At 34.2% G+C, this 61,521-nt stretch overlaps 1 long non-coding RNA gene across 1 annotated transcript; it reads left to right on the top strand.

The window, feature by feature from the left end:
* The first annotated feature begins 24,329 nt into the window (after window positions 1-24,329).
* On the top strand, window positions 24,330-40,475 carry LOC136034802 (uncharacterized). The gene is made up of 3 exons (XR_010619249.1): window positions 24,330-24,448; window positions 29,414-29,677; window positions 40,344-40,475. It is a non-coding gene; the product is annotated as an uncharacterized LOC136034802 (long non-coding RNA).
* The last annotated feature ends 21,046 nt before the right edge of the window (window positions 40,476-61,521 follow it).

Genomic DNA, 61,521 nt, shown 5'->3' on the forward strand with positions numbered 1-61,521 from the left:
CTTCCAAATTAACCGGCCCCCACTCCCCCCCCCCAGATGGTCAAATCGGGAAAATGACTATTTCTGATTTAATCTGGTCCGGTCCCTGATACGCTTGCCAAATTTCATCGTCCTAGCTTACCTGGAAGTGCCTAAAGTAGCAAAACCGGGACCGACAGACAGACAGACTGACAGAATTTGCGATTGCTATACGTCACTTGGTTAATACCAAGTGCCATAAAAACCAAGTGATTTTCTACTGGAACTTCCGAATGAACTATTTTGGGAGGCCGCTTAATTTTTTTCGAGCATCATCGCAAAGTTTTGTTCCCTCACTAGAAAAATATTTACATAAATAATTCGCAACATCCTTTGGGGTAGTAAAAGCCCCCCCCCTTTGATTGTAATTTATTAATAACTTCTATTTTACCCTTTTGACCCAGGAGTGAATTTACCGTTTTCCATGTTTTTTTCACATCACATTTATGCTTTATAAGCCCATATTGTAAATACATTTTTTTTAAGCTTTCCGTTTCAATCCGTTTAAAACATTCTGATAATTTTTAAATTGCTGTAAATTAATAACCGAGGGTTCATCTAGGTATATTTTATACTATCAACTTAAAAAATCTAGAATACCCTGTTTAATCCATGGTTTCTTTGGGAATTTCGTTCTACCCCTTTTAAGTTTTCTAAGAGGACACGTCTCATTCAATATCTTTTTAAATATTGCATATGGCATATATGCAATATAAGCATATGTGGTTTCCCCCCAGACATATTACTCTATTTCATTCAGACAGAATTCGTCTTGTCAGCAATTCTGACAAAAAAAGATTAAAATATAGTTCATTCATTGAATGTTTACTGACTGAAAAAATATCAAGCACGTTTCAACGGGCAAGAAGCTGTTAAAATATATAAAAACAAGGGCAAAGAGCTCATATGGCACTTGTGACGAGGCGAGAAGAGCTAAGAGCCAAAAGATCATATGGTATGAGCTCTAACAAAATTCTATGAATCAATAGATTGATTTAAAAAGGAAAATAAGAGGCTCAATGCCGGTCAGGATTTAAAATAAGAGCTCTGAGTCACGATGTCCTTTTAAATATCAAAATTCATTAAGATCTGATCTCCCACTCGTAAGTTATAAATATCTAATTTTTTTCTAATTTTTCCTCTCCCTTTAGTGCCCCAGATGGTCGAATCTGGGAAAACGACTTTATCAAGTCAAATTGTGCAGCTCCCTGACACGCCTACCAATTTTCATCGTCCTAGCACGTCCAGAAGCACCAAACTCGCAAATCACTGAACCCCTCCCCCCAACTCCCCCAAAGAGAGCGAATCCAGTACAATTCCGTCAATCACGTAACAAGGACATTTGTCATATGAGAACAAAGAAAGGGAACAAAAAATGAAAAGAGAAAAAACAAATAGGTGAAAAAACGAGGATTTTATCAGCCAGTAGCTAAATATTGAAAAACAAGCAAATATTTCGACAAGGACCTCCGCCAAGTCGTCCTCAGTGCTCAAAGAAAGAAAAAAAAAAAAAAAAAAAAAAAAAAAAAAAAAAAAAAAAAAAAAAAAAAAAAAAAAAACCAGCAAAATCTAACCTTTATAAGTGACCTGCACGAGAGGAAGACAGATACTGACTCAACCAACAAAAAACCAAGTTTAAATCAATGAAAGAGAAGTTACCAATTAGATTGAATAAGTATCCTTTGCCTTGCAACAGATTTCGCCTGTCTACAATTTCGGTTTTCATTAGATATGCGGACATGTTGTCTTAAATTAGATTGAGCGGAAATATTCATAGATTCTTTTAATATTAAATTATTATAAATTGGGCTTAAGGAAATATAGAGACACGGGAGATATTTCCTTAATCCCAATTTATAATAATTTAATATTAAAAGAATCTATGAATATTTCCGCTCAATCTAATTTAAGACAACATGTCCGCATATCTAATGAAAACCGAAATTGTAGACAGGCGAAATCTGTTGCAAGGCAAAGGATACTTATTCAATCTAATTGGTAACTTCTCTTTCATTGATTTAAACTTGGTTTTTTGTTGGTTGAGTCAGTATCTGTCTTCCTCTCGTGCAGGTCACTTATAAAGGTTAGATTTTGCTGTTTTTTTTTTTTTTTTTTTTTTTTTTTTTTTTTTTTTTTTTTCTTTGAGGACGACTTGGCGGAGGTCCTTGTCGAAATATTTGCTTGTTTTTCAATATTTAGCTACTGGCTGATAAAATCCTCGTTTTTTCACCTACTTGTTTTTTCTCTTTTCATTTTTTGTTCCCTTTCTTTGTTCTCATATGTCATGCATAGCCAGTATGGTCTCAGAACGTATTTAAGGACATTTGTTTATTCTATCCACCAAGCTTCATGCCGAATCCTCTACTCCAAGTGTTTTTCCAAGATTTCCCCCTTCAACTCCCCCCAATGTCAAAAGATCTGGTCGGGATTTGAAATAAGAGCTCTAAGACATGAATTCCTTCTAAAAATCAAATTTCATTAAGATCTGATCATTTATTCGTAAGATAAAAATACCCCAATTTTCACGTTTTCCAAAAAATTCCGGTTTACCCCTCCAACACCCCCTAATGTCCAGGATCTGGTCGGAATTTAAAATTAGAACTTTAAAGCAAAAGATCCTTCTAAATATCAAATTTCATTAAGACCTGGTCACCCTTTCGTAAGTTACAAATACCTCAATTTTCAAAATTACCCCCCCCCCCCAATTCCACCAAAGAGAGTAGATCCGGTCCGGTTATGTCAGTCACGTATCTTAGACAGGTTTCTATTCTTCCCATCCAGTTTCATCCTTATCTTACCGCTTTAAGTATTTTCTAAGATTTCCGGTCCCCCCCAACTCCCCCCCCCCAATTACGCTTGATCCGATTGGGATTTAAAATAAAAGATCTGAGTTACGAGGTCCTTCTAAATATGAAGTTTCATGAAGATCCGATCACTCCTTCGTAAGTTAAAAATACGTCATTTTTTCTTATTTTTCAGAATTACCCCCCCCCCCCAATGGAGCGGATCCGTTCCATTTATGTAAATCACGTACGTAAGACTTCTCATTATTTTCCCTACCTAGTTTCATCCCAATCCCTCCAATCTAAGCGTGTTCCATGATTTTAGGTTCCCCCACCCCAAACTTCCCCTAATGTCACCAGATCCGGTCAGAATTTAAAATAATTGCTTTGAGACACGATATCCTTCTAAATATCAAATTTCATTGAGATCCGATCACCCGTTCGTAAGTTAAAAATACCTCATTTTTTCTAATTTTTCAGAATTAACCCTCCCCCAACTACCCCAAAGAGAGCGGATCTGTTCCGTTTATGTCAATCATATATCCAGGACTTGTGCTTATTTTTTCCACCAAGTTTCATCCCGATCCCTCCACTCTAAGTGTTTTCCAAGTTTTAGGTTTCCCCTCCCAACTCCCCCCCCCCAATGTCACCAGATCCGGTTGGGTTTAAAATAAGAGCTCTGAGCCACGATATGCTTCTAAGTATCAAATTTCATTGGGATCCGATCACTCGTTCGTAAGTTAAAAATACCTCATTTTTTCTAATTTTTCAGAAATAATCCCCCCCCCAACTACCCCAAAGAGAGCGGATTCGTTCCTTTTATGTCAATCATGTATCTAGGACTTGTGTTTATTTTTCCCACCAAGTTTCATCCCGATCCCTCCACTCTAAGTGCTTTCCGAGTTTTAGATTTCCCCCTCCCAACTCCCCCCCCCCCAATGTCACCAGATCCGGTCAAGCTTTAAAATGAGAGCTCTAAGACACGATATCCCTCTAAACATCAAATTTCATTGAGATCCGATCACCCGTTCGTAAGTTAAATATACCTCATTTTTCCTAATTTTTCAGAATTACCCCCCCCCCCCACTACCCCAAAGAGAGCGGATCCGTTTCGATTATGTCAATCATGTATCTGGGACTTGTGCTTATTTTTCCCATCAAGTTTCCTCCCGATCCCTCCACTCTAAGTGTTTCCAAGATTTTAGGCTCCCCCCTCCAACTCCCCCCAATGTCATCAGATCCAGTCGGGATTCAAAATAAGAGCTCTGAGACACAATATTATTCCAAATATCAAATTTCATTAAGATCCCATCACCCGCTCATAAGTTAAAAATACTTCATTTTTTCTATTTTTTACGAATTAACCGGCCCCCCACTCTCCCCAGATGGTCAAATTGGGAAAGCGACTATTTCTAATTTAAGCTGGTCATGTCCCTGATACGCCTGCCGAATTTCATCGTCCTAGCTTACCTGGAAGTGCCTAAAGTAGCAAAACCGGGATCGACAGACCGACAGACCGACAAAATTGGCGATTGCTATATGTCACTTGGTTAATACCAAGTGCCATAAAAACCAACAATATTTTGCATGCATTCGTAAGTTCGCAGGTTTTTTTGCAGGTTCGATGTATCCCGACACTCTCAATACAGCCATTAATATAGATGTCATCATAGTTTCCTCTGGCTTGTACCCAAAAAACATTACGGATAGATATCTTAACAGATCTAAACATTATATATCTAAACAGATATATATCTAATATTATTAAACCATAAACATCTGCATCAAGAATATCTCTGCTAAATTTTAATCTAAACTTTAATCTAGAAACTTTCTGTTTGTGAAATTTGAATTTAAGAAGATCACCTATTCTGCTGGACAAAAAAAATTCTTATAGAACAAAACAAGACAAATAAATAAAGGAAATTACCCTTTTACACCAATTGAATGTAAGATAGAAATGATAGAAGCTTTAATTATGGATCCGTGTTCATTTAACAGACAAGAGGATTAAGCCTCCAAGCTGTGACAAATTCGATCTAACTTTTCGAACAACGATCCCAAGATAGGTCAAAAACTTGTAAATGAACATCTAGTATGAATAAGTCATTTCAAAAATGTATGTCAATAAAAAAAATTGTCAGTTCTCAGAGGTATATAAATCTAACTCCCATTGCTTTTCTTAATTTTGCATTATTATTTTCACTGTACATTAACAAAACAAGGATTCCAAAAAGCAACAAATTTTGGTATTATATGCATAGACACCTGCTTGAGTGAACGACTAGGCAGCCTGGTCTTTGGAAATGAGCACAATTGAAGTTGACACCACTTATTCTTACCAGACTGTTCTCCACTTAGCAGACGTCCAACAACGAATATATTTAAGCTAGGATAATAATCAGAAATAGAGCTTAGTCTGTTTCAAATAAAAATATGCTAAAGAGAATTTTCCTGAAAAACGTTCCCCTCATTTGAGGGAATTTTTCTTGGAGGGTGAGCCAGACTTACCAGCATTATTTGAAATCAATTAGAATTTAATAAAAAATAAGTTTTTTTTAGCTTAGAGTAAGGAGCAGCATTAAAGCTAAAAACGTTTTTGAAGGGGTTGCAACCCTCCTAAATACCTTGCTCTTTACAGGAATGTTTGATGGTTTGTCCCAATTTTTTTCAAGAACGACTCTTTATATGCAAGGGCCATTAAATTAGAATAGGAATTTTTTTAGAAGCGGGAAAATTTACCGTGGAGATCAAGGCATTGAGGAGGAGGACACTCCCTTCATATACAGAATAATTTTTGTGCTTGTTTTGGGTTTTAATGTTGCTCCTTACCTTCAGTTGAAAAAAGTTTTTTTTTTTTAATTTAATATCAAAACAAAGTGATTACTAATTTCATCTCTTAAATCTTATTTATCCTATTTAAGTCTACAAGATGTAGTTATCCCTACACAAGGATAGGTCTTTATACCAATTTGCTGACTCATTTGTTACTATCTTCAAATTCAGGAAGCATAAATTTTCACTTAATAATATTTTACTAGGAAATGAGACGATAGACACTTTTCGACTCAAAATTAATTATTGCTTTTGTGTTCCTTTATCTGAGTGATAGATAAATAGCATCCGAAATTACTGGTTTTATAAGCATGCTTGTTAATTATCATTTTGTCAAATTACAGATCTCTTGGAAACAAGACATGGCAGACATATATTTCCAATCTAATCGCTAGAAACAGCGCATGCTTCTATTTCCTAGAAACTCAATCATAGAAAAGAAATTTAGCTTGCTGAATGAGGGTCATGTTGTTTTTTGTTTTGAGGATCAATCGTTTTTGTTTTGAGGATCAATCGTTTTGTTTGACAGAGGTATCAATGCAAAGTGACAAAAGAGGAATAAGTTTTTTTAATATGATTAAGTGAATGTGGATGAAGTGAATTCACCCAGTTTCGACAAGGTCTGCAGTTGTTTCGAACAAGTGAAAATGTGCCGTGCTGATCCCTAGTCTTAAAAAATGTGCAGCTATGCTCTATTGCAACACAGAAAATACATCAAGAATTGTCAAATAATCATTTTCTTCAGTGCAGCAATATCACCAAACCACAAAGAATGTGCCAACAGAAAATTCTGATTTGTAATCAGTAAGGCGCAAGTGATTCCTTCTGGCTAATATTCTCCTAATGGGTTGTCCTCAACCGGTGTTGGGTGAAAATGATTCTCAGAATCGTCATCGATGCTGGCTAAAATATAGTAACAGCCAGACATGCCCAAGTAATACTTCATCTTAGCATTCCATCCTACATTCAATAATTACTAGCAAATAACACCCAACCTCAGTTAACAACATAGTGATATCTCCCAGCAAGTACTTGCTTTTAGTATCCGTACTCAGAATGTTAAGCCCAACCAAGGACAACAACAGCCTATACAGTCTATAACTTTTCAACCTGCGTAGTTAGTACAAACTCAACTAGAGCCTCAGGGGATTGTATTACTTCCGATGCAATACCCACGACAACCTTGGTTATCTCAGATCATTTCTTTGGGCTCAAGGTAAGCTTTGCTAGATCCTTTTTATTGATTTGAGGAGGGAGTAAACATGAATTTGTTGAATGTCGCTCAAAATATCAATACCGGTAAATGTTTACTTTCTTCACAAGCTTCCTCATTGAATGATAAAACAAGTTTTATCAAAAGCATGACCTACCTAGAACGTTTTTTCGTACCCAAAAATGGCAGTATGCTGTGATGGCCCCTGGAGGTAATATGCACAATCAGAGTTTGTTAATTTGACAGTTTCGTGACAGATAAATTAAATACAGGTAGGATGAAGAGTGAAAATAGTATTTGCTGTAGTAATAACCCTCGGTAATCAAAATCAGTGTTACATGTTTCCCCCCAGACACATTACTCTATTTCATTCAGACAGAATTCGTCTTGTCAGCAATTCTGACAAAAAAAGATTAAAATATAGTTCATTCATTGAATGTTTACTGACTGAAAAAATATCAAGCACGTTTCAACAGGCTAGAAGCTGTTAAAATGTATAAAAAAAACCAACAATATTTTACATGCAGACCAATGAGGTTTGATTTATCTACAGGTGTCGACATCCCGACACTCTCAATATAGCCTATAATATAGATGTCACCATAGTTTCCACTTTGCCTTGTACCCAAAAAATCGCGTAGTTAGGCTTTAGGACCTAACTAGATAATCTTGGTTTTACTACGAGATGGTTAGTATTTCGTATCAAATGACTTAATTAGACTAATTCTTTATATACTAAAGATCTATATTTAAGTTCCATGACAATATAGTTCCAACCTTAACAATCTAAGTTAATTTTCAAAGCAACTTCTTGAGTAAAGTAATCAACATTTATTAGGAAAATTCATGTTCGTATATTTTCTGCAAGGACATTATTTTCTGCAGTAGCAATGAAGGAGACAAGTTTTAACGGTAAAAATTTTATAATATAAGAATCCAGAGTGAACCTTTCCTCATTTAAGGAAAGGTTTCCTCATTAGATTTTCCCTGTAAATGGTAACTTTTGCATTTTTAATTGAAGTTCTAACAAATATGTTCCATGTCCCCCCTAAACGGATGTCAAAGCACTGATTGTGAGTAAAACTCACAAGCAAGGGAAAAACTAAAGAGATTATAGAAATAATCTCTAATAACAAAAATAATGTGTTTAATAAAAGAGAGGAAAACTATATGGAACTTCTACCGGTATGAGAAACAGGTGATTAGAAAACAATACATTTTTGCATTTCTTTTCATTAACTAATATGATTAAACCACAAACATTTGCATCAAAGATATTTCTGCTAAATTTTAATCTAGAAACTTTCTGTTTGTGAAACTTGAATTTAAGAAGACCAACACCTATTCTGCTGGACAAAAAAATTCTTATAGAAGAAAACAAGACAAATAAATAAAAGAAATTACCCTTTTACACCAACTGAATGTAAGATAGAAATGATCAAAGCATCAATTATGGATCTGTTTTCATTAAACAGACAGGAGGATTAAGCCCCCAAGCTTTGACACGTTCAATCTCACTTTTGGAACAGGGATCCAAAATAGGTCAAAAACTTGTAAATGAACATCTAGTATGAATAAGTCAATTCAAAAATGTATATCACTCAAAAAATTATCAGTTCTCAAAGGTATATAAATCTTACTCCCATAGCTTTTCTTAATTTTGCATTATCATTTTCACTGTACAGTAACAAAACAAGCATTCCAAAAAGCAACACATTTTGGTATTATATGCATAGAGACCTGCTTGAGTGAACGACTAGGCAGCCTGGTCCTTGGAAATGAATACACTTGAAGTTGACACCACTTATTCTTACCCGACTGTCCTCCACTTAGTAGGCGTCCAGCAACGAATACATTTAGGCTAGGATAATAATAAAAAATAGATGATAGTTTTCATGCAAAAAACTAGAAGACTTTACTGTTGGTTATTTCTTGACAAAATTTGTTTAATACCAGCCTAACTTGAGATGCACCCAAAAAGTTACTGGTAACTTTATAGGACCTCCATAAAATGGCCAAAAATACAAAGTTTCACAACCCATATCTCAAATAGTGAAGACAGTAGTGGCTTCAAGTTCAGTTTCGGGCAATCATCAATCTGAGTTCCTATTTATCCTAGCATCTTTTGATGTTCCTGCCAGTCTTTGGTTTACAAAAATACAATCAACAAGGTTAGCTGTCTTACCATCATGTGAATACCATTTTAATTTATGGGTCATTTTATGACAAAATACTGTATTGGTTATAACTAGATTGTTTACATAGAAGATTCTAGCAATCTGTAGCCATTGCTGCTGAATTTTGTAAACCAAATGTACTTAGGCCAAGATACCATATATCCCCTGTTCTATCAATATGGGCATAAAAATTGCTTAATAAAAATGTCATTTTTAACTGGGACCCTGACCTTTTTCCTTTTCTGTAAGTAAATTCATCTGAATCACTACTATCTCCAATAGCTGGTTCTACAGGGATATATAATACTATAACTAATGTTGTAAAGTAGGTTTTGTGGTAATACTGTAATGGGTTGTCAACCTTGCCCTTGGAGGAGGTATGGGTACGATCCTAAGAATGATTTAAATCTAGAGTAGTGTTTTGTCCTTACTAATAATATTGGCGTCCTACTCGTATAGTTGAGAAGCTCAACTAACATTGTAAAGAGGTTTGGTATAATTGTATTACTTTTATTATATTCCATGGCAGACAACAATACAAGACTTGACTCTTGTTATAGAGATAATCATAAAATAACACATAGAAATGATAATTAAATCATATAGCACTTACAATCTCAAAACACTCCGAAATCCAGAAGTAATAAAAAAAGTTAAAAGATTGCGACCACGTTATCACAAAACAGGCATATATACTTTATGTTCTGACAACATGTCCTGTTTAAAACAAGAAAGCTGGTATTACAAAATCCCATATCTCAACAGCAATTCCGCCAGCTCTCAGTTTGGTGGTCCATTTCAAAACTTATTATCTAAAATTCATTCTTTCCAAACTTCTTTATAACTTATAATTTGGATTGTTGTACTTTTTATTGGTTTTATTAAAATCAATTTCTAACTTAATTGGTCAGCTTATTACACTAATTTCCTTTAATTTTGGGTCATAAAATGAGCCACTCACCCTATTGTTAATACCTTCCCTACCTCAGAAGAGTTAGTGGCTTCCTTATTAATCATGAGTCCTATTCCCTGCAAATGTACCCCGTACTTCCTGCCAAAACTCATAAATTATATGCCAAGTAATTTCATGTGTCCTACCCAAGGGATACGAGTTTCTGAAATTCCTAATGGGTCCAGTTTGAAACCTCTGTAATCATCACTTAAGATGTTAACACAATATTATTTATTTTAATGTTGCAACATTCTGAGTTAAAATTTTCATATTCTTTTAGTAATTGAAATTATTATGGTCTCAGAAAAAGCAATGAAAATCCCATGATCAGATTCAGTGTACTATAGATCCCTACTTGAAGCTCCAATATTCAAACTTCTATCTACAAAAATTTCGAGTTTTTTATTTTTTTTAGAAAAAGATCATGATTTGATGTTTATTTGTTGTTGTTTTTTTCCCCATGGGTGATTGTATCAAACCAATTTCCTTAGAACATCAGAAGAGAGCTCATTTGAATGGAAACTGTAACTTTTCTATTGATAGAATGACCAACATATTACATGGCAACTATCCTTCCTCCCCTCAAAATTGTCCAATTAAAACATTTTGCCCAGAAGGTTGAAAGCCCCAAAACTATACATTTGGGGATAAAATGACCCCCCCCCTCCAGTTCCCGGGGATAGGTCTAAGTTTAAAAAAAAACTGCCCATTTTGATAATATTTGTTATTGGGAAGCTTTAAGATCTATTTTTTGTGTGGGAGGGGATTTTGTGCTTGACCTGAGTTTTCATAGAGACAATTTTGTATGGAGGGGAATTCCCAGAGGTGAACATTCCAGGGATAATTCTAGACTGGGGGGGGGATAGAATTCCTGATCGAACTATTTTTATTTGTCTTATTTCTCATTACCTACTTAGTTTCGCATATGTTCCTGGGAATTGTCCAGGGAAATGTTTTGCGTGTTTGGATTTCCGGGAAATAATAATATCCATGGAGGGAATAATATCCATGGAAGGAAGGATTTCTGGAATGATTGAAAAACGATTAGAGCTTAGTCTGTTTCAAATAAAAGTATGATTAAGAGAATTTTTCTGACTGAACCTTCTGCAAGAAATTTTATGGGGGGGGGGGGTATTTTATGCAAGAGTGGAATTGTCCAGAAGGAATACTACAGGGAAGAGATCTACATTACATGAGAAAAAACTTTCCCGTCATTTGAGGGAGTTTTACTTGGGGGGTGAGCCAGACTTACCAGCATTATTTGAAAAAGAATTGGAATTTAGCAAAAAAACAAGTTTTTTCAGCTGAGAGCAAGGAGAAGCATTAAAGCTCAAAACGTATTTGAAGGGGTTGCACGAACGTTTGATGGTTTGTCCAAATTTTCCTTAAGAACAACTCTTCAAACGCAAGGGCCATTTAATTGTAATAGGAAGCTTTTTTATAAGTGGAAAAATTTAGCATAAAGAGCAAAGCAATGAGGAGGGGGCACTCTCTTCATATGTGGAATAATTTTTCTGTTTGTTTTGGGTTCTAATTTTACTCCTTACTTTCAGTTGAAAAAAACTTATTTTCTTTATTTAATGCATTAATCAGAAACCAGAGTAAATGCTTTGTTATTTACTTGGCTAAAAATTTATGTAGTGTTTCAACTTGTCTATGTTACTTTTGAAGAATTATATATATTCTGCTCTATATTCTATATATATTTTCTAAGTTAATAACTTCGAAGACCACACTGCCTTTCCATGACGAAAGTAACAGTTCAAAATAGGGATGATACCTTTTTATTGACAGTGAATAGATATAAAATTATTTAATTGGATATTTCGAACACATATACAGTGTTCATCATCAGCAGTAAAACTAAAAGACATGAATAAAAATAAACAAAATACATACCTAATAAACTAATTACATATAGTTTATTGCTCTTTTTTTCAATACAACAGCGGATACTAATCTCTTTGACCTTTTCGGTTCCGGTTCATTAGAATTATCTGACATATTACGTGGACAGAGGTCATAGCTCTTAGGTGAGGTGATATTTACTTTATTTGACCTCAGTAAATTATCATAAATTGAATTTAATCCAAATTCACCTGTATCTCTGTTTATAGAAATATTCTTGAAGAGAATCTTTTTAATTTCGATTATTTTCCTGAAAATTTGCCTCAAACCCTTGTCCCAAGAAATCAAAGAAACATTTTCAAACAAAATAAAATGATTTGTAAAATTAAAGATATGTTCCGAGAGGGCCGACGCGAAATCTTCTGGTTTGGTATTTTGCTTTAAAGGCGATGAAATAGAATTATGATGCTGTAGCAATCTTGTTTTCAAATTCTGGTTAGTACGTCCCACATAAGAGCTTCCACAAGTACATGGGATTTTATAAACCCCACTTTGTTGCTCTACGGAATTCCGATCCTTTCCAGAATTTAAAAAAAAAACTAGCCAAAGTATTACTACCTCTTAAACCATTATTTTGTAAAATTCTTTTAAGTTTTTCACTCAAACCTGGAACATATGGCAGAGAACAAAAAATATCTTTCTTTTCTGTTGTTACCAGAATGTCGTCAGAACATTCTAGAAATTTTTTCCTTCTTTTCGAAAAAGTCTGGTCAATTAACCAACCCGGATAATGGTTACTTATTAAAATCTCTTTTAACAACAATAATTCCTCCTCAATGAATTTTGGAGAACAAATTCTAAAAATGCGGTCAGTTAAAGATATGATTAAACCAATTTTTACTTGGCGAGCATGACCGGAGAAAACGACCAAAATCTGTTATTATTAGTAGGTTTTCTGTAAATCTTAAAATCCAGACTATTTTCATTTTTTAAAAGAAAGACATCCAGAAAAGGAAGTTTATTATCCTCTTCTAATTCTATTGTAAATTTTAAATCCCCTCCCCCAAAAATTAAGATGTTCTAAAAAACTTTTTAATTCCTCCACCCCATAATTCCCTACTGAAATTATTTCATCCATATATTTCCCCCAAAATTTATGTTTTAAAAAGTATGAATCTAACGTTCGCTATTGTTCAAATTCTATAATTTCAAGTTTTGACATAGTGTCAATGTATACGAGTATTGATGTAAAAGCTGCAGAAATTCTGCTTGAGAGAAAGATACTAAGAAATTTGGACTTAATTAGTGGTGAAACAGTTTTGGAAGTCGGTGTAATTATGAATTTAGTTAGGTTGTGCAACAAGTTCTCTTATTTTTTTCAATTCAGAGGGGGTTTTTTCGAACAAGTAAATGGTTTACCCATGGGGGCCCCTTTAAGTCCTTTATTAGCAAATTGTTTTGTAGAAAATATTGAAACAATAGCGATAGATTCATACTTTTTAAAACATAAATTTTGAGGGAGATATATGGATGACATAATTTCAGTATGGAATTATGGGGTGGAGGAATTAAAAAGTTTTTTTGAACATCTTTATTAATAACATCTTAATTTTTGGGGAGGGGATTTAAAATTTACAATAGAATTAGAAGAGGATAATAAGCTTCCTTTTCTGGATGTCCTTCTTTTAAGAAATGAAAATAGTCTGGATTTTAAGATTTACAGAAAACCTACTAAAAATAACAGATTTTTGTCGTTTTTCTCCGGTCATGCTCGCCAAGTAAAAATTGGTTTAATCATATCCTTGACTGACCGCATTTTTAGAATTTGTTCTCCAAAATTCATTGAGGAGGAATTATTGTTGTTAAAAGAGATTTTAATAAGTAACCATTATCAGGGTTGGTTAATTGACCAGACTTTTTCGAAAAGGAAAAAATTTCTAGAATGTTCTGACAATATTCTGGAAACAACAGAAAAGAAATATATTTTTTGTTCTCTACCATATGTTTCAAGTTTGAGTGAAAAACTTAAAAGAATTTTACAAGATAATGGTTTAAAGGTAGCTTTAAGAAGTAGTAATATTTTGGCTAGTTTTTTTAAATTCTGGAAAGGATCGGACTTCCATAGAGCAATAAAGTGGGGTTTATAAAATCCCAGTTACTTGTGGAAGCTCTTATGTGGGACGTACTAACCAGAATTTAAAAACGAGATTGCTACAACATCATAATTCTATTTCATTGTCTTTAAAGCAAAATACCAAACCTGAAGATTTCATGTCGGCCCTCTTAGAACATATCTTTAATTTTACAAATCATTTTATTTTGTTTGAAAATGATTCTTTGATTTCTAGGGACCAAGGTTTAAAGCAAATTTTCAGGGAAATAATCGAAATTGAAAAAATCTCTTCAAGAATAATTCCATAAACAGAGATACAGGTGAATTTGGATTAAACTCAATTTATGATAATTTACTGAGGTCAAATAAAGAAAATATCACCTCACCTAAGAGCTATGACCTCTGTCCACGTAATATGTCAGATAATTCTAATGAACCAGAACCGAAAAGGTCAAAGAGATTAGCCTCCACTGCTGCATGGAAAAAAATAAGAGCAATAAACTATATGTAATTAGTTTATTAGGCATATATTTTGTTTATTTTTATTTGTGTCTTTTAGTTTTACTGCTGATGATGTACACTGTATATGTGTTCGAAATATCCAGTTAAATAATTTTATATCTATTCACTGTCAATAAAAAGGTATCATCCCTATTTTGAACTGTTTTACTTTTATTTTCTAAGTTGGAGCCAATTTTCCCAAATCCAGTGAAAATGACAATGAAAACTGAAGAATGAGTCATAAATTACTACAAAGGTTTACAATTACTACAAATTACTACAAAGAGGCACTAAAGAAAACTGACATGTTTCTCTAAATACTACAATTATGCAGGTTTATCTTTATTTTGACAATTTTTTTGCAGAAACTAAATTTCAGTTGGGGGGAGTGTGCCAAAATAAGGTTTAGAGGGCAAACTTGGTTCTGGAGAGGGCAGTTAACCTCATGCCACATAGCAAATTACACCCCTGTAGACTACACAAAAAGAAATACCCAACCATTTGATCTTTAATGATTGCCCCTTGTAGATATTATGGCTACTAACATCACAGTTTAATTTTCCCCCAGTCATGAGGCCATATATAGACTAGCTAAGTTTTTTTTAATGCATTTCTCATTAACAAGTAGCCTACTCAAAACTGAGGCCCAAAATACAAAACTGGAAATAACAATATTAAATATTCAAAACTGTTAAGTCTTTAGCCTAGTTGTTTAACTTTCTATCCAAAATGGTAATTAATAGAAAACCAAAGTTTGTAGCAAAAATAGATTCAAGTAAGACTTGTGATTCTATATCCAAATATATAGGTAAAATTTAATCACAGCAAATTCTTGCATATCTAAAGTACCTTAAAAACAAATTTAAATATTTTTGATTCACATTTATAGATAAAAACACCAACAATTTTTATCTAGATAAGGTTAATTGCGCCTCACTGAGTTTGAAGCACAATAAGTAAATAATTGCAGCAGTTTCTAATATGTGCTTTTGATCATAATAGCAATACTTACAATAAGCTGAATTTGATGCAGAGCATACCAAGATTGCTATCTTAGATAACAGAAGTATATCAAACAGTTTGTGGTACCAAACTGTAGTAAGGAGCGACCCAGCTCAATAGTGACCAAAACTCTAAAATATGGAATTTTGATACCAATAGCTACATCAAAAGAATCGCATTTTAATGCTGATTTTAAATATATAAGTTTCATCAAGTTTAGTCTTACCCATCAAAAGTTACAAGCCTGAGAAAATTTGCATTATTTTAGAAAATAGGGGGAAACACCCCCTAAAAGTCATAGAATCTTAATGAAAATCACAACATCAGATTCAGCGTATCAGAGAACCCTGCTGAAGAAGTTTCAAGCTCCTATCTACAAAAATGTGGAATTTTGTATTTTTTGCCAGAAGGCAGATCACAGATGTGTGTTTATTTATTTATTTATTTCCCAGGGGTGATCGTATCGACCCAGTTGTCCTAAAATGTTGCGAGAGGGCTCATTCTAACGGAAATGAAAAGTTCTAGTGCCCTTTTTGAGTGACCAAAAAAATGGAGGGCACCTAGGCCCCCTCCCACACTGATTATTTTCCCAAAGTCAATGAATCGAAATTCTGAGATAGCCATTTTATTCAGCGTAGTCGAAAAACCTTATAATTATGTCTTTGGGGACGACTTACTCGTCCCCAAAGACGAGGGGCAACAGTGGGAGGGGCTACAAGTTACAAACTTTGACTTGTGCTTACATATAGTAATGGTTAATGGGAAGTGTACAGGCATTTTCAAGAGGATTTTTTGGATGGAGGAACGGGTTGAGAAGAGGGGGATATGCTGGGGGAGCTTTCCATTGAGGAATTTGTTATGGGGGAAGAAAATTTTCATGAAGGGAGCACAGGATTTACTAGCATTTCTTAAAAAAAAACAATGAAAAAATAAATATGAAAAAGTTTTTTTTTCAGCTGGATGTAAAAAGCAGCATTAAAACTGAAAACGAACAGAAATTATTACCCATATGAGGGGCTCACTTCCTCCTAATACCTTGCTCTTTATGCTAAAGTATTTTTTAGTAATTTCAACTATTTATTCTGCGACTTTTGTGATTCAGGGGTCATTCTTAATGAATTGGGACAAAATTTAAGTTTTAGTGTAAAGAGCGAGGTACTGACGAGGGGGCAAACCCCCTCATACATGTAATAAAAACATGAGAATACAAAAGTTCATTACGTAAGCTAATTTATAAGTTATGAATATCTTTTACTAATAAAAATATTTGTAAAAAATTAAAAGTTCTAGTTGCCTTTTTAATTAACCAAAAATCGGAGGGCAACTAGGCTTCCTCCCCTACTCTTTTTTTCTCAAAATCATTCAATCAAAATTAAGAAAAAGCCATTTAGCCAAAAAAAAATAAAATAAATATGTCAAATTTTGTTTTAATTATTCCTCTGCAGAGAGCCAAAATCAAAATATGCATTGATTCAAAAACGTTCAGAAATTAAATTAAAAAAACAAGTTTTTTTGAATGAAAGTAAGGAGCGACATTAAAACTTAAAACAAACAGAAATTACTTGGTATATGAAAGGGGCTGCTTCTCATCAATGCCCTGCTCTTTACGCTAAAGTTTTTTACTGTTTTAAAAAGAAGAATTGAGAGAAAGAGTCAAACTAAAGCGTAAAGAGCAGGGCGTTGATGAGGAGGCAGCCCCTTTCATATACAAAGTAATTTCTGTTTGTTTTAAGTTTTAATATCACTCCTTACTTTCATTAAAAAAACTTGTTTTTTTATTTAATCCCTAATAGGTCCCAAAAGAGTATACCTTCAAGTTATATAAGACAAGACTACTGTCTGATGAAGCTTACCTTAGATTCCTTTTGGAAACAAAACTAGGGACACCCACATAAGTATTTTGAATAACAGTTAGGCAGTAGTAATTTTTTTATGGGGAGAGAAGAAAGAGAAACAGTTAAATTCTAGTCAAGGGTTTCTTAAACCCTGAAAACTTGTTGAATTAGGTGAACATAACTTTCAGAATTGAATACAAAGCCAGAGTACCATAGGAGGCTGGTCTATTGGAAGGAGGGCAGCTTCCTGGGTGCTATGGTTGGCGTAATACCATGGCTTGGAAGTTACTCACCTAGATCAAATTTGTCATTTTGATTTATTTTTTTGCTTATATTTGAGTTAGAAGGGGGGGGGGGGTGCTGTTATTAATTTTACTCTGGGTACTTCAAATTCTAAGAACAGCTCTCTTGGGAATGTGTTGCCAAGTTACCTGTTTCTTGGTTTTAGGGCTTAGAAGACTGCATGATATGAGAGTTACAACAGAACCTGTCTTAATTCTGACAAAACTATTTTAACTATATTTTAAGTTTTCAATGTTTTCTTTTCTGTCAAAAAATACAGTTCATACTATCTCAGTAGAATTTTAAGCAATATCTCAGTACAGTTTTAAGCAATATCAGAAAGTGTTGTCTTAAAATTATAAGTAGGGGTACAGATCTAAAGTTTTATTCACCTGACTCAACTATAGTACTTTCCAAGATGGCAACAAGCCTACAAACTAGAATTTTACCAAAGATCAGGCTTTTTAGATCTAGTCAAGTTAAAAACAATAAAATCCTTAAATAGCCTAGGCTACATATCAAGATTGGATGATTTTGAAGGTCTTTTATTCAAATTGGCTTTGTTTGACATTATAAATGATTCTTGATGAGAGATAACCTCCAGAAGTAGAAACAAACCTATGACACAAGTTAACTTTGGTATATAGGGTAAAATAGGACTAAATGTTTTGAAAAAAATAAAAATGTTTTCTTACTTTTTTGGTAAATTTTTTGTTGTTCATTTTATTGACTTACAAATAAGGTGAACAAAACATTTCATGCTTTTTTAAAGCTCTTTACAAATATAATAATTGCTTTTATTGCAAATTTTGTTTGAATGTCATTCAGCAAAAACTTAAAAAATTTTGCTTTCCGATAATCTATCATAATTTAATCCTAAAAATAAATAATTTAATAATAATCCTAAAAAATAAATAATTTAATCATAGTAAAAAAAATGTTAGCTTTTTTAACATATAAGAAATATATTTTTTATATAGTTAAATAATTAAAAATTGTTTTCAATACAGTTCCAGTTCCAAAAATTGTAGGGAGGTATATGGACTAACAACAAGTCCTTTCACCTCTTTGACTTCTTCTTCAGAAAAACTAGCTACTGGAAGCGCTATTCTCCTCCAGTCTGCAAACAATGGATATATATGATTATGAACAATAATACACTGTTATTGATTGTGGGAAGTGCGAGCACCTGAGCTACCTGTCCCCAGCAGTTTAAGGCACTAGGCCGGCCGGTACCAATACGGCTCTTCCTACTCATTCCCGCTCTCTTCTGCACAATCAAAAACTATGGATAAATCGCCTCCCATTAAAAATTGACTTCTTCAAGCTTTAATCCTTATTAAACAATATTTCTCTTCTTTAAGGTATCAATTGCTGCCTTAAATATCTTACGATCAATTTCCCATGGCAGGTTAGAATCCAGGATAGCGGTATAAGTATTTGGAATCTTAGTCAAGGAGCAGAAACGCTTAAGAGCAACAGTCTCCTCACTCTGAGCCTGGCAATCAAATAAAATATGCTGGATTGTTTCCTCTGTTGAAAAGCAGATTCGGCATAAAGGGGAATGATGTAGCTTCCAATTAAATAACAAGCTATTTAGAAGTAGGGCACCTGATTTCAGCCGGTAATATAGCACTGTATTTAATCTTGTATGAAATGGAGATAACATTAATGTACTGTGATTAACTTTGGATCTTTGCCTGATAATATCTCGTGAATTGAGGCCAGAGGAAGGACTAGGAGATAACATGGAAGCCTTTGCTGCTAGAGAATCAGCCATATCATTATATTTTATACCTTTATGACTAGGAACATGTTGAAAATAAACTTCATTTTCCTTGATCCTTAGATTAAGAAGCTGTCTTCTAATATTATATAAATCTTTGTCATTAGCAATTCTATTAATATTTTGGATCAGTAGTAATGCTGATTTAGAGTCGGAGAGACAGAGTATATTTTCAGATTCAATGTTATAATTTATGAGAGTATCCAAGGCCAGGCGGATGGCACATAATTAAGCAGACAAGATAGAAGATTCCAATGGGAGAGGAGAATAAATATTCAAATTCAGGGATGGGATACATGCTCCTGCTCCAGCTCTTTCCCTCTGGACGGATCCATCAGTATATATTTTTCTATAGTTGGGGTAAGCCTTTGAGATGTGTTCAGCCAAAATAGTCTGGATCTCATAATTAGGAATCAAATCTTTACTAATAGAGATAAGTTCTACTTGACAGCTTGGAGGACTCATTTCCAATGGGGGGGACTCAGTAAAGGGATATGCATGAAGCGAATGTTGATTCCAGTTTGGGACCTCCAGTTGAAACTGATTCCATGATGAATGGGCATTGGGACAGGCTGACTTCTCAGCAAAGGTATGTGCATATACAGCATGCTTGGCTCCATAAGCCTGGATTTGCGAGAAATACTTTATCCTTAGACTAGATGCTCTTTCACTTAGGGACACCAATCCCGACAGTGTTCTTAACTTTGACAGAGGGGTATGCTTATGCACACCCAAAGCTATTCGAATAGCAGAATTTTGTAAAGATTCAAGGATTTTGAATGAGGATGGGGGACGAGCTGAAAATATTTGAATCCCATATTCTATATTTGAACGAATATATAATTTGTAAAAATCCAAAATAATCTTTGGGTGACATCCCCACTTACTTCCAGCAAGTCTTTTTAGAATACAAAGTCTCTGAATAATCAGAGATTTCAAAGAATTAATATGTTCATGCCACTGCATTTTAGAATCCATTAATAAACCAAGTAACTTCACTGAATTGCAATATGGGATCTCCCTTGAGAAAATTGTCAGTGGATTAGGAGGGTCTAGAGTACCATTAGTAAATATAATGGCTTTAGTTTTACTGATTGATATTGGGAAGCCAAATGCTAAAGAGAATCTCTGGACTAGACTTATATCCTGTTGAATAAGGCTTTGAAGAAGGCTAATATCCCTTCCTGACTTCCAAATGATCAAATCATCTGCATAAAGGCCAAATGATGCATGAGATACTTGAAATTCAGAAACATACAAGTTGAATAGAAGAGGACTCAATATTGCACCTTGAGGAAGTCCTCTCGTAATGGGGCATTGCTCACTTCTAGACTGATTTACTTGAACGTAAAAATATCTATCAGTTAGAAAAGACTTTATAAAACTTATAAAAGGATACGGGAAGTCAAGATTTATTAGGATTTCCAATAATTTATTGTGGACTACATTTCCATAGGCATTCGACCAGTCAAACAGAACAGCCATTGTGACATGTCTTTTTTTGAGGGAGTTACAAACATCAATTTCTAGCCGGGTAATGTTATCTAAAGAGCTATGTCCTTTTCTGAAACCTGTTTGTTCACTAGGAAAGAGATTGTTGACTTCAGAAAACCACTCAATTCTTGATAAGACAAGCCTTTCCAGAACTTTACTAAAGGAAGGTAATACTGATATAGGACGGTAAGACTTGAGATCATTAGATGAATAAGAAGGTTTTAAAGCTGGGAATACCTGAGCAATCTTCCAGGCATTTGGGAACTTTTGACTTGACCAAATAAGATTATAAAGACTTAAGAGGGCTGTATGAAACACCTTTGGGGACTCAAGAATCCACTTCATACAAATACCATCATAACCTGGGGAAGACTTGATGTTAAGAGAATTAAGTGCTACACAAAATTCATCTTGGGAAAAAGGTTTCATCAGATTACCCTTATAAGAACAGGTAAGAGGGAGATTACAAAAAGGAGGTCGGCTGGGATGAAAATCTGAGCAATCGTTTTTAAAAACATTGGTAAACAGATCTGCCTTCTTTTTATCTGATACAATTGGATATCCATCCTGAATGATATCATATCTACGGTCATCATTAGGCTGCTTTCCACTATTTAGTTGGCTAATGAAATTATGGACCTTTGAAATTGGGGTTCTAAAACTGATACTTGAGCTGAAATTCAGCCATGTACTCTGTTTAGCTCTCCTACAAATTAGTTTCACCTTAGCACATGACTGCTTATAAAAGATTGCTGTTGACTGAGATGGGTGCTTTTGAAACCTTTTACGAGCCTTTCTTTTTGCCAGAACTGCAACCCTACACTCATCATTCCACCAATTCTTGGGTCTTTTGGAGCCATTGTAAAAACGTACCCTAGTCATTGGAATTGCCGATTTAGCTGACTCCAGCAGGATTGATCTCAAATTAGACTCAATGGCATTAATATCATAATTAGGAGAAACAAAGGAAAAATCTACTTCATTTAATATCTCACGAAAAAGGGACCAATTTCCTTTGGAGTTGATAAATGTAGGGACGTAGGGTTTGGGAGTGTAGCATAAATCTTGAAATGATGTAAGAATTGCACAATGATCAGATTGAAGAGATGACACCTTTACCATCTGAACTAGATCATAATATGATGAAGGACCTAGAAGCAAATCTATAGTTGAGAAAGAGTTAGAAGAAATATTATACCTGGTCTGAAAGTCAAATGGAGTGAAAATCAAGGTGTCAGGAAAATTGGACAATATGTACTCTATTCCTCTTCCTGCTTTGTTGCTACCTGCTGATTGTTCCCAGAGAGGACTGTGGGCATTAAAATCACCAAAAATAAAGGTATTATTACCTGATAATTCTGTTTCCAAGATACTTTGGATGTCCTTACTCCCACATGGATTATAAAAGGATTTTATGGCAAGATGGTTACCATTAGCTAAGGTAATTAATATGCCTACAACATCTATTTCATCCCTGTAGATAGTTAAGGGTTGAGGGGAGTGTTGGATTGAAACATGAACAAAAATTGCCACACCCCCTCCCTTTCTGTTAGTTGATCTATCCTTCCTGTAGCACTTGTACCCAGGCATTTTGATTTTCTTATACTGATGAAGATTAGTCTCTTGTAGACAAATAATTCCAATTCTCTTATCATTTGCACATTGGATAAGATCAGCAAGTTTATTTGAATTTAAAGAGACGCAATTCCATTGTAGGATCTGCAGCTTAGTTAACATAGGAAGGGTTGAATAGATGACCTGCATGATATTTTGTGAGAATGGATGATAATTCTGTTCCTATTTCATTGAAAATAGAATTGGAAAAGTAGTATTCTGCAATTTCTTTTGTAATACTGGCTTTTTTATCTTTAGCCATATTTGATTGTAATATTAGGTCCACTGATGCAACATATTTAATTAAATTAGTAATATGAGGTCCAACTCTATCTTGCATAGTTATGGCTTGAGTAGAAATATTAGGAAAAGCTGCCACTCTTTCAGACCAAGATTTAGGCTTAGTTTTAGGATTGTTGAGGGATGGACTAGCTTCAGCCACCTTGGGATGCTCCTTAGCCAATGGAGGGTAAGAAGTCTCAGTAGGAGGTATGAGTGCCTGATTTGGGTGGTTCTTGTGGACCTGTAGCCAGGGTTTTTGAGGAAGGGCTAAATTCCCTTCTTTGGCCTCATTAACTCTTGGACCTGATGGTACTTTGGACCGCTTGGCCAGCTCCATTGCAGCTATTGGGAAAGGAACATTTTCTTGAAGAGCAATCTTTAAAACTTTAGCTCGTTGAACATATTTAGGACATGACTTGTGATCTGCTGATTGATGTCTACCATCACAGTTTGTACATTTAGGCACTTCAGTGCATCTACTTTCTGTAGACAAGGAGTGATTACCAAGGCAATTAGGGCACCCTGGCACAGAAGAAGAACAATACCTAGATGAGTGACCAAGCTTAAAACATTTTGAGCATTGAAGAGGTTTTTCTTGGTATATTTTATGAGCTTTTTGCTGACCAAAAAGGAATACTGAGTCGAATTGGGAACTAGCAGGTAAGATAAAGAGAACACTCTTACTACTTCTTGTTCCCTTAGAATCTAGTTTGCCCATACGATGAACATCCAGAACCTCCAGCATTTCCCCCTTATTGTTCATAAGGCCATCTTTCAAGTCGTCATTTGACAGTTCCAATGGTATGTTGTACAATACTATTTTCTGAGAATTTTTCAGGGTTGGTTTCCACCATTCAGGTGTAACAGGAATATTGCCAATTTTATTTAGGCTAAGGGCTTTGTAGGCTTCATTTCTGTCAAGAAACATAACCATTAATGAACCATCTCTGTTCACATTCACAGTGAAGCTGCATCTAAAAGTTTTGAAAAGATTCATTCTAATGTTAGTAATATTTTTGATAGAGAAAGATTGATCTTTTACTGTTGGAGTAAATAGGATAATGGATTTGTCCTTTATCTCCACAGCTGGATTTGGGTTTGAGAGTCCCATTATTTCAGGAGGACTCATAGAAGGTTTTTTTCGTTTCTGTTTTCTGCCTACTGTCTGAAAATCCTCATTTAGCAGGTTGTCAGTTTCAGAGATTGGTGGCTCAGTGACAGTAATCATGGTTTCATTCAGGCTATCATCATTGGATATTGGAGATACAACAATAGGAATATCAGCTTCTGATAACCAATTAGATGTTTGGCCCCCTTCCCTGAGGGGGCTAGAAGTGTTAGGAAACATTGGGTTCAGGAAAGGGAAATTCCAGAAACTCTAACCACGCAATAGATTTATATGAAAAGGCAAAATAATACTTCTCACACAAAAGGAGTAGCAAGAGCTTTACTTCCTTTCACTCAGAAAATAAATGAAATCAATAATATAAATTTTTCATCAATTGATTTCTTCTTTTCTTCCCATACTATTATCATACAGCAATTTATTGCTTTTTTATTTGAAAAAATTTAACTGTGTATTTCACTTTTTTGCATTTTAATAAGAAGCTTTGAGTCTGGTAACGTTAGCGCTAATTACTAAATTAAGACAATGGATGAGGAATTTGAAAATTAGCCTACATGCTTTGGCGTGTCAGGGAGACAGCCCTTCAAGTGAGTAGGGTTTGGAGAAACTATAAGTCTCCTTAAAGTTGTCTTGAAGGGTGAGAAATCAGTTAAAATTCTTGATGGGATATTGTTAGTATCTTGTAGGCTTGAGTAGGTGGTAAAATTCTAGACAAGCTACTTCTTGCTGTCTTGGAGAGTAGTTATTGTATGAAAATGAAACTTTTAGGGACGAATCTATTGAGAGACGTATGAGTAATTACCCAGCAGCTTATATAACTGAGCAACAAATAAAGTGAACACAGACTATGCTAGCCTACCACCCAATGCCACTTTTTTTGCTCTTTCAGAATATAATAATCACTTTTCTTGCTAAATCAATTTTAAGCCTCTTTAGGAACCTAAACGATGATATTTTCTTGTACATATTTTTGGATTTAAAAATGGTTTAAAATATTTATTTCAAACTTACCATTTCAATAAAAATCCATTTGTGAAAGTTGTATAATTCACAACTAGTCTATTGATTTGTCAGGATTAAGTTGAATAAAAAAGAAATTGAAAACAGTTCCACTATGTTTTCTTTTTGTTAGCCTGCATAAAAACTGCTGTTTCTCCTCTATGTCAAAAAATACCAAAGCCAACAGAAGAAACATGGTGGATAGAAAAATAGATAAATAATTTTAAATTTTTAAGATAGCTTAATTGTGACGAATCAATTCTTACAAATCATCTAACTTTAACAAAATGGATTTTATAATGAAATAGCCTAGTAAGTTTGAAACCAGTATTTTAACTAGATGTGTTTATAAAAGATATAAATATATTTGTGTGATTTAAAAAAAAATCTATTTTAAAGTTTTCGTAGCGTATCCGTATATTTTTTAATTATCCTAATTTCTTGAATTCATGTTTTAAATCATGCATATCTTAACTTATTCTTGCATTAGAAGTCATCATTTTGGATTCTACATTTGTAAAGTCCATACCTTAATTCGCATTTGCCAGCGAGATAAGGTGGTAGATCCTCCTGTAGGTTCTTGCTGGTGGTGAGTGATGTAAATATGTTGGCTTAGCTTCCCAGTCCAGCCTCCACTCAGCCCTCTCCCAGTCCCTGTTGACTCCAGCCTTTAAGGAGTCTCAGCTTGGATGGTAGACTCGGACAGGCTATTCCAGAGGGGGACCACCCGAATCGAAAAGAAGCCACGTCGTTTCCTTCTCTGACATCCAGGCAAGTGAAGCTTCAGACTGTGACCTCTTGTGTTGTTAGCCAGGGGTGAAGATCTGGCTCAGGTGGTTGGATTTGAAAATTTTGTGTGCCATGATCACATCTCCTTTATATCGTCGGTACATTAGGGTTGGAAGTCTCAGAGACCTTAGGCGATCCTGGTAAGGGACATTATTTAAGCCACGGACCAGTTTGGTTGTTCTTCTTTGGGCACTTTCAAGGGTTCTTGTGTCCATTTTATTTTGGGGAAAGGCCAAAGTCAAGCCAAACTCAAGGTGGAGAAGTACAAGGGATTTTTAAAGTTTTGTAACCACACATGACTTTTTTGTTACAAAAGAGCGCTTAATGAATCCGAGAGCTCATTCCCTAAAACGTAAAATTATTCAATCAAAGCTCTTAAAGCTTCCAAAAAGAATCAATTTAGAAAATTAATTACAGTAACAATCAAATAGTAATAAGCTACAAAGTTGTAGTAGAAATAGTCTAAGCATTGAAAGTCCCTTGGATATTCTCCATCGACACATTTAACACCATCTTTCAGAAATTACTATAGCTTAAAGCTTATAACTTTGTAACTAATTGCTAAAGAAACATTATAGTAAATTAAATAGTAATGAATAAGTGCTAAAGAGTACATTGTGATACAGTAAATGGTTACTGGTAAATAATGGTAATACTAGTTAATTGTTTTAGTAATAGTAGTAAAATCATAGTAGTATCCTTAGTTGTAAATTATAATGTATTAAATTATTGTTCAAATATTTAAAAAATACAACAGACAATTTTTCCTTGAGAAATTATAACACCATCTGTCAGAAATCGCTGTAGTTTTTAACTAACTAACAGCTGACTAATGGAAAATTAATTTGAAGTGCATGATTAACATAACCAAGATTTTTTTGGTAAATTACTATAAAAAAGTTATATATAGGAATAAATAGTATTATATTAATAGTAAATAGGTAAATAGTAAAATAAATAGTAAATAATAGTAATAGGTAAAATAAAATAGTAAAACTAGTAAATAGGTAAAATAAATAGTGCATAGGAATAGAATAAGCGGTTGATTTAAAACTAAATAAGCTGAAGTCAATTAGAAATGGTAAAATTCTGTTTTGTGAGTTCTTTCAATGGAAACATTATAACTACAAGAGAATAGTACCATTTAATTCCCCAGTTAACATTCCTTCCCAATTAAATGGTCGCTACAATACCAACTGTGCCTCTTCCCTCCCCCTCCCCAATGGGGGATATATAGCCTTAGGCTATATACAAAACTGCACAAAAACACTATACTAATTACATTCTATCTATATTATTTAACATTTTTCTATTAATTAGATTTCCGTATTTTTTTTTATTTTTACGCACGTTTTAAAAATAATTTAAAAATAATATATTTTTCTTAGTCTTCAAACAGTTCGTGGTAACGAACTAAGGAGCGACCTGTTTCAATACAAACCAAAACTCTAAAAAATGGAATTTTGATACCAATAGCTACATCAAAAGAATCGCATTTTAATGCTGATTTTAAATATATAAGTTCAAATATATAATATATAAGTTTCATCAAGTTTAGTCTTACGCACCAAAAGTTACGAGCCTGAGAAAATTTGTGTTATTTTAGAGAATAGGGGGAAACACCCCCTAAAAGTCATAGAATCTTAACGAAAATTACACCATCAGATTCAGCGTATCAGAGAACCCTACTGGATAAGTTTCAAGCTCCTATCTACAAAAATGTGGAATTTAGTATTTTTTGCCAGAAGGCAGATAGCGGATGCGTTTTTTTTTTTTTTTTTTTTTTTTTTTTTTTTTTTTTTTTTTTTTTTTTTTTTTTTTTTACAGAAAAATTTTAAGAAGAAGTCTTAAGGAGAAGAAATCCTGTATATTTTAGAAAAACGCATTATATAGCTGCCAATTTTAATTAGAACGACAAATTTTTTTCTTTTTTGTTCTTCAGTTTTGAAAAATACGAATGACAATATTTTACATTGTAAAAAAAAATACTAGGTATCTTTCCTTTCTAAGAAACTTAAACTAAGAAAACTAAGAAATGAGGCCAAAGCACCCCCATCATGACAAAATTAGATTTGATAAGATTAAGGCTAAAATAGGTTAAAGAAAGATACTGGTATTTATAAATTTTACTAAATTAGCATAATACAACTTATACAAGCTAGCTTATACAAGTCAGACAGAGAGGTTAAACTCACCTTGTCTGAATGAAAAGTACTGAATGAAGCACTAAGCATTGATTGAAAGCCAATAATAAGCGAACTTATACTTTTATAACCGATATTAAGCAAAACAAGGACAATGGTAGCATTTTCCTAGACATTAAGTTTTAGTTTCTACAGAAATAAAATCAAATAATTAATTTACACAAACAATAACTTTTGCAAATACACTATGGTAACATTGTGTGTTATGGGTTCTTCTGAAAAAACAAAACAAAAAAAAACTAGAATAGCATTAGAGTAATAATAAATAATAAAATAATAAAATTTATAAATATATAAAAAATAGAAACACAACTATCCATTGTTGTTCATTGCTTGAATCATTTATTTGTAATCTTTAAATATCATTCATTTTTTTCTCATTCCTTTGGAATGAGAGAAAATTTTGAGGAATGAGAAAAAAAAAGATTAAACCAAAGTGATCTTTTACAGTTCTCTTTTATTTTTCTTCATGTATTTGTATTTTTGTCTTAATGCCGCTTATGAGGACACGAGTTACGTCTATTACGAGTAGAGCGAGGATAGGCATCTGGATAAGTTGGCTATATCTTACTTATTAGCCGTCCAACCCAAGTGGTTAGCGCGCTAGACTGAAACATATTATATCCGCGAGGAGGGGTTTGAGTCCTAGTGACGTTGGTTATTTGATTTCGAACGTGTGTCAATGGTATGAGTCTGTAAGCATAGTCAGAGTCAACCCGGCTCCAAATGGGTACCTGGAGAAAATTGAGCAGAAAACATAGGAAGCGCCGGATGATATACCCCCAACAATGCGTTGCACTCATGGCTGAAGGCAGTGAATTAGGAGATCTGTGCCAGTGACCATTGGTCAACATGCGAGAATGTTAAAATAAAACTGTTAATGCCAGTATTTTAGTCTTAGCATATTCATATGCTTTTTGCTAAGGGGTGAGTGCTTTTATTTCAGAAAAGTTTCGGATGTAAGCAAATTGTTAGTTTTACTTATATTCAAAGCCTCCCTATTTACTCCCTTTTAGGAGGTTCCAATTTTCTTTAAACCTTTCCTGACAACATCCTCCCCCGTCCTAAATGAAGACAACCTGCGTTATTTTTAGCCCTAGACAGCTGGTCGAGAAGGACATTCTTTTGCAATCTATCAACCTTCGCCCTCAGAACGGTCCCTAGCCATCTCAACCTTTCTCTCATTATATTTTATAGCCCTAGACAGCGGCATTGAACCATACTTTTCTTACAGCCTATTGCTTGAAGTACGCTCTGTCAGTCTGGGGCTCAAAACAATATTTAGAGAATTTCTCCAGGAAAAATCTAGCAAATCTTTTCATACAATCTTTTGCTCCTTAAGGCAAAGTCTATCAAAATGATCCATATAAATGGGCATAGAACACAATCCTGCTTAGCTGTGGATTGAGCACAAATCCAACTACTAACCTCATTTCTTACTGTAACTGTAGCAGTATTTTTCTCGTACATAGCACTAATCACTTTAATGTATTTGTCTGGTATAAAAATATAAGACCTTCGCTAAAGCTCTTCTGTCAGCTGAAGTCTCGTATTTTTTAGCCGAAACGCAAGAGGGAGGCGGATTGTACACCCGACGAATCCTTGAAAAAACGTACCAGAGAAGAAGAGCTTTCCCAAGAGCCAGTCACTCAGACTCCAGAAAGTATTCAGAGACAGGCAGACAGAAACCGACAGGCAATAAGGTCTTCATTACTCAGATCTTTAGGAGTCAGATCTGCTGTTTTCAGCCTTCCTCTTCTACTATCGAGGAGTTGGTAATTAGCTGTCGAGCTATCGCTTCTGCTATCAAGGAGATAGAATCAAGTAGAAACATGTCATTTCTTTTCTCTTTTTCTTTCTTTTTAAACACATTTCTGTTTCTTCGTGTGTTTATCTGAGAGTGTGCCCATCTGTGTTTGTGTCATGAGTATATACTGACAAACAGCCAAACTATTTATGCTAAAATTTAGTTTTTTTGCAGAATTATTTTAGTACCTCGAAATGGGTTATAAGCAATTTTGTATTTGTCTATTTTACTTTTACATTTTTTTTTTACTTTTAGTATTGTTTTTTTCGCATAAATCACTTTTAGAAGGATGTCTTAAAGAATCGCTGTTTCTCGTCCATAATAAACTTATTTAGTTCTTTGGCTAAACTATTTATAATTGATTTGTCGGTATGGCTTTAACTTGTTGAGCTTGGGTGTTGCCACCTGAAAAAAAAAAGTCTAGAAAATTGCAGTCCCTGAAAATATTGGAGCATAGCTGGTTGGAAAATGTAAAAAATCTTTGCAAAGGAAGTAATAAACAAATAATGTGACAGCTGTAGGAGTTCCCTGTGGTGCTACCCATGTTGATTGAAAATTTGCCGACATAGAGGATGTATTTCTTCTGCTTTAGGTACATTGAATAGACAGTGCTTTTGCTGAAAATTAGTTAAAGATTGTAATTCCTCTTTATTTTAAATCACCCTTTCGTTAACTTTCCAAATTGTCGGCATGTATAAGGTTCCTTATAAAATTTTACAGACATTTTGAGCAAATATGAGTTTTCTAATTTGTCTGCTTTTTTAAGTCTCCCGTGATGCTGAGAAAATTGACTATTGGGCCCTTTAGCTTTGAGACGGTCAGCCGATGGTGAGACTCGTCAAGTGATTTTTGAGGCATCAAATGACCTAACAAATCTAACAAGAGGGAAAATTTTTATTGATGTATGTTAGCAAAAAAACTTAACTATCATGTTGACTAGCGTGGCTTACCAGTATCATTTGCGTAACCCCACAGGAGCTTGGAATTCTGATTTTGCTCGAAAAAGAGTGGCTTTCACTGCTTTTCGTTGTTTTTTTTTCTTGTGTGTTGTTTGTCTGTTTCTTTACGTGATTTAACTTTAATTTTCTTTCTTTTTTTCTTTGATAAAGACTTCTGTACGGGAAGTCGAAATATTCGGATTTTTTAATTATTTAAACTATTGTCGTTGTTTTTGCTTTGCGAGAGTAAAATTTTGGTTTTGTCCCGGTTTTTTGTTGCTGTTTTTTCCTATGCCGCCGATCTCAGCTTATCCCTAGAAAATGGTAAGGGTCTAACCTGTGCGGTTTTTAGGGAAAGTGTGGACCTCAGGCCGGAATGATGAATATGAAATTACTTTTTGGAAAGCTCCGCAGATCTCTTGCCTGGGGCCAAAAAGGATGGTTTTTGCTTGTCCAAGAGCCAGAGCCTATGGTATAAGAAGTAAAGTGGAGTTATATAGCCTATGTCAGAGAGGAGTATCTGAAGTTGTGCAGCCAAGCTTTCGTTTCATCAAACCATGCTTCTGCTTTTGAGTGGAAAGCTCCGTTCTAGCGGGCACCACTTTCAAATTAAAGATGGACTAAAATCTATAAGTGTTAAATATATGCGGCAGTTGCCCGGCCCCACAGCCAATATATCTTCTTTGAGTGATAAATAGAAAAATTCACAGAAGGAAAAATGTGGCATTTTCCCATGGGTCCGAAAGTGCTGCCATCTATTGTTTCTACTCATTTCTGTTCGTGATTTCAGCGGAGTTTATCATTCGGTTTTTCGGACCTGGGATTGCGGAAAAGAAATGGTATCAGATGAGCCTAATAAACTTTGTTCTCTCATTGCTAAATCAATTGGAGGTTATACTTTGCTCCTTTCTAAGTGTTAACGTTAGAAAGTTGGCCTTCCGCAACAAAAAAAAATCAACTTTTGAACTAAGACAGTTAGAATTTTTTTTCGACGGCAATTGATAGCTCTTGATGGGCTGATCAAAGTATATGAAATCCATTCTTTTTTGTTCAAAAATTCCTTCATGAGGTATACCAGTTTAAAAATTTCAAGGGGTTGACAACTTCAGTAGTAAGGTACATACTGAAACGAAATCTAGGCCAATACAAATTGTGAGACATATAGAGGACCAGGGGGAGGGAAGTATATATATATATATATATATATATATATTAATATTATAGCTTAATTTCAACTTCAATTTCAAATTAATAAAGATCTGATCACCCACTCGTAAGTTAAAAATACCTCAATTTTTCTAATTTTTCCTCTCCCTTCAGCCCCCCAGATGGTTGAATCGGGAAAAACGACTTTATCAAGTCAATTTGTGCAAGTCCCTGACACACCAACCAATTTTATCGTCCTAGCTCATCCAGAAGAACCAAACTCGCTAAAGCACCCCACCCCCTAACTCCCCCAAAGAGAGCGGATCCAGTCCGGTTACGTCAATCGCGAATCTACGACATTTATAAGCGACTTCCGAGATTAACGGTTTCCCCGTCCAACTCCCCCCAATGTCAACCGATGTGGTCGGGATTTGAAATATTAGATCTGAGGAAAATCAGAGGCTTAAAGCCGGTCAGAGCCAATTTATACGTTAATTTGGGCTGGTCCCTGATATGCCTGCCAAATTTCATCTTCCTGGCTTACCTGGAAGTGCCTAAAGTAGGAAAACCGGGAGAGACAGACCGACCAACCGACAGAATTTGCGATAGCTACATGTCACTTGAAAGATACCAAGTGCCATAAAAAGTATAGATGAACATTTTCAGGATAATATTTAAGACAGCCGCCAAATTGAAAACGAAATAGAAATCTAAATAAAAATTTGTATTTAAAGGTTATTAATTGCTAATAAAGAGTGTACAAGAATAGTCAATGATAACACATGTACCAAGACCCAGTGTAGCTCTTCTCGAGAAAACACTCGCATTTATGTGGATTTATTGGATGTCTTATGTCCCTGAGGCCTGTGTCTGTAATGAAGTTTCATGGCTCAATTCAACGAGACATCTTATTTCGCGCAGCAATATTCGTTTTACCTGGATCTGTGAAATACTGCACAGTCAGTTTACTAGAATCGGTTACCAATTCGAAGCAGGGATCTAGAACGACAAAAACTATATGTACCCAGGTTGTCTGAATCGCGTATCTATATTACTATAAAAACAGCTTGAGTGTTAGAGTTGAATTTTTGAGAGTTTCTGGGGGTTAATTCAGTCCATAATTTTCAACAAGAATATAAGACGTTGGACCAAACTGACTCACCATTGACTGACCAAATTAAGGTGAATTTAAAGACGAGCACATAAACACAATAATACTGCACACAACCGAGAAAAATTATCACTTTACCAAAGAAGAAAAAAAGCTATTTTCTCTGGATTTCACTAGCTATTGTAAATTAAATTCATTTTTATTTAGAATTGATAAACGAAATTGTTCACTTTGTGAATTTAGTGATGGAGAGACTTGGTATCATTTTTTGGGGGGTTCAAGACTTATGAAAGGGACAACATTGAGATGCAAGTCAAATCACAAAAGTTTTTGCTTCTCCTTAAAGTTTAAGTTTTTGGTTCTCATATTAAAGTTCTCTTATATATTAAAAAAGTTAATTTGTTTTAATATAAAGCAATTTTATTTTACATACCAATAGCGGCAGAGTGAAATATCGGTTCTCATCTGTTGCACATCGAGTTTGGAGGACAATAAACAGCCTTTTTCTTTGTGAGAAAGTTTGATTCCCATTTTGCATTTCGTATCAAATTTAGTAGAAAAGTGAACATTTTTAATTCTGTAGGATCGGAAAAAATTTCTGGAACTTAAAACGGGTTTACATGAATGAACTAGTGAAAAAAAAGGTTTTTCGCTGATTCTGGAAATACCGTTTTTAATAAGTTCTAAGTTATAATAAGAACTGAACGCAAGTAGGGAAGAATAATAAAGGCATGTACAAACCATTAGCTGATTTTTACATGTTCAACAGCATCCACAGAATTTGCTCTAATTGTTGGGTCTCCTTTATCATCTGTGGTAAATTATTCAAATGAGGAGAGAGAAACAGAAGAAAGGAAGATCACCAGTGCCACTGTAGACCTAGAAAAGTTTCAGTGCGTTTCGAGGATTATTCAGCTGCCTGAAACTTCAAAAGTGAAGAAAATCATCTTGTTGTTTGTCATAAAATAAGAATCACTAATTTTTTTTAGGGGTTTGAGGTGATAATGGGAAACTTTCAAAAATAAGTTTTTTCAAGTTTTATCTCGCAATAGTAAAATTTTTCGGAAAATTTTATTTCGCAATAAATAAAATTTATTTATCTGGCATATTTTCAACTTATTTTTCAATCTTCAATAAACCAATTTTTTGGTTTTTGGTGGATAGGTAGAGCTGAAGCTTAGATGTGTAAGGATAATGGAAATGTCGAATTACATTGAAGGGTTCAAACCACAGGACTTCAGAAAAATAGCATGCCAAAAACTTGCATAGGAAAAAAATTGATTCCTTTGTTTGACAGGACTCCAAATTCTGTCAAAGAAAAACAACGAATGCAATAGGGTTCGAATCTTGATGCTTGATACAATGATAGTTTTTTTTAGCATAATAATAGGTTAATTGAAAAGATTGCCTAAAAATGACTAGTGGCGGTTGTAGTCTTCCTTGAACCCGGGTCAGAATTATGATCTTAACCCGATGACCCATTCTAATTGCTCCCTTAAAGTAATGATCTGGTCTTTGCTTATTTATTTATTTTATCACTTCTTTACATGTCTTTTATCTCTAATCGATTAATGTCCTTTTTCTTTTCTAGGCTAAGCAGTAGCTGAGCAGTAAATTTTGCAGTTAAAAACTAACTGTGTAAGCCTGTACACTGTTGCCGTCTTTTTGTGTGATAGCCTTAATTTTCACAGAGAAAGGCGTTGCAACAGACCAGGCTTCTTGTAATGTTGAAGTTAAAATAAAAATCAAGGGCTTCCAACCTTAATTTCGTTTCATTCCCTGTAAAATTCTTGTTTGTGCCTTTTTTCTTCTTCTTTTTCACATTTTAAAAGAAATAAAGCCCTTAACATTTTTGAACTAATTATATTTTTTGCTCATTTTTTGCTAAGCGAATTTACTGCTCATCCCAGCTCTTTTGCTCTTCGTGAAGTCTACTCAACCAAGAAATTGCATCCTGAGTCATCCTGAGTCAAGAAAATAAATTGAAAAATTTAAAATATACTGATTTTGCTGATTTAAAATATATAAGTTTCATCATTTATGATGTAAAGAGCGGGGTGTTGAGGAGGGAACCACCCTTTTAATATACGGAATAATTTCTGTTCATTTTAAGTTTTAATGTCGCTCCTTACTTGCAGTTAAAAAAACTTTTTTTTTTAATTGTAATTACTTAAGGAACCCAGATTAAAAGGTTGATTCAGCAAAGGTTAAAGCTCATGTAGTAATTAACGTGTATATGCCTACAAATTATAACAAGAACAATCTGATTCACGATTTGCGTCTGTGTGCAAGCTTTTGGTCAGGTTTCTTAAAAAAGTGGCCTAAGAAGGATAACTTCATATACTGAGCTAATTTCCTCAACTTTAACTTAAATCATGTTGTTGCTTCGTTTGTCAGTCACAAGATGAAAGTATTTAAAGAATGATTCTACTTGGACCTCTTTCCTATCTCTACCTTCTTTTACTTATCCCCACCTACTACTCAAAATGTAGAATCGAGTTTGTTTTCCTCAAACCGAAGTTTTTAATTTGAAGACTGTTCTTTATTACTACAGTTCCAGAAAGCAGTACAGGTAAATCAATCCTTTTAAGATTGTTTCAGTATCAAGTGGTGTTGTTGAGGTAACCATGAGGTCCATGTTTGACTTTGAAAAAGAACCAAGCATCGAAAACTAACCCAATCAACGCTTAAAATCAATTGTGTAAGATATGTTATCGCAACTACTACGATTGGTCACGACTTTCAAATCAGATAGGCAGCGGAATATAATACGGGGTATCAAGATGGCCACCGCAAATGTATGACAAGAAAATCTTTTTCAAGAAAACCGAAAAGTTTTACTACCCTTTTTAATTGACCAATAAAATTGGTGGGCAATTATGCAACCTCCCTGCCAAATTTTGTTTTCCAAAATGCTGCGATAATTTTTTTGAGATAGCCATTTTCTTCATCCTAGTTGAAAGGCCCAAAAACTGAATTGTACTTAGAAATAAGTTAATTGGCCCTTAAATTATGGACTTGGCTATTTCTTAATGGCTAAGGACGGCTAAAAATCTTTATTTTTTACCTTAAATATACTTTACTGTAAATAAATCATACTTACAAATAAGTTTATAGGCCTTTAATTAATGGGCCTGGCTATCTCGTATTAGCTAAGGACTGCTAAAAAAATTGTTATTTCTACCAGAAAAAATACTTCAATTATACAATTGTACTTACAAATAAGTTTATAGACCTGTAATTTAAGGGTCTTTCTATATAGTAATAGCCAAGGACATCTAATTTTTTTTATTTCTTTCATAAAATATACTTTCTTCTGAATGAATAAAATATACAAATAGGTTTATAAGCCCTTAATTATGGGACCTGGCTATCTCATAATAGCTAAGAACAGTTAAAAATCGTAATTTCTACCATAAATTACACTTCATCTTAAACAAATAGTATTTACAAATAAGTATATTTGCCATTAATCTAGGGTTCTGGTTATTTCATAATGGCCAAGTACTGCTAAAAAAAACTTCATTTTTAACATAAAATACAATTCATTTTTAACAAATGGTACTTACAAATAACTTTATCGGCGGTTAATTTAGAGGGTCAGGGTGTCTCGTAATGACTAATGAATGCTAAATGTTTTATTTCTACCATATAATACATTCTAAACAAAACGTACCTAAAAATAGGTTTCTAAGCCCTTAAATTACGGTTCAGGCCATCTCATAATGGCTAGGAATTGCTAAAAACTGTTATTTCCACCATAAAATACACTTCATTTAAAAATCATAGAATCGGCTGAATAGTAACCAAAACTCTAAATAACGGTTATATAAAAACGGATTTTGATCAAAAAATATATATCAAAAGAAACAATTTTTATGCTGATTTCAAATATAAAAAATTTCATTAAATTTAGTCTTATCCATCAAAGGTTCCAAGCCTGAGAATATTTTCTTGATTGTTGAAAAAACAATGAAACAGTCCCTAAAAATCAATTGATCTTAATAAAAACTAGACCTACGTTGCCCGGGCAACGTGAAGTGTTGCAGCAACCTTTGTCCGGCTTTGCCGACTTAAGTGTTGTGAGAGCTACACTTTGATTTTGTTTCTTCGCTATCGATCAGTAATCACATGATCAAAGGCTATTCCTCAGCGTTGAAAAAACAACAACAATAGTATCGAAAAAAGGGACTAAATTGACTTTGCAGCCAGTTGAACTTTATCCTTTTCAATCGTAGACATCGTGACTGATGAAAACTTGGAATATTTTCTTATATAATCTATTTGGTATTATAAAGCTATCCGTAAATTTCAGGATTAAAATACCATAGATAACACTAATTATTACGAATTTATTTCATTATTTTATGTTATTGTTTGTACCCGTTGCGTAAACACTTAATTCTGTCAGAATTAAAGAGATCGAATACAATGTGCACCAATTTGCACAAATTTCTAGCCCAAAGTGAACAGATTCTTACTTACAAGTCCCTCTCCCATAATAGGCATCAAGTTCACCGGAAACAAATAAATTCGTACACCAGCTAGTATAGTTGCAAACCCCTCATTGCTGAAGTTGACTGTAGCCTACCAGCAGATTATTACCTACAAGTCCCCTAAATGTCTTACCACTGGAACCAAATTGGTTTTACCATCCAGTACACTGAAAGCAAATAATAGATACACCAACTAGCAAAAGTTGCTAACCCCTCTTTGCCGAAGGCGATTATTACCTAACAGCCGCCTGTTGGTGACGAGTCCTCTATATGTCTCACAATTTGTATCGGTCTAGATTTTGTTTCAGTGTGTACCTTACTACAGAAGTTGTCAACCCCTTGAAACTTTCAAACTGGTGTACCTCATGAAGGAATTTTTGTACCAAAAAATGAATGCCATATACTTTGATCAGCTCATCAAAAGCTATCGATTGCCGTCGAAAAAATATTCGATCTGTCTTAGTTCAAAAGTTGATTTTTTTTTTGCCGTAGGCTAACTTTCTAACGTCAACTCAACTTAGACTTAACTTTCAACTTTTCTCAACTTAGAAAGGAGATAATGATAAACTCCAATTTCTTTAGCAATGAGAGAACTTTTAAAGTTTATTAGGCACATAATGTGCCTAATAAACTTTACATGTGCCTAATGTGCCTTTCTGATAACATTTCTCTACGCCAATCCCAAGTCCAAAAAACCGAATGATAAACTCAGCTGAAATCACGACCAGAAATGGGTAGAAACATTTGATGGCACCACTTTCGGACCCTTGGGAAAATGCCCCATTTTAGCTTCTGTAAATTTTTCTATTTATCACTCAAAGAAGATATATTGGCTGTGTGGCCGGGTAACTGCCACATATATTTAACACTTACAGATTTTAGTCAATCTTCAATTTGAAATTGGCGCCTGCCTGCTTGCCAGCTAGAATGGAGCTTTCCACTCTAAAGCAGAAACATGGTTTGATGAAACGAAAGCTTGATTGCACAACTGCAGATATTTCTCTCTGACATAGACTATATAACTCCACTTTACTTCGCACACCATAAGCTCTGGCTGGTGGAGAAGCAGAAACCATCCCTTTTGGCCCCAGGCAAGAGTTCTGCAGAGCTTCCCAAAATGTAATGTCATATTCATCATTCCCGCCCGAGGTGCACACTTTCCGTAAAAACCGCACAGGTTAAACTCTTACCAGTTTCCAAGAGTAAGTTGAGATCGGCGGCATAGGAAAAAAAAAGAAAACCGGGACAGAACCAAAGTGTTGCTCTCGCAACACAGTCACACTCTCTGATTCAGCGTATCAGACACCTTTAATGGATAGGTTTCAAGCTCCTGTTTTCAAAAATTTGGAACTTTGTATTTTTGGCAGAAGAAAATCACGGAAGTGTGTTTAGTTTTTTTTTTTTTTTTGGTTTGTTTTCCCCAGGGGTAATCGTATTCACCCAGTGGTACTAAAATATCGGGAAAGGGCTCATTCGAGTGAAAGTTAAACGTTCTAGTACCTTTTTCAAGTGAGCAAATTAATTGAAGGGCGACTAGCCCATCTCCCCGCTACTTTTTTCCCAAAATCGTCCTATAAAAATTTTGAGATAGTCATTTTGTTCATCGTTGTTGAAAGACCTAATAGCTTATTCTTTGGGCATAACTTGAACTTCTCCGTACAGCCCCATGGAAAGTATTTAAGTCATAATATTTACCTATTGTTTGCGCATAGTATTTGTTATTAAGATACATGCATACATTTTCAGGTGGAGAGGGGACGAATTGTCTGCTGGGGGTTTTTCCGCAGGGGAATATGCCATAAGAAGGTAAGTTTCCAGGGAGTGAACTTGTCAAGAGAATTTGCCAGAATTCTTATACAAAATTCTTTTTATAGGTCTTGCTTTCTCTTTTCCGTCTCAATTTTACGCCAAGAGTGGTTAAAAGTAACTGTCCGGGGTAAATTTTCACTGGGATTGAATTATCTAGAGGATACTTCCATGGTAAGGGGGTTCCTGCGTGGAGATGGGGTCACATTTTCTGAAAATATTTTAAAAATGATCAAAAATATAGTAAAAAAAATGAGTTTATTTCAACTGACAGTAAGAAGTAACATTAAAAATTAAACAAATCGAAATTCTTCTCTATGCGAAGGAGGTTGCCACCTCAAAACCTCTGTTTACCCTTAAGTTTGAATTTTTTCGCAATTCTTTAAGAATGACTCCTGAAATACTGGGGTCGTTTAATTAGAGCAGCAAGACGACTTTTTCAAAGAACTAAAAAACTTTAGCGTTTTTTGGTTATCAAAAAACGCTAATCAAAATATAGTAAAAATAGTTTGGCTACCCCATAAAAAATCGTAAATTAAAGTTTAGGTTAAAAAAGCCTAGTTTTTAAATCATAATTATGATGCGTTTTATTCATTGTTTAAGCCTCTTTTATTTTTCCATTTTCCTTTAAAACTATTAGTTTATTTTAAGAAATGTGTGAGAAGTCCCTTTCTATTATTTATTTATTGCCTTATATTATATTCAGTAATATGGCATACAATTTACGACATAGCTATACGACAGGCTGATATCCTCAAATTCTTGTTTATCTGCTCTTATTTACCAATTTTGTTTTCCTCGAAATTACTTACAGTCAAACTCAAATCTCGAATTTATTACAAAAAACGGGCATCCTCAAATTCTTGTTTATCTGCTTTTATTTTACAATTTTGTTTTCCTCAACCGTTACATAACCTTTACATACGGTCAAACTCAAATCTCTAATTTATTACAAAACGGGACTGAAGATGACGGCCCTTAAAAGCGAATATTAGAACAATATTCGGGGAGTTCTGATTCACAATTTCTGGACGACATATAGATATAACAACCCTGCTACTTTTGTTTGGCTTATCTACTTTCTTCTTGGATCAGCATTTTTTCTAGGATACTAGCTTTTCAATTAATACTAGGGACAGCCTGTCGTTTGTATTTACAAGATTTAACGTAAGTTTTTTATTTCCAGGTTTATGCTTCTTCGCCCAAGCAAGTACTTTTCATCAACCAGAAAGAACTCTCCAGCTCAACTCCTTTCCACTTTATATTTCTTTACCTGTTTTAACATACTCCTTCTAAAATAAAATTCCTTGTCTTGAGAGATTGTGACTTATAATAGGCCTTAGGAAACAGATAAACTGTTGCCATAGTAGATAGAAAAATGAATCTATTCCCACGTTGAATACTAGTGACACGCTACAATAATTCAAAGCACTAGTATTCGAATACTCACCCCATAGGGTGAAACCTTACAAATGTTTTGGTTTTTTAAAAGTAAATAATGGTGAGATAATAATAACTTCAGACTCCTCTGTTACTCAACCTAAATTCGTTTGACAATTTCCATCATATCTTTATTATAGCACTTTTGTCTGTTGCTATTTTTCACACCTTTTCTAACCCAAAAAAATAATATGCAACCAGATGAATAAATTAGTTTTATCCTAAACAATACAGATTTAAATAATAAATCTTATTAAGCATATGAAATTACAAATTTTAGATTTTTTTTTCATGTTTATAATGGACTAATAATTTCTGATGAGGTGAGAAAATGCTTCTTGTTTGTTTTTGTAATTATATTTTATTGTCTGTTTTTCAAACGGAAAAAAAAAGGATTTTTCAGAATAGGTAAGACTACTATTGCCCCAAGGCTAACTAAATTAGCAGCAAACAAGTTTCATCTTCCTCAATGAGACGATTTTGCATATTTGAACTGTTTTGCATTACTTTTCTATTCTAAGCTCGACAGCTAGTTTAAAGATTTTGTCGAAAAACAAATCTCATTGTAGATAATTTTGTCACTTTGTTATACTTTTTAATAAAAATTGTTGTAGTAATAGCATCAGCTTTTCTAATTTCTTCCTTTCTTTAGTATGATTTACGAAAAAGTTAGATTTATTATTTTTTACTCTTTTCTGTTTATTTGCTATTAAAATTTGAAAATAAATAATCCGCAGGGGGGCCCTGAGTTATATTTTTTCATGAAAAGGGGCGGTTGAAGAAGTAAATTTGGGAAGGACTATGTTAGTTAAAGAACAAACGCGGCACAGATGGGTCTATTTCTTGGAGAAATACCTCCATCATCCTTGATCAAGGTTAAGGCAAACCGGAAAGACTACTTTAAAAAAAAGTATTTTGATGAAACTTGTATGATGTTGATTTTTTTTTTAGCTAGATAGCGCTGCTTATTGCTCTCATTTTCTATTACCATTTCCTCTTTTGGTCACAGAGAAATTCTCTTAGACGTCAATTTTGAGGTTTTATTCATGTAATGTGGTATAGGAAAATATTATTATGTAATGAGGTATAGGATTTTTCATGTTCTTATTTCTTATTCGACTTCTTATTTTTCCTATTTCTGTTTCTTCTATTCCTTATTTACAATTCCTATTTAAGAAATAAGGGTCATGGGGCAGCAATTTTTTGGGATGGATAGTAGCTGTTTTTGCACATTGTGTTTAGGGCACATTATAATATTATTTCATTTTACTTTGTTGTCAAAGTTTGGTAGTTTGATAAAGTGGTTTTATCAACCAAAATATTTTCAGCTCTGTGAAAAAAGGGTAGAGCATAGTTGTCCACCCCCTCCCTATATTTTATATAATAAATTTTACCCCCCTCCCCCTTCTATTTGCATGATTTGACACCCTAGCTACTCATAAGTAATTTTTGAACGTCTTTTTACGGTGAGTGAATAATTTTGAAATTTGGCTTGTTTTACTTAGACTTTCAACACTTTTTACTTTCTTTCTTTTTTTAATACCTATTTTCAATTTTTTTTCAAATGGTATTCTTTTGAAACAACAATAAATGATTACTTGGGTAAAAGTCGGTTGGGAGCATCTAGATAAGTAAGCTTTGAATATCTATACACTCTAGCATATATAGCATCTGTGATAATGTAGCTTAACAGAAACTTAACAGCTTAACAGAAACAGAGATTTTGTACAATAGAAGGAAACCTCTTAAGAACCTTCTTTCTAAGTAACGTTTTGACGCACCTGTATCAAGCAAACACGGTATGTTTTGGAAACACTCAATTTTAAAACAGCGTAAAATCGGTAAATCATTATTATCATTAATCATTATTAAATCATTATCATTAACCATTATAGTAAATCATTATTTAAATTTGTACCACTCTGTTTTCCGAACTGGTGTCTCGTTTTATATGCTGGCCCTTCCTTATGTTGGCTCTATGCCAAAAATTGCCGCATGGTGATTTGGTTTGCTACAATAATGCCAACGGAATCTTTTCTATATTGTCCGTTAGTCTTCTGACCTCTACGGAGTGTATAATTACTTTTATATGTCTTTTACCTATCATTATTGATTATCATACTGTCCGTGGTGGTGGACACCCATATTTTCTATAGTTCCATGCCGCTAAGGATTCAAGGTCGTGGAATCGGTCGGCTATTTCCTTAGAAGATGACCCTTGGCCCCCTTCGTGCCTCTTAGGTTCACGATCTGTCTCCCCAAATTTGACACGTTTTTACCCTCTTCCATGGTTAAAGTAATATATAATTACCGTGTTATTTATTGACATCTGATAAAATTTTTGTCATAACTTCATTAATTTTTGCTTCCGTTTCTGCCAAACTTATAGCCTGCTTGAGATTTCACTTCCGCTTTTTCATAGCTATAAGCTTAAAGGCCGACAAATCTTGTCTGCATACTCCTGAATACTAGTTGAGTTGTAAAAGTAACTACCTCCGCTCTTAGCCTCTCAGAAACACTCTTATCTATAAACCTTTCAGACAGATCGTGATAACGAACTGTAGTAAGGAACGACCCGGCTCAATAGTAAGCAAAACTCTAAAATATGAAATATTGATATCAATAGCTACATCAAAAGAATTGCATTTTAATGCTGATTTTAAATATATAAGTTTAATCAAGATTAATCTTACCCATCAAAAGTTACGAGCCTGAGAATATTTGCCTTATTTTAGATAATAGGCGAAAAAAAACCTAAAAGTAATTGAATCTTAACAAAAATCACACCACCACATTGAGCGTATCAGAGAACCCTATTGTAGAAATTTCAAGCTCCTATCTACAAAAATGTAGAATTTTGTATTTTTTGCCAGAAGGCAAATCACGGATGCGTGTTTATTTGTTTGTTTGTTTGTTTTTTGTTTTTTTTCCCAGGGGTGATCGTACCGACCCAGTGGTCCTAGAATCTTGCAAGAGGGCTCATTCTAACGGAAATGAAAAGTTCTAGTGCCCTTTTTAAGTGACCAAAAAACAATTTGAGGGCACCTAGGCCCCTCCCAAACTAATTATTTTCCCAGAGTCACCAGATCAAAATTCTGAGATTGCCATTTTATTCAAAGTAGTCGAAAACCTTATAACTATGTCTTGTTATATATATGTTTTCAGGGTGATTTTTAGGTTGGGGGGGAGGGAGGTGTTGAAAAGAGGGGAATATGTTGGGGGAACTTTCCTTGGAGGAATTTTGTCATGGGGGAAAAAAATTTCATGAAGGGAGCGCAAGATTATCTAGCGTTATTTAAAAGTACACAATGCAAAAATAAATATGAAAAAGTTTTTTCGACTGAAAGTAAGAAGAAGCATTAAAATTTAAGACGAACAGAAATTATTACATATATGATGGGCTCACCTCCTCCTAATTCCTCGCTCTTTTTAAAGCTAAAGTATTTTTAGTAATTTCAACTATTTATTCTACGACTTTTGTGATTCAGGGGTCATTCTTAAGAAATTGGTACAAAATTTAAGCTTTAGTGTAAAGAGCGAGGTTCTGACGAGGGGGTGAACCCCTTTGTATACGTAATTAAAACATGAGAATACAGAAGTTCGCTACGTAAGCTAGTTTGTAAGTTACGTATATCTTTTACCAATAAAAACATTCATAAAAAAATTAAAAGTTCACGTTGCCTTTTTAAGTAACCAAAAATCGGAGGGCAACTAGGCCTCCTCCCCCACTCCTTTTTTTCTCAAGATCATTCGATCAAAACTATGATAAAGCTATTTAGCGAAAAAAAAAACTATGCAAATTTCGCTTTAATTATTCATCTGCGGAGAGCCAAAATCAAAACATGCATTGATTCAAAAACGTTCAGAAATTAAATTAAAAAAAAAAAAAGTTTTTTTAACGGAAAGTAAGGAGCGACGTTAAGACTTAAAACGAACAGAAATTACTTCGCATATGAAAGGAGATGCTTCCTCATCAACGCTCCGCTCTTTACGCTAAAGTTTTTTACTGTTTTAAAAAGTAGAGTTAAGAGTCAAGCGGGTTGTTTATGAAGAAGCAGCCCTATCATATACGAAGTAATTTCTGCGAATATACGAAGTAATTTTTGTGATAGATTTTTCTCTGTTACTGTAACGGTTGTTAACCTTGCCCTTGGAAGGGTTGTGATTAAGATCCTAAGGTGATAAAAATTTGGCTAGTGTTTCCATAGGGACGGCCTGACCTATTAACTGAAGAGTCCCTACTGGGAATTGACGAGAAGCTTAAATAATGTTTCATAGAGAAGTTTGGTATAATACAATTACTTTATTTAACTCAATACAAACGGCATAAGGAAAATGGCTATATATACGGCACTGGGACTAAACGTCCCACAGTTTAAAACAAAAATAATATTCCAGTTACAAAACATAAACATCAAAACACTTACAAATGTCCAAGGTATTCCTAATTAAACTCAACAGAGGTCAGTCCGATAATTTAAATAGAAAAAATTGCTTGATCCCATAAAATGTGTCTTTTATATCATAAGTCAACCGTGTCATTTCAGATTACATACGTTCATAAGCAAAGAAGCGGTTATTTCTCAATTTCCTTTACAAGCCTATACTTACAAGGATGTGCGCTTATATCAAAATAAAAAGTGGTATTTCAAAATGCTGCATTTTGTATTTTGTGTCTTAACATTTTTACTAAAATCAAATTCCTACTTAATTAGTCAGCTTTACTACACCATCTTCCTTTTTACTCTTGTAATATTTTCTCTTGTACTTTTGAAATATAAGAAGTTGTTTGAAATATCGAACGATTTTAAAAGTATACACTTAGCATCTTCTTTTGAGTTCAAAATCTGCCAAAACTTACCCTGAAAAGTCTAACTTAATAATCTGAGCCGTTTTTTAGATATTAATTTGTCTACCTCTTGACAATATTCATGATCAATGTTCGTTTTGATTTATTTCAGCGTGCGTCTAAACGTTTCTAAAATAAAACACATCATAAGCATAAAAGCGAGGACATCTTAGCAGTACCAAAAACGAAGGATGGCCAAAATGAGCTTCTTTTCTAGGTTGAATTTTAGAGCTGAGAAGTAATTCCTAATGAACCTTGTGGAATCGATATAATTTTTGAACCTGCTTTGCTAAAATTCGTTTCTAGTCTTTTACCGTCCAAGCGAATGACTAACGACATTTTTTTTTTGCATATCAAATGAACTCATGCTGTTACTTAATGGTGCTTTTTTGTTCCATTTTGAAAATGTGCTAATTAATATTTATGGTATCACAGGTTAAGTTTTGTTTGTGTTAAATGTATTGACGATGCAAAATTCTTACCCACTTTTTAACTATGCGGTTTTCGTTCCTTATATGATGAGTTGACATTATGTTTGACATTTTGTATCTTTTTTAAGCTTTTTAACCTGACCGGAATTCCTTAGCCTTTTCTTGTCTTAAATACAGATTATAATGTACTTTTCTATGGCTTCTCGGTTTCATCTACCAGTTACTTAACTCAGTAAACATCTGTTTGCTGCCCAATGCTTTGTTTTTGCCTAGCAAAAGACAATAAGATCTTTTTGACGATTTTATTGTCCTCCATTCTTGTTTAGTATCAACAAATGATCCTCTAGTGAGGACATCTTAGTAGAACTAAAAACGAAGGATGGCTAAAACAAACGCAGATTTTAATTGTGTCCTCCATATATAGGGCCGGTTTTAAGTTTTAGAGATGTTCTTTTTTTCTTTTTTATCACTTCTTTCCTTGTCTTTTATGTCCAATCGATTGACGTCCTTTTCCTTTTCTATGTTGAATTTTAGAGCTGAGCAGTAATTTATAACGAACTCTATGGAAAACTGTTTGCTGTTGCCGTCTTTTTGTGTAATGGCATTTATTTTTACGTAAAAAGTCGCTGCAACATAACAGGCATCAAGTAATTCTAAAATTCAAATAAAAATCAAGGGTTTTCAATCTTAAATTCATTAAATTATCTGTGAAATTCTTGTTTTTGCTCCTTTCTCTCCCCTTCTCAAATTTTAAAAGAAACAGAACTCTTTACATTTTTGGAATAAATTATCTTTTTTGCTCTCCCCTCACTAAAAGAATTTACTGCTCATCCAAGCTCTTTTACTCCTTTATGACCTGTTTGCTCCTTTTGATCCTAATAGGGCCTGTATATTCCTTTTGCTCCTTGTATGGCCTGTATGCTCCTTTTGTTCATTGTATGGTCTTCCTAAGCTAAGAAACCGCTTTTAGATTCAACAAACAGTAAAAAATAAAGAATCCAGGACATTTTATTTTTCCTTTAATTTAACAATAATTGAAAAACTTGTTTAAGTAGAACTTTATTATATCGTTTTCTTATAGCTTATCATATACTTACTACTTCACGTTCTTAGAGTTATTAAAGAGCACTCTTTAATCTATACTGCTAAATTAATAGATTAATAATTATAAAATAAATAAATAGTCTCTTACTTCAAATATAATTATAGTGCAGTTAATTGGCAAATCGATTCTTTCAGTTTGATTACTTACAAGAGTGCATTTATGCTCGTAATTTTTAAAATTGTGTCTTCTTTATGCTAGAAAGAAAGCATAATTTTAATTTGATCGATTTTTTTCTTTTTGAAATAGCATCGTATTTGTGTATACAGTGTTTTTATGTTGGTGATAGAATCGGGTAGACGGAGAAGTGTTCAAAGCTGAAGATAGAAAAGCTAATGAAAATACTATAGAAGAGCTTCAACTATGCTACAAAAGAACTCTAGATTATTTTAGCGAAAAACTAGGGGTGTCCTGCACAAGTATTCTTAAATATTGCCGAAAATGATCATTGAAAGAGGGTTTTTTATAGATAGGTATATTATTCAAAAAAAAAATTACTCTACTTCTTGTCTAATTCTTTTTTTTTCTTTTATCCAGTGATGATTGTTCTATTCTGAGATAATCGAAATGTAAATCCTTTCCATGTTTCCTCTTTTTTTTTCTTTTATGGAAAATAAATTTGTTGCCATCATATATTTCTTACAGTTATGCAATATTTTTGTTCACTATTATAGCTTTTCTAACCTATATATACTCAAAAAATTCCAATAAATAAAATTGGATGTAGCAACAATAAATCCATTGCTGTGATATTTTAGATTGTAATTTCAATGATTTTTTTCACTTTATTTATGCCACCCATAATTGTAATGATTGTCACTTGTAGACAAAAATTTTTTGACTTTCACACCATCTCTTAGTAACAGCTCCAGCGATTGAGCATAAGCAAAACTTTGCTTTACAGCACGAGAGTTTCTGAACCTCACAGTCTCTTCGACTCCTGGCCATTCTTTAAAAAGAAAAACATCAAAGTAAGTGTCGAAATAGACAGCAAGCCAAAGTACATTCAAACGGTGACTTTTGCTGTAGCGTTTTCCAATATGTTCTGTAAGACATTACACAGACATTTGGAGACGGTTTTATACTGCTTAATCACTAATGTTTCCCAATTTGCCTAAACACTAGTCATTGACTCATGACCAGAAAGGCTATCAAGTAACTTTTTACACCTTGCTGGATTTTTCACTTCAGCAGGTAACTTTTTTATTGCAACAGTAACGTCATCAGAGACTACAGAATTCACCATCGCAGCTGATGAAAGTTTAGGAAAGTATTCAACGTAACCAGCCAACTGAGTCGAAACGACATAAAGAAGTTGCTCCCACGTATTACCTTTAGATGAAAGGTGAGAGTAAGCCACTTCTGGAATATAGGGTACATCGGTTGGGCGGTAAACTACGAAATTGGGGACTTAGGTAGTATTAGCTTGACATTTGCTGAAAGGGTAAAAAATGTTTTCAGATTATTTAGTTTTGCATTAGTTCCAAACCACTTAAATACCCAGTCATTTGCTAAATTCTTACTTCACTTTGAAAATTTCAGTGCTATCAAAAGAGGCCGAACCATAACGTATAATGTCAATTTATTAATTCACGTATCAAAACTCCTTTGAATAAAATTCAACATCGGGAAAACTATTAGTTTATCTTGATTGTCCGTTTCTTGCAAAGGTCATCGGTTATTATTGACTGCATGGCATCATATCTATTTCTTCTTTGTACAAGTGTTTGGAGAACTAATTTAGCTAGTCTTCAAGGGTAAAAAGGCTTCCACCCCCTGGATATAAGTTTGGTGGCACGTCTTTCAAAACTGTTGTATGCTTTTTTTTAATAAAGGGAGGATATAAAAATTTTATCTTCGAGCTTAAAACCAACAAGTCGTCACATGGATAGCTTATGGCTTTTGGAGACCGATTGGAAAGGTTATACTTAACTAGCCACAGATTTCTAAGCATGGGTGCTGAAATTTAGTTCACTGTGAATAAAAAGCTCACTCGTTACTTACAAAGAGGATTGGATGGCTTCAAAGAAAATAGAATTGACAAGGATTCATTTTGCTGATATGAATGAATTGACAATTCTTTATATCTAAGTCAAGAAGCCACGCCTTATTTAATCTACCAACTAAAGGCAAGCCGATACATCAATTAAGACAGGGCTTAAGTGTGACATTTACGATACTCAGGGAACATATTCATAGACAGAAAAAGTTGCAACGCTGGTCGGATATTCAGTCTATCACCATCATCAAGCTCTCCGACATTTTGTCTTGGGCTGCCATTTCAGCCAGCCCTTTGGCTGGCTAAGAACTATTAAAATAAATAAAATTGGTAAGTACAAAGCTCTTTGTACCTTCTATAGATGTATAGTCGACTTGTTCTAATGGAAAACTAGGCTAACAAAAGCTTCAGGCCTTCGGTGTGTATGATTAGCCTATATTAACAGAGGTCAGACTTCACACCATTTATGTGCAAATATATACCCTGCATTGCGTACTGAATCCTTCATTGATTTTGATCAAGTAAAATAGAAGGCTTTTAACATTTTTGACATTTTGTTTGAAGTGCTTGATATATCCTTGAAAATAATAAATTTCTCTTCAGTTTTTTGGTCCTTAAATGGGTCAAATCATTGACATCAAACTTTCAAACTCATTGTTTATTATAGATTCATTTTTAAGGTGTAATAAGCATTAAGGTAAAATTCTAGTTTAGTTATTTCTTGCTAGGCTATCTTGGAAAGGGGTTAGGTTGGGAAGGTACAATTCTAGTTAATTGACTTCTTGCTATCACAGAAAGGGTTTAGGTTAGGAAAATGAAACTCAGGGATGAATCTAAAGACTAAAGTGCATCCTGGGAAGGTATGTTGAAGCAACTACCTCTACTCCTTCTTCCTCTAGAGGGCCCTGACCTTTAAAAATATGTGTGTTATAAAAGTGGGACCTTGTTAAATAGATCTTCTGCTTAATTGAAATACAACAAAATTGTTTTCAGCTTCATAACTTTGCTCAATTCCATTTTACAAAGTTTTTAAGATATGCAAATACATTTCCTAAATTTAAAAAAACAAACATTGATAGGGCTCAAAATTCTACTCTAATAACAGGAATCGCATTTTCAGAACTAAAGGCAGAGAAAAAGCAACTAGTAACTGAAAATTAAGGTAAAATGTTGTTTTGTCAAAATTTCAATAGGTATAGACCTGTCATGTAGGCAAATTTCAGGGCTCTCTAGAGGGAGAAGGAGTGGAGGTGGGTAGGCTATATTTATCCAAAATCAAACATAGAAAGAAATTATCATTTTCAAGGGTCTAAAAAAGGCTTAAAACTGAATTTTTTTAAAAAAAAGTGATTATTATATTCTGAAAAAGCATAAAAAAGGGCATCTAGCATATGTTCAGTTTGGTGTGAAATTCTAGTTGAGTGACTTCCTGCTTTCTCAGAAAGTGGTTAAGTTAGGAAAATGAAACTTTCAGGGATGAGTCTACAGGCTAAAGCATATTCCAGGAAGGTATTTTTAAGTAGTCACCTCCACTCCTTCTCCCTCTAGAGAGCCCTGAAATTTGCCTACATGGGAGGTTATACCAATTGAAATTTTGACAAAACAACATTTTACCTTAATTTTCAGTTACCAGTTGCTTTTTCTCTGCCTTTAGTTCTCAAAATGCAGTTCCTGTTATTTGAGTAGAATTCTGAGCCATATCAATGTTTTTCCAAAATTTAGGAAATGTATTTGCATATTTTTAAACCTCATAAATTGGGATTGAGCAAAGTTGTGAAGCAGAAAACAATTTTTTTGTACTTCATTCAAGCAGAAGATCTATTTTGCAAGGTTTCACTTTTGTAACACACATATTTTTGAAGGTTATCAAAGGTCAAGGCCCTCTAGAGGGAGAAGGAGTAGAGATAGGTACTTCAAAATACCTTCCCAGGACATACTTTAGCCTGTAGACCCATCCCTGAAAGTTTCATTTTCCTAACCTAACCTATTTTTGAGATAGCAAGAAGTCAATCAACTAAAATTTTACAGTTCAGTTTTTTTGTCAATTATATAAACTGCTCAATATTTATCAAAGTGTATTCTGGGAAGGTATTTGGATCTACCTACCTCTGCTCCTTCTCTCTCTAGAAAGCACTGGCCTTTGAGGATCTTTAAAAATGTTTGTTTTATAAAAGTGAAACAGAGAAGTATTGGTTACTCACTCTAGTATCTGCTGTCTTCTGGGATGACTTCTTACTATGCCTCTTTGTCCTCAATGATTCATCAAATTGAAAGAGCTTTTTATATTAAGATTCACCATTCAAAAGCATTGTAAAAATTGACCTCTTTGGTATTAGTTAACAAGTATTGGAAGCTGTAGTTTATTCAATCAAGATGGATAGCCAAGATTCTTGCAACCATCAACAGCTTTTGCTGCCCATCTTTGAACATGTTTTGTTTTCTGCTGAACACCCTTGTTCAGGATGTATTACAAAATACATCCCAAATTCTATCAATGGTTACACAAGACCCTTATATAGTATGCTTGCAACTTTAGTTTAAATATAAAAAAAACAATTTTTTCCAACTGAAAGCAAGGAACAACATTAAAACTCAGATGAAAAGAAATTATTCCATATATGAAAGGGACTGCCCCCCGTCCTCAATGCCCTGCTCTTTAGCTAAAGTTTTCTGTTGGTTTGAAAAGTAGAGTTGTAAGAAAGAGTCAAATTTCAGTGTAAAGAATAGGGCATTGAGAAGAGGACAACCCCATTCATATACAGAATAGTTTCTGTTCATTATAAGTTTTAATGTTGCTTCTTACTTTTAAATGAAAAAGTTTGATTTTTATTTAACTTCTGATTGTTCTTCAAATAATGCTGGGAAATCCAGTACTCTTTTCATGGAAATGGAAAGTTTCCTTCCCCCATGGAAAGATTGTCCCACATAACCTTCTCCCTCCAACCAAAAAAAAATCCCCCCTGAAAATGTGTGTGTACTTCCCAATAACCAATCCTATATGTAAAAAATAGACAAAGTTTACAACTGGCAGCCTTTCCCCAGGACTGCCCCCCGTCCTCAATGCCCTGCTCTTTAGCTAAAGTTTTCTGTTGGTTTGAAAAGTAGAGTTGTAAGAAAGAGTCAAATTTCAGTGTAAAGAATAGGGCATTGAGAAGAGGACAACCCCATTCATATACAGAATAGTTTCTGTTCATTATAAGTTTTAATGTTGCTTCTTACTTTTAAATGAAAAAGTTTGATTTTTATTTAACTTCTGATTGTTCTTCAAATAATGCTGGGAAATGGGTACTCTTTTCATGGAAATGGAAAGTTTCCTTCCCCCATGGAAAGATTGTCCCACATAACCTTCTCCCTCCAACCAAAAAAAAATCCCCCCTGAAAATGTGTGTATACTTCCCAATAACCAATCCTATATGTAAAAAATAGACAAAGTTTACAACTGGCAGCCTTTCCCCAGGGACTGTGGGGGATTAGGTCATCCTCATTGAAATAGTTTTTAATTTTTTTGACTCTGCTAAACAAAATGGCTATCTCAAAATTCTTATTGGGTGACTTTGAAAAAAAAAATGTGTGTAGGAGGGAGTCTAGTTGCCCTCCAATTTTTGGTCACTTAAAAAGCTAATTAGAACTTTTAATTCTTGTTCCAATGAGCCCTCTTTTAATATTCTAGGACCCATGGGTCAATAGGATCACCCTTGGTAAGAAAAACAAACAAACATGCATCTGTGATCTTTCTTCTGACAAAAAAAATACAGTATTCCACTGCAGATATGAACCTGAAACCTCCACAGGAAGGTTCTCTGATATGCTGAATCTGATGGTGTGATTTCCATTCTATTGAGCTGGATTGCTCCTTACTTAAAGTTTGTTACCACAAACTGTTTAATGATCTGCTGCATATTGTATGCTTGATTATGCCAACAGCCTGGAATGTTTTGCCAACTGCCATTTGTGCATATTTGTGAAATTTTAATTTCTTTTCAACAACAACTCCCAAATCTTTCCCAGTTGCTGAAGAGTCAATTGGTTGTCGCAAGCGATCCTCTCCAATCATATAGCACTGCCACTTTATGTTCACTCTCCCAAAGTACAGTAACTTGCACTTTTGAATATTAAATTCAAGCTTCTACTTGCAGGCTCAAAGTGAAAGCAAATGCAGGTCTTCCTGTATGAAATATCTTATAACTGATGGCTCTGCAGAGCCAATAAGCTTTGAATCAAATATAGTATATATAGCTAGGTATAACTTGAAAGAAATCCAGGGTAAAACCAAAAGAGAGGGATATCTAATGCACAGTTTTTATAAAATGGTATGGAGAAAAACTTCATTGTCAAAAATTAAATATGAAAAAAAAATTATTTCAAATAGGTGGCTAATGTGAATAAAAGTGTATTTAAAAGCAGGGCAAATCTCCAGCATTTTATTGGGGGAAGGGGGCAAGAGGGGACCATATATGGATAGTCAAGGGGCATAATGAGATATATAATGATTTTTCTTCACATTATTGGGGGGACTGCCCCTTGGCACCCTATTAAACACCATTGTACCATTAAATTAGAAAAGCCATCTACATATAGATATTCAACAGCATGAAGTTAGTGGGAAATTACAAGCACCTTAGCTGATATGATTTTATAATCTTTGATATTAATTAGGTACTTTAACTTCTTTATTATATACTTTAGAGATCCAGGGTGGTAAATTGAAAGTTTGCAAAAAATCTCCCCCCCCCCCTTGCTTCTCACTGAATAAGAATATTTTATTCTACATCCTGTTTTGTAATTTTCAATTTATAAGGATCTTGTCTTGTAAAATGAAATACCTGTATTTGATTTTGTTATATTGCATGTTACTATCAGCACCCTTGCTTCCAACCTAACAAATAGGCAAATACCATGCCTTCTTTTCCTTTTACTCCTTCTTCAGCTCATTTTTCCTCTGAATTTGTGTTGTGTTAGTGTCACAAAAAAGGTATTTTTTCTATGAAAAATGTGTTTGTTGGTAATTTAAATTGTTAATGACAGCCTAATGGTCGTATAGATGGCTCTATGGATCAGATGAATTTTACTTACAGTTACAGGAGAAAATAGACAGGGTTCCAGGTAGAAATATGGTGTTTTTATTAGGAGATTTTAATCACAGGTCATTAGAAACAGGGATAGATGTTATCCTAGCCTAAGTAAATTTGGTATAGGAAAAAAACATACAGTAATGGCTAAAGACTCTTGTAATTTTGTAGGTATAACAATCTAGTTATAATTAGTACAGTGTTTGGTCATAAAATGGCCTATAAGTTAACATGGTATCCAAATGATGGTAAGGCAGCAAACCTTATTGATTATGTTATTGTAAACCAAACTCCACCAGTATCCATAGAAGATACTAAGGTATATAGGGGTGGTGTTATTGATGCTAAAAGTAAAGATCACTATGTGGTAGTATAGGGTTAAATTAAAGCTGAGATTTCAGAAGGGTAACTACCTCCGAGGAAGTTATGATATTGCTAGACTCCAGGATGAGAATTTGAGAGAAAATTTTCAGGAACAGTTGAATACTAAACTGCAGAGTATAAAATTTGACAATGTGGGAGATGAATGGAATAATTTTAGGAAAACAGTTTGTGAAGTTGCTGATGTTATTTTAGGGAAGAAAGTTAGGACTGCAGATAAGAAAATTAGTGAAAGGTTTTATGTTTAAAAGAGAGGAGAAGGAGCTTTTACAAGAATTATCTGAATGATAAGTCCTACAAAAACAAAAGGAATGTAAACAATGTGAAGAAAGCATTAAAATATGAACTTAGGAGGTGTAAAGCAGAGGCCTTGGATAAAATTGTCAAGGATTTGGAAGATGCAGCTATACAGAATAATAGGAAAATATTATACTGGCATATTAATAAATTGAGAGGGAGTAGTCAATTTGGACTTATCCCAGTCAAAGATAGGAATGAAGCCACAATTAGTGATAATGAAAGAGAGATGAGCAGAACATTTTGAGAATATGCTAACCCAAGATAGAGTTACAAGAAAAGATGTAGGGAAAAATGAAAAAATTTGTGATACCTTGGATGTTAAGGAATATTTGTTTTATGAGGAAGAATTAGCAGTACTAAACACTTCAGCAGTACTAAAAGTATAAAAAAAATAATAAGGCTCTAGCTGCTGATTATGTGGCTCAGAGGTTAGAAATAAGCTACTGAAGATTAGGAATATGATTTAAAAAAAGGGAAAGTACCTAGCAGTTTTGCCTGAATTAAACCACTGTATAAGAAAGGTGTTAGAGTAAGTGTGTTAACTATCAAGGCATTAGTCTGGTCTCTGTAAGTAGCAAATTACTTAGTAATATAATATTTTTTAGACTGAGAGATAATGTAGACAAAGTTTCAAGAGAAGAACAGTGTGGTTCTAAAAAGGGTAGATGATGTATCAACAACATTTTTACTCTTAGGTAAATAATTGAGAAGTGCCTGAGTTTTCAAATACATTTGGTCCTCAGTTTTACAGATTATTAGCAAGCATTCGATTTTGTTAATAGAAAAGCTTCAGCAAAGGTCTTATCCTTGTATGGTATACCAGACAAATACATTAAAGTGGTTAGTGCTATGTACAAGAAAAATACTGCTGCAGTTTAGGTAGGAAATGAGGTTAGCAGTTGATTTCATATTAAATCATGAGTTAAAGAAGGCTCTGTTCTATCCACCTTTATATGGATTTTGTCTTAAGAAGCACATGAAAGGCAATGGGAGACCACAGGATCAAATGGGGAGGAAAAACTCTCCTGGGCTTGGATTATGCTGATGATTTAAGCATCCTAGATGAAGTGTGAGCAAAATGAATGAACTTTCGGAGGTTTTACAAGTTCAGGATGCCAGAATAGGTTTGAAAATAAATGTTAAGAAGACTAAGTCACTAAGGCTAAGAAAAAGTTAGGATGAAAAGGTGACCTTAGGTAATGTAAAAATTGATCAGGTGGACAGCTTCACTTACCTTGGTAGCATTATTAGTAAAAATGATGGGAGCAGTGAAGGCGTTAAAAGTAGAATTGACAAGGCTCAGGTTGGTTTTTCATGGTTAAAAGAAGTTTGGAAGAATAGGAAGATAAGTCTGCAAATGAAGACTAGAATATTAGAAGCTACAGTGGTCAAATATCGAATGAGGTTTGAGTGTGCTGAAAAGCAGATGAAGATGACGTTTTCCAAAGAAATTGTCTACAGATTGCTTTGGATACCCAACCTACTGACTGTATTTCAAGCATTAGGCTCTACAAAAAGGTTGGTTCAATCTTGATTTCTAGGGTAATAATGAGAGAAAGGTTGAGATGGCTAGGGCATATTCTCTGGATGAAGGATGACAGATTGTCCTTTTTGGCCAGCCACCTAGTGCTAAATGGAAAGTAGGTTGTCGCCAGTTGGGGTGGATGGATGTCACAAAGAAAGATTTACAGGAAATGGGAACTTCGTGGGAGGGTGTAAAGAGAGAGGCTTTGAATGGATTGGGCTGTAGGAGGAGCTTGCATAGCTGTGTTGGCCTCAGGCAGCTTGGTGCTGTGGTGAGCTGTTTGTAGTAATACAAGTTGTAGTAATAATGGTCATGTAGTGTGTGTGTTTTTGGTAGTGTGTATGGTGATAGTATTCATGTTTGAAACAGTCCAGAGAGAATAAAATACACTTATTAAAAACGGTATGTCAGATTGCTGGTTGTTTAGAGAAAACCTACGAAAATATTTTGACAGCTGTTCAGAGTAGATTGAGGCTAATAGTAGTTTAATTCTTTGCATTAAAATAGAGGGATTTATGAGAAAAGGGACTTTAAAATAGAGAACAAAGAAAACTAAGTTATTCCGCTTATACTTTTTTTCCTCTTTTAGCTATGCCGTGACAGAGGGTATCTTGTTGATCGGATTCGAACACGGTTTTCAGATTCAGATTTCAATTTAGATCTAACACTGAGCGGCTTTAAGAGTGTTTTTGAGAGGAAATGTGGACACAAACCAAGGTTTGTTTTTAGTTTTTTCAACCATTCAAGTATGCTCAAAATTGTTGCTTTGTTCTGTGTCCTAGATATTTGCTTATCATTTTCTGTTATCAGCCTGGGGATTCAACTTCATTTTTATCTTGCTCAATTACTTGCTTTGTTTATTTGTAGTTTATATGAGTAGCAAAGCCATGTTACTGAACTTTATAGCCCTATTTTCTGATTTCAATCAAAGCTCTCTGTAAATAAGCTTAAAAATATTGTTGTTGCTCTCCTGTATAATAAAAAAACTTTTGGGTGTTATGTTATAGCCTATGTATCCCAGTCCTAAAATAAAAAGTTGTTTTAAATGCAGTGCTTCTACATAATAGACTGGGAACTAGGGAATATTTTACAAATCTCCCCCTCATCCTACCAAATGAAATTATTGCATAGGCTACTCCTTGGTAAAAGACCTTTGATAACCCTCAGGAACCGAACTGAACTTTTTTTTAGAAAGTATTAGAAAAAGTAATTAAAAAAAAACTCCATTTTTATGGTTCCAAAATTACTCTGCATAAATGTTTGTGTTTTTAGCTTGATTAGATTAGCTTACGTTTCAGTTGCACAAAATGTGTACACGAAAAACACCACTGCCACTAAAGATTCTATATAACACTAAATTTATGTTGTACTTGGACATATTAGTGATGCTATAAGTTAAATTACAAAGTTTATCAAAGCTATAAAGTGATGATGACTGGGATACTTTTCCTTTTTATCATTTTCTGGTCATTTTGCAACCTATTTCAAATTTCATGGAAATATTAAAAGCAGTTGTAAACTAAGTAGCTCTTATCTGCTCTAGTATAGGTAGAAAAAGCTAGAAGTGGTTCATTTAACAGTCTTCTATTGTTTGTTCTTTAAAAACAAGAGCTAAAAGCTCATATGGCACTTTTGACAAGTTCGGAAGAGCCAGGAGCTCACATGGCTTAATGCTGGTCGCGATTAAAAATAAGAGCTCTGAGACACTAGGTCCTTCTAAATATCAAAATTCATTAAGATCCGATCACCTATTTGTAAGTTAAAAATACTTCATTTTTTCTGATTTTTCCCTAACCCTAGAAAGCGGGATTGAACCACATTTTTCGTACAGCCTACTTTTTGAAATACGGTTAGTCAGCCAGGTACCCTGAATAATGCGCTTTTCGTCATCCGCTTTTCAGAGTACCCATGCTTCAGAACCATATTTGACCATTGTCAATGCTGTAGTTTCCAATATTCTAATCTTGGTTTACAGATTTATCTTCCTATTCTTCCAAACTTTTTTTTTAACTATGAAAAAACACCCTGAGCCTTGGCTATTCTAGTTTTAACATCTTCGCTGCTCATACCTCACTACCAAGATAACATTTTTAACTACCAAGGTAAGTGAAGCTGCCCACCTGATTAATCTTTTTGTTACCCAATATCACCTTTTCATCTTCACTTATTCATAACCTTCGCGATTTTGTCTTCTTAACATTAATTTTCAAACATATTCTAGCTCCCCGAATTCGCAAAACCTCTAATAAATAATTCCTTTTGCTCATACTTTCATCAAGGATGCTTAAATTATCAGCATAGCCTAAGACCATCAGAGTTCTTTTTCCTTGTTTGAGTCCGTTGTCTCCCATTGCCTTTCCTGTGCTCCTTAAGACAATGTTCGTCAAAATGATGCATGTAAAGGGGGATAGAACACAACCCTGGATAACTCCTGATTTGATACAAAACCAGTTGCTAACCTTATTTCCTACCTTAACCGCAGCAGAGTTATCCTCGTACATAGCTCTAATCATTTTAATGTATTTGTCTTGTATACCATACTAAAATAAGACCTTTGCTTAAGCTCTTCTATCAATAGAATTGAATGCTAGATCATAATCTATAAAACTGAGAACCAAAGGTGTTTGACAACACAGGCACTTCTCAATTATTAGCCTAAGGGTGAAAAAATGGTCCACACATCCTCTTCCTTTTCTAAACTGCACTGTTCTTTTCTTAAAACTTAGTCTACAGCATTTAAGTCTAAAAAATATCATATTACTAAGTAATTTGCTACCTACAGAGACTAGATTAATTCTTTGATAATTATGACACTCACTCTTATCACCTTTCTTATACAGTTGTTCAATTAAGGTTTTCCTAAAATCGTTAGGTACTTCCCCATTTTTCAAAAATTATATTCACAATCTTCAGTAACTAACTTCTCACCTCAGAGCCACCATATTTAAGAAACTCATTTACCACTATCAGCTCCTGGAGCCTCATTATTTTTTAATCCTTTTAATACTCTGGCTAATCCTACTAATGAAGGGGGATCAGATGTTAAACCTGTATTCTTCTGAATACTGATTCATTTCTTAAAGAGAATGAAAATATTCACATTGTGTAGCTAGTGGCTTTAGGACTTTCATAAATGTTGAATTCCATCACATAATTTCCTTCAAAGTTGTACCTCTTTTATGTAGTTTAGCTCCTGTTTCTGAACCTATGTAAACTTTTCCTGTGCTAATTTTAATTATGAACAAATTTAAAATTAATGCATGTTTCAGATTTAGAAGGAGCATACATGATAGATTTTGTTATATCTTATATTATAACCAAAACCTTGCTTTTTAGAATTTTAGTTTCTACTGACAAGGGTTGCTTCTTACTTGCACTTTGTTATGACGTGCTGTTTGATCCAAGGCTTTTAAAATATGAAAGAGACTACTACTCCCTACTTTAGCCCCTATTTTTTACGTCTAATATCCATATCCCCTTAATTTGCACTTTGAAGCAAATTAAGATCCATTTTGATCTGAGAATTGCTCCCTCTGAACATTTATTAGCATAGGGTTCTGAAATATCAAAAATTAGTTATATCATTCCGTGGTTTGTCAAGGCAAGCTCTTAGAACAGATCTTTTTATAGTGATGCTCACTATGGACCAGGAGTGCCAGGGAGCAACATCTCCTGGAAACAATAAAACATTGAACAATGTATAGAAACAGGAAAATTAGAGATATTCCTGTTTAAATTTCTGTAAAAATATACTTTTTCGTAGGTAAATGTCTATATTAACCTTTTATTCTGTGTGGGCTAAGTACATATTTAATAACAAATGCATCACCACACAGTATTCCCGTATCTGAAACTAGACAGTTTAATGCATAGCTGTTTTTCTTGTCAAACAGTTCGTGGTAACGAACTGTAGTAAGGAGCGACCCGGCTCAATAGTAACCGAAACTCAAAAAATAGAATTTTGATACCAATAGTTACATCAAAAGGATGACATTTTAATGCTGATTTTAAATATATAAGTTTCATCAAGATTAGTCTTACCCATCAAAACTTACGAGCCTGAAAAAATTTGCCTCATTTTAGAAAATAGGGGGAAACACCCCCTAAAAGTCATACGATCTTAACGAAAATCACACCATCAGATTCAGCATATCAGAGAATCTTTTTGTAGAAGTTCCAAGCCCCCTATCCTCAAAAATGTGGAATTTCGCATTTTTTGCCAGAAGACATCACGGATGCGTGTTTATTTGTTTTTTGTTGTTTTTTTTTTTTTTTTTTTCAAGGGGTGATCTTGTCGACTCAGTGGTCCTAGAATGTCGCGAAAGGGCTCGTTCAAACGGAATTTAAAAGTTCTAGTGCCCTTTTTAAGTGACCAAAATAATTGGAGGGCACCTAGGCACCCTCCCACGCTTATTTTTCCTCAAAATCACTGGATCAAAATTCTGAGATAGCCATTTTATTCACCATAGTCGAAAAACCTAATAACTATGTCTTTGGGGACGACTTTCTCCTCCGCAGTCCCCGTGGAAGGCGCTGCAAGTTACAAAATTTGACCTGTGTTTACATATAGTAATGGTCACTGGGAAGTGTACAGACGTTTTCAGGGGATTTTTTTTTGGTTTGGGGGGAAGAGTTGAGGGGGGAGGGTTACTGGGAAGGATCTTTTTATGGAGGAAATTCTCATGGGGGAAGAGACTTTCAATGGAGGGGGCACAGGATTTTCTAGCATTATTTAAAAAAAAACAATGAAAAAATAAATCCGAAAAGTTTTTTCTACTGAAAGTGAGCAGCAGCATTGAAACTTAAAACGAACAGAAATTATTACGCATATGAGGGGTTTACCTCATCGTAATACCTCGCTCTTTACGCTAAAGTATTTTTGTAATTTCAACTATTTATTCTACGGCCTTTGTGATTCAGGGGTCGTTCTTAAGGAACTGGGACAAAATTTAATCTTTAATGTAAATAGCGAGGTATCGACGAGGGGTGAGCCATCTCGTATGCGCAATAAAAACATACGAATATAGAAGTTCGCTACGTAATCTAATTCGTAAGTTACGTATATTTTTTACTTATGAAAACGTTCGTAAAAAATTATAAGTTATAGTGCCTTTTTAAGAAATCAAAAAATTGGAGGGCAACTATGCCTCCTCCCTTGCTCCTTTTTCTCAAAATCTTCCGATTAAAACTATGAAAAAGCCATTTAGCCCCAAAAAATTAATGTGCAAATTTCGTTTTAATTATTTATGTGCGGAGAGCCAAGATCAA

Source organism: Artemia franciscana, chromosome 13 (genome assembly GCF_032884065.1).
Source record: "Artemia franciscana chromosome 13, ASM3288406v1, whole genome shotgun sequence".
Classification (NCBI taxonomy): Eukaryota; Metazoa; Arthropoda; class Branchiopoda; order Anostraca; family Artemiidae; genus Artemia; species Artemia franciscana.